General features: G+C 52.4%; 1 protein-coding gene across 1 annotated transcript; it reads right to left on the bottom strand.

The window, feature by feature from the left end:
• Positions 1–11,386: 11,386 nt before the first annotated feature.
• On the bottom strand, positions 11,387–48,175 carry RRM1 (ribonucleotide reductase catalytic subunit M1). The gene is made up of 19 exons (XM_088453867.1): positions 48,071–48,175; positions 34,377–34,465; positions 32,157–32,334; positions 28,528–28,628; positions 28,021–28,080; positions 27,887–27,926; positions 23,502–23,664; positions 21,879–22,020; positions 17,432–17,515; positions 16,486–16,647; positions 15,267–15,346; positions 14,944–15,145; positions 14,689–14,838; positions 14,319–14,540; positions 14,119–14,195; positions 13,763–13,898; positions 13,578–13,673; positions 13,193–13,381; positions 11,387–11,822 (listed from the first exon to the last, which is right to left on the bottom strand). Exons 1-19 carry the CDS (start codon positions 48,087–48,089, stop codon positions 11,634–11,636), a joined length of 2,379 nt encoding a protein of 792 aa, XP_088309993.1. The 5' UTR covers positions 48,090–48,175; the 3' UTR covers positions 11,387–11,633.
• Between the last annotated feature and the right edge of the window lie 5,883 nt (positions 48,176–54,058).

The following is a 54,058-nucleotide window of genomic DNA, read 5'->3' as shown; positions in this document are numbered from 1 at the left end:
ACAGGCTGCTGCGGCACAGGGGAAGCCTGTATATACATAGGCAACCCCGCATAGGGACCAACTGATTGAGACCCAGGAGGACTCCGCAATAACTGCGGGACACCCGGGGAATGGGGGATGGTCGGCTGGGGCACCGCCCTAGTAGGGAGAGCAGTCGGGACCGACAGACGGTCCGCAATAGACACCAGCACTTGAGAAAACATCGCCCACGGTGGTTCCTGCGCCAGAGAAGGTCTGGATGGGCCAGGAGCCACCTGGCATCGACTACACAGGCCATCCTGTGACAAATCCTCCCTATCTACTCCTGCAGAACAGCGTCTGCAGGAGGCCAACACCGGAGCCACTGAGCGCTCAACCTCCTCGTCTGACATGACAGAATAACAAGAGATATGGTAAGAACTTACCTTTGTTATCTCTGTTTCTACGAAGTCCATAGGGTCCACAGGGTTGACCTTGGGGTATAGGTTGGGAACCAAATCCGGGCACCACGCAGTTAAAGCTTTTAGCTCCCAGGATGCACTTGGGTCCACTCTCCCTATAACCCCACCCCCAGCCAGAGGCACCTCAGTTTGTAAGTAGCCAAAGGCCGGAGGAGGAGAAAAAAAGAGAGAAAACTGGAACACTCGATAACCATACTCACAGAAATGGGAGACGGAAAACCGGTGACCAGTCACACAGCCCATTTGAAGCCAGGTGCGTCAGGGCGGGCGCCCTGTGGACCCTATGGACTTCGTAGAAACAGAGATAACAAAGGTAAGTTCTTACCATATCTCTTGTTTTCTACTTCAGGGTCCATAGGGGGTCCACAGGGTTGACCTTGGGGATGTCCCAAAGCAGTTCAACCAAGGGAGGGGACGCTCCTGTGCTGAGAGGAGAATCCGCCGCCAAAAAGGAAGCATCCTGAGAGGCAAAGGAAAACAATGCCTAGAACCTTAAAAAGGTGTAGACAGAAGACCAGGTGGCCACCTAGCAAGGCAAACCAGCCAAGGTGCCACCGCGAGCCACCCACGAGGGTTACATGGCCCGAGAAAAAAAAAAAAAAAACAAGCAGCAACAACAGAAAGGCCTACCCATGGGTAGGCCCCTGAAGAAGACATACGAGGCCGTCCAGCCAACATATGGCCATAGGCCGGCCATCCTTTCCTGTTAAAACCAGAAATCTCAGACCACCAATAAGGAGTCCGATTTCCGTCAGGAACTTGAATGGATCACATAAATCCACAGAGGCCGGACCACAGTCAATGAGGCCACACCAGCCGAGAGGACTGGGGACTGAATGGCCGCACCATAAGTTCCAGAATAATATGGAACCTGAAAATCACTAAGAAGAAACACAGGGTGAGAGCAACTCACACCCTAACAAGATGCCCTCCAGAAGAGGGAGCCACATGAGAACGCTCCCAATTCCGACACTCACCTGGTTGATATAAACTCCCTGATAGAAAGAGAGAAAGCCAAAGCAATAGACCATGTAATGGCTATTACAACCAGCGGTTCCATTAACTTTCCCCGGAGTTAACGAAGAACCACTACTAACTCCCAAGGAGACCCTAGGGAGGACAAATGGAGGCATAATCCAGAGAACACTCCAAAGGATGAACTGGATATCAGAGCGGAGCAATTCCATAACCTAATCATACTGACAGTGTAGAGATCTGCACTGTCAGGAAGGCCAGGCCGAGGGAGAAACCCAAGCCAGCCGGAAGGAATGCCAGAAAATCTGGAAATCCTGGACACCAGAGGATCGTATTGATAGGTATAATACCATAAGAATTATGGCTGCCACAGATTGTGGTAGGTCCCAGCAAAAGCTGATCCATGTGCTCCAATCATTCCAACGATGACAACGCCATGGAAGCCGTAAGACCACTATAGGGACGTAGTCAAAGACAAACGACCCAGGTCCAAGGCAAACCCCAGGACCCTGAGACAACAGGTCTGGGTAGCGAAGCATCAGGAATGGAGTATCGATGGAGAGACTCCGAAAAACCAAGTACCCCTGACATCTGGGGCAATCAGGAGCCACCAGCAGGAAAGCATCTCTGTCTCTATTGAAACACTTCCCTCGAGGAAGAATGGAGACTGGAGAACACAGGTACGCAAATTGGAAGAACCCCTTCACCGACAAAGAGTCACTGAAGGTTGCTTCAGAATCCCCAGAGTTGGACTGTAACACCATAGTGTGATAGAGTCAGAAGGCCATGAGTGTCACCTCAGGAGGGCCCCCCCCCCTGCTCACCAGGAGATGAAACCTCTCTTGGGGAAGAGACTAGTCCCCGGGATGCACGTCGTAACGGCTGAGGACTCCCGCTTCCCAATGGAGAGCACCCGAAATGAACACTGTCGAGATGGTCGGGAGGAGACCCTCAGACAATTCCCGAATGTATGACATACCTGACATTGCCACCCAACGAACAGTATTGCTAAAAAGGAAGCCACTGTTCTGACCCTGTCGGACTGAACTTTTTCAGGTTCACCTGGAAACAAGGGCTATGCCAGAGTGAAGCCCAAGACAGGCTAAAGTTCCAACAAGTTAATTGACAGGGTGGAATCGACAGACATCCAATTGCACTGAAATGGATGCGAACCAGACACTGTCCTTAGCAAAGAATACCCTGGACGAGATGGCCATAGTCACCCGAAAAGGGACCGACTTGCCTCCGGGGAGAGCATCATCGTTTGAACAGTGATCCGACAGAAAAAACTCGTTCCATCTGTAGATAAGCCAATTATGGAAAGGCCTGGAATGGAACTGAGCCCATTCCACCCTTCCAAAGGCAGACACTGAATAGTGGACCATGCATCCCAGAGTGTAAAGACATATGGCGACTGCGCAGACATCCATGTACTCCTAATGGAAGAGTGGAGATGCCGTCTTAAGCCAGAAGAATTCTCAGATTTTGAGAATCCAGCAGGGCTCCTAGGTGAAGAATACCCAGAGAGGGATGCAGGGAGGACTTTTTTCCCCTTGATTAAACGTCTGCACCCTGAAGAACCCACAGTCAACCAGACCCGGCTGTAAAGTACCCCGGTGATCCTGCTAAGAGCAGGAGGCCATCCAGGTACAGGAGCATTGGGATATACTGAACAGAAGAACTGTCAGAAAATCCCAAATGCTGGTAAACCCCTGTGGGGCTGAGATCAGTCCCAACAGGCAGAGCCCGAAAAATCGTAAGTGCTGTGATACAGCAAACCTCAGTCCATGCTGAGGTAAGGTCTCTGTAAGTACCCGTAGGCACGCGTCCTGTATATCCAGTGATACCATAAAGTCCCCGGGTTCCAAACATAGTATGATGGAGCATAGGGATTGCTTCCTGAACCCAGGTAGCTTTAGGAACTGGTTCGGGGAATTGAGACAGAGAATAGGCCAAAGAGGACCATTCAGCCACCGCACCAGAAAGAAAGCAGAACAACCAGTCCCTCGCTGAGAAAGTGGGGATGGCCCAATTAGCTCCGCTTACCGCAACAACTGTATAGCTTTCTGGATTTGTAAGGCCCTGTTCCGAATAAGGGCCTGCGTACCATCACATGGAAATAGGCCGCCTGAGCAAAGAGAGGGCGTACCCTCCTACCCACGTAGCCGCGGCAACTAGACACTAGTACCGGGCAAACTGAGAAATCGCCATCTCCCAGTGGTAGGCCTGTCTCGTCAGGCTGACGATATATCCGTTGGTTCAGAAGCAGGATCGGCTGGCAGTCCAGGCCTGCTCGGAACTGGATATGTCAGCCCTTGTAAAGGCCGACAGTCTATGAAAAAACAGACCTTTAGGCTGACCCAGAGGACAAAAAGACTTAATAGTCTGAGGCCCCGTAGTGAGCATAGCTGACGGCGGGAAATTTGTACTGCCACTGTCAAGGTCAGATATACCCTATAGATGGTATCTGCACCTCTGCATTCCCAGAGCGCAGCCATAGGGTATTACGGAGGATACCGTCGCAGCCGGAACTCTGAAAGTTTGGAGCTGGTATCCAATATAGGCATGTCCACCTATGACAACTGCATATATTACGTGAGCGACCAAATACACTTGAACCCCAGACGTGTTGGAGGGGAAAAACATTACAAATACATCAGCTCAGTATGCAATAGTATTACCCATCCTACCATGGCTATAGCATGGTTGGTTAACAACCCCTGAAAGCGAGTATACTGATTTCAGGCAGAGTTACCACCTACGGATCAGAAGAATCCGACCACGCAGGAATGGGATGCGTAGTAACGTCTGTAATCCGACGAGTAACACGCCCATCCACCCCAGGAGGGGCTCATGATGACCCTCAGGGAATTTGGGACAGGAGACCAAACACTGTTGTAATACCTCATATCTGGCAACAGCCAGAGTCCCGCCCTGCGATCCACCCGCTAGTCAGCAACAGGGACCCAGAATGCACGTAATACTGAGGGTGTATGATACAGGTGCAGGTCAACATTCACTCTAACCAGAATGGACCTGCTACCAGCCCGAAAGCAGGGATAATAATACTTGAGATAGGCTTCCCCCCCGTGTAAGAGGGAAAGAGCCCAAAACAGTATCCAGTTCACGGTAGAGCCAAGTGGGAAGTAACCACAGGGCGTCAACCACGCCAATTTGCGTTTCATAGAAAAACGACTTCCACCCAGGGTGGCTGTTGTGGTAATCCCTGCAAGGGGCATGACAGACTATTGTGGCACCAGGGGGAATTCATATACTCGAAAAAACCCCTGTAGGGAGCGGTAGTCTGTGTCACAGGGGAAGAGTGCAAGAAACTGCGAGATACCCTGAGATGAAAAGGGCAGTATGGTGAAGTAACCCCAAGTGAGGTACAACAATGGGGCCCGCCCGGCGATCCGCAATTAAGAGGATCCCGAGAAAACAAACAGCCCAAGGGGGTCGTGAAAGGGATCGGCACCCGATGACGCCACATACAGAACCCTTTAAGAGTTAAATCCTCCGCACTAACACCTGCAGCACATGGCTTGCAGGATAGTAAAAATGGGTGCAGTATAACGCTCTATCTCCTGGTCAGACATATCTGACCAAGCCTTGTGATCAAGCAGCGCTATACTGGTCCTGACTGAAACTAAAAATTAGCTGCAGGGACCCATTTTCAGCGTATGCAACACACAGTTCCACTCAAAATATGGCAACGTGCAGCACGCAACAGTATGTGACAAACCTCACAAATATTAACAAGTATATAAATGTGAGGTCTCAGAACCACCCCAAGTACAGCTGTATTAGGGCAGATAAGGAAAGGGATAGATATACACTGACAGGTGAGAGAATAAAGTACAGTCAGCACTAGCATAAGTCACATACAATGCAGATATACACATATATACATAAACATGTCATATAATATACTGCACTATTACACTGCATGCAACTTACCCAGATTCAGTGTCTGGGAAGGCTACAGCGCTGTGTACACTGACCTAATGGTGAGGTACGCAGGGGGACTGGACTCACTGCCATCTCCAGAGATTTCTGCTGCACCACAGAGAAAATGGCCGCTGGAGACCTCAGAAGAAGCGTGGCCCGCGGAGGAAGCAGCTCAGCGACGCCAGACTATGGATACTGAAAGGCGCGCTGAGCTGAGGGGAGGAGCCGCAATAACAGGGAAGGCTGTCTCCCCTGGCCGGCTATTAACCCCCGGGACGCCGGCTCCCTGCACCGAACACTAAGTCCCTGGTGGTCTAGTGGACACACGGGGTATGGGGGGCCCGCCGCCACTGCCGGCGCCTCCGGTCTGTCCCCAGAGACCGGAGGCACAGGACTGCATTTCAAATGCGCGGATCACCGCAAGCGGTGACCCGCGCCTTACCTGCTCCCCGTGAATCCGGCAGCAGTCCTGGGCGCCCGCAGAGTCCGGCTAGTACAGACTCTGGGGTCCCGCTGAGATCCCCAGATCTGTACTGGCGTCTCAGCGCCAGCGGGGTGACGGAGCGGCAGCTTAGACGTCCTATGGACAGTCTGACGCTGCCGCTCTGAAGAATCCAAAGGAAAAATAAAAAACTCTGTCCTTTAGAAAAAAATAAAGCTTAGGGGCTGCTAATCAGCTCCCCACTGCACTAAACGGTGACCCGACTCCGGCCGGGCACAACTTAAACTGAGGTGCCTCTGGCTGGGGGTGGGGTTATAGGGAGAGTGGACCCAAGTGCATCCTGGGAGCTAAAAGCTTTAACTGCGTGGTGCCCGGATTTGGTTCCCAACCTATACCCCAAGGTCAACCCTGTGGACCCCCTATGGACCCTGAAGTAGAAATATTATATATCTGGCACCAGGGTAGAAGTAAAACGCACTCACCGGTGTGCTGAACAACAGCCCACAATATGGCACTGAGTAGCACACAACTGTATGTGACGGACCTCACAAATACGTGATCTATATAAGTGAGGTCAGTAGAAACGCCCCTCCCCCACACACCTGTAGGGCTTGTAGGAGAAGTAAAGGGATAGGTATAAGCTGACAGTAAGCGGAAAATAAGCACAGACAGACAGCACTAGCAAAAGTCACATACCATGCAGGAAGATATACTCACTGCACCTTTACACTACAATCAACCTGCCCAGATTCAGTGTCTGGGAGGGCTATAGTGCTGTGTACGCTGTCCTTAATCAGGGGAGAGGTACACAGGGGGACCATTCCGCGTGCTCCCTGAGATCTGCGCTGCCACTGGGAAAATGGCCGCTGGAGACCTCAGAGGAGGAGTGGCCGTGTAACTGCAGCTCAGGGACGCTAGACATGCAGGCTGAAAGGCGCGCTGAGCTGAGGGGAGGAGCCGCTGAACAGGGAAGGCTTCCTCCCCTGGCTGGCCATAACCCCAGAGATGCTGGCTTCCCGCTTGCCCCTTTATCCCTGGTGGTCTAGTGGTCCCACGGGTTATGGGGGGGGCCCGCCGCCACTGCCAGCAGCCTCCGGTCTGTCCCCCGGACCGGAGGCTAAAGGACTGCATTTAAGGCATTCCGCGCGCCGCCGCTAGCCAGCGACGCGCGGCTTACCTGAATCCCCGGCGACTCCGGCAGCAGTCCTGGGAGGTAGACAGAGTCCGGCTAGTACGGACTCTGCCCTCCCGCCGCGATCCCCAGATCAGTACTGGCGTCGCGGCGCCAGTCGGGGATCAGAGCGGCAGCGTGGGCATCTGTACAGACAGCCCTTCGCTGCCGTCTGTAGTAAAGAGATTAAAAATAAATAAAATCTAACTTAAAATAAAAAGCTTCTGGGGGCTGCTCCTGCAGCCCCCCTGCGCGGTGACCGACTCCGGCCGGGCACCAGCTTACACTGAGGTGCCTGTGGCTCGGGGGCGGGGTATAGAGGAGGACCCAAGTGCATCCTGGGAGCTAAAAGCTTAACTGTGTGGTGCCCATGGATCCTGTTCCAGCTATAACCCCAAGGTCAACCCTGTGGACCCCCTATGGACCCTGAAGTAGAAAGGGTATTTGCACCTTCAACCTTTCAGTGACCTCTCTGGTCCGCTGTGCGATTACACCCACCTATTACCCAGCATTCGCCATCTACAAGCCCGCAAGCCAATCTATTCCTGGTGCACTCGGCACAATATAATAGCAATGTGCATTAGATGCATATAACAAAACTGTAAAGTGCATTGGAAATGACGTGTGTAAAGTAGGACAAAGGCTCCTTAGAAGCATCTTAGTACCGAGCCATTGGATCAGGTTATTCTGTATTCGGCCAGCTATCTATTGAGCCTCCTGGCAGCTGTTCCCAGTTTTGAGGTGGGCAGAATAGAAGCTGCAGCCCTAGATATAAGTGTAATACTCACAGCACAGAGTATTTAAGGAGATGTGCAGGAACCCCCTTATTTCCATGTTTTATACACTGCCTGTATGCCTGGCCCTGTGCGGGCTGCTCATTGTAAGGTTGTATAGTGTCTCAGACCTTCCATGGTGCTGGTTTGTGAGCACTTCCCCATGGACGGAGCAGCAGTTACTGCAGCATAAATACAAAAAACAAGAGGGGGAAAGCGCTCTGTGGTGATAAATTGTATAAGTGGAATTAATATGTGTAGGCAGTCATAATGAATTGTGTCTGTGTATATTTTAGGTCAACGAGATGACGTCAGGTGGGCAGAAATTAAGGCTGACAGTATAACACTGACCTCTTATGAAAAACGTATGTGTCTTGAATAGACCTGTAAGGATAAGTCAGTTCAAACCGCAAAAATGAATAAATGTTTGTGCAAATAGAGAGTCAACTTTTAGAGTCTCTAAAATTATATCAGGTCAGCAATAACTTTGGGCTGAGTGTTCTAGGACAGAAATAATATGAGTCTCTAGGATTAAAGCAGATCGGCAATAACTTTAGGCTGAGTGTTCTATAGGCAGGGAATAGATGCTACTGCAGCATACAGTGATCGCGGGGCAGTTATATAATTTACCCCCGGTACTGAATGACTGAACAACTCCTGAACCTCAGGAGCCCATGGTCAGACAGTGACACAGTACCTGCCATAGGGCTGGTCCAAGAGTCAATGGTGCGCTGATGGTGGCGTCTTAAGTATGGGCAGCGGTGTTACAACGTGCAAGGATGCTGAAAGTGGGCGTTTCTATAATAGATCTCATCTCTTTCACAATCAGAGATACTGAGTGAGGCATTGGCACTATTACATATACTGCCCGCTGTCATCAAAAGGAGTGTGACAAGATGGGCTTCTCAGGACACAGAACAATAGGGGTACAGGCCTATGGACTATCCCTACTCATCCATCCAAACTATGTTTAGCATCGCTATCATTGTATTGTTGTACCAGGTATTTGTGTGTTTTAGGTCCATTCTTAAATGGTGGGGGTCAGATAGGGTCACACACCCACTGTTACTATTCCTGGCTGTTGTCTCTATATGCAGACAGATGCAAAATCCTGCTTTAGCAGACAGGCTGGAGCCGTACATGGAGTCAAAGGTGAAGTGTGGGCTAAATACTGTTCACCTAAAGCCACCCCACCATGGGAAAGTGAGAGGGGATTACAGAGACACCGATACAGTGCAAAGTGGTCTCTCTCCACTGGGCAGCGATCACATGCGTTTGGTGCAAGTGGATCATAAAGTCTCCACAAACTTTTGTACCCACCAAAAGTTGGAAGACCTTGAGCTTAATCCCTATCAGGTGGGTAGAGAAGAGCGGAACTTAGCAGCCAGGATCGCTCATTGAAGTGACTGCGACAGACACTGGTGAGGAATAGGAGGGTGTACTTTGCCGTATGGACAGGCCCCCTGGCATTTGTTTAGGAACGGGCAACAATGTTTTGATATAGATCTTACAAATTGCAATTAATACACATATAATAAAAGGGAGCGTTTTTCATACATTAGTTGGCTAGGTGATACCAGGATGGACAGGGGCGAGGCATAGGACGGACCGGCGAGCAGACCAGATCGCTGACAGCACAGAGCCAAACATTACACTGATAAACTCACAGGCCGATACTGTGAGGGGCTCATTAGAGAAGTATCAGGAGTAACATTATCACAGGTGCAGGCAGCTGCGAGGTGTGAGGAGGACGAGTAGTGGAATTACTTGGTGACCAGTTTGAGGCTGTAACAATGTCACAACCAGAAATGAAATAAAGCACCTCTGTGATCTCTGATGGTGCAGAAGTTACAGTGAGTGGTCTGATTATGATCTCACAAGAGGTGGCTGCTTATAGACGTGGCCTGAGTAATAGACTGTAGTCCGTGTTAGAGAAACACACAGTGTGCTGCATCTCTTGTTGGGCTCCGGCTCTGCAAAGTTCTCATGTGTTCTGCAGCACTGGCTGCTCGCTCCACAGGTCTCAATGTGCAGCCTATTACTCTGCAGCTGCGCCCGTTATACCGCGTACGTCAGTAATGCACGGAGATGATGCTGCTGTAGAACGCGCCCGTTATACCACGTACGTCAGTAATGCACGGAGATGATGCTGCTGCAGAACGCGCCCGTTATACCGCGTACGTCAGTAATGCATGGAGATGATGATGCTGTAGAACGCGCCCGTTATACCGCGTACGTCAGTAATGCACGGAGATGATGATGCTGTAGAACGCGCCCGTTATACCGCGTACGTCAGTAATGCACGGAGATGATGATGCTGCAGAATGCGCCCGTCATACCGCGTACGTCAGTAATGCAGAGATGATGATGCTGCAGAATGCGCCCGTCATACCGCGTACGTCAGTAATGCACGGAGGCCCACCCCTGCCTTAGACACGTCAGACATTTATAGGTCTTTTATGTATGATTTAGGCGCTGCAAATGGAGGGCAGTAGAGCACTGGGCATATAACGCAGGCGTTACACCCCCTAGGGAGCAGAACTTCACCAATAAGGGGGCAGGACCCATCAGCACCATAAGGGAGGGGGAGGTGGAAGGGGGTGACCACGTTAGACCTGTGTGGGAAGCTGACAGGAGCATCAATAAGATCTGTAGTATAATCTAATGGACGTCCATCAATCAACAAGCTCATTGTTAAGCGTTAAGTGACCTACGCATTTCACATCCCGTAACCACACCCCAATGAAATTCCAAATCTGCTCATGCACCACCGAGATGCCACTGCTGTCATGATAGAGGGAATCGCAAAATACGCGCTATAGCAGCCTGTCCCCAGCCAATGGTGAGCCTGGCAGCGAGTCCTGACACCTCCCCTTTCCCCCCCCTGCCTGCCAGCGCACTCTCCACGAGTCAGTCACAGTCTGCACAGCATCGGGCATCTCTTCCTTGGCTGCAGCAGTGGTCGGTGGTGGTGATGTGCCCCTCTAGCAGCCTGCACTCCTTCAGCCAGCCGAGCTCCGAGCACCCAGGAGGTGGACACTGCACAGGAGCTGCAACAGTGACCCCAGCAAAAGCAAGGAGGCAACCACTACCCCAAGTGCTGTCTACCCTTACCCCCTCCCTACCCCCTCAGTACTGCCCAGGCAGCTATCCTGGTCCCCTCCCTACCCACAGGATTGCCTGACCCTCCTTGCCCCCCCCCCCCAGTACTGCACCAGCTATCTGCTCCTAACCCCCACTGTTCCCCAGTATAGCACCAGCTATCTGCCATTGCCCCCTCGCTACACCCAGCACTACCTGCCCCCCTCCTTGCCCCCCAACACGGTCACAACAACTGTCTGTACTTACCCCTCCCTACCCCTAGCTCTGCCTGCCCTTACTCCACTCTAGCTCCAGCTCTACCCCAACTTCTCCCTGCCTTTACCCCCAGCACTGCCCCAAATGCTTCCTGCCCTCACCCCCCCATTTTATGTGATGGGACCCAAAACCAGTGGAGAAGGACCCACAATTTTTTTTGCTCAGTGCGATCACTGATGATACAAACATTTATACAACCCCGGTGTGATTGGGGCTGATCACCACTTCTCTGAGGAGCTTCCCAGAACACAATACAAGGATCAGACACAGGAGTCATTGCTTTGTAGAAAACAATTCATTTCTAGCACAGTGAACAATGGTGGAGCAGTAGCAATGCTCCTGACCTGCAGATAAATGTACGGCGACTGCAAGCCCAACCGCAGAGACTACAAAGACTACGAGTGCGTGTTCACAGGAAGGTAGGAGGACCCCATACACGGACAGTACAGCAACGGGCCCAACTCCCAGCCTCTGATCCAGTTTGTGTTCCTCGGAGCAGCCGCTCCAGTCAGCTTGTTGCACCACCCCTACGATCCGCACATTAGACATTCGTCGCGGTTTTCCAGAGAACACACCATGGCGGCTTTGTTACGCTCCTTCTCCTTTTCCGCCTCCTCTTTTGTGACGTTTTCTTTTAGCTTCTCCTTGTTTAATGTAAACTGGATGGGGTTGGCAGCAGGCCGGGTTCGGAGGTAGTACATGCCGGTCTTCAATCCCTGCCAAGAGAAGTCTTGTGAGAAAGGGGTCGCAAGTCCTGGCCAATAACAACTACATTAGTGCAACAGTAACGACAGACTAAGGAAAGCCAGGTTATTGCGAGGGAATCTCAGCCTGATAGAGATGTCCATCACTTAGAAATCAGATTCCCTCTATTCTACAGGGATCACTTACCAGGAGACCCCAAATGTGCCGAGTGTGGTCGATGCAGGTAGCCCTGACTTATCACAGCCACCCAGGGGGTCCTCAAAAATTAATACAGACTACACTTTGCAAATTTTCTAGGAACCGTGCCATAGGACCACACATCCTGGGACTAAAAGATTAACTGTGTGGTGCCCGACGGCAGAGCCATCGCCTATACCCAAAGGTATCCTGTGGAACCGTATGGACTGTGCAGTAGAAACAGTTATCATGCTCAAATAACCTTCCAGATCTATCCACTGTAGTGCAACTTTGGTTCATTTTTGGGACGTGGGTCCTCCTGGATTGCTTTGGTTGATCTGTTTCAGGGCACCGCATTTTAACACATTTTTCTTTTATAACACATTTTAACCCTTCACTGTTTGTTCATTATAATTGTACTTCACTTTTTTATTTTCATTCTTTATACGCAGCAGTAGCTGCTCCTATCTCTTTACACTGCACTTTTCTTACTATGGCATTGCCCTGGGGTGGCTTAGCTGGGCCAGTTTGGGGGTGTCCTGCTCTCTGAATTTGAATCCTAGTATGTTAGGGACCTACCCTCAAGACGTTACCTGGATATGGTGGGTAGGCCGATAACCTTGGCCATGATTATGCTAAAAACCTCTATTGATTGCAAAATGTTATTGCATTTATATATTATTAATAATTTGGAGTTGTGCACCGGAGATTTGTATGTTTCTGTGCCTGCAATTAGTCAGGGTGTGCAGTCCAGGAATCTTTCCCATATACTATCCACCAATCTAATCTGCAGGATCATCGCTGGCAACTATCACCAGATATTCGGCACGGTCGCTTCATGCTTAGGCTACTGGCAATCTGGAACCCGTCACTGCCTATCCATCATATAAAAAATGCGGTAATGGGAACAAGACCCCGATTAACACACTGCTCCAATTGTGAAGGGTTTGCCACTCAGTTATGCGTTTAGGATTGAAAAGCTTCCGACCATTCCTCAGTGGGATGGGGCTACTGTTTCCTAGTGAAGGTGCAGCTGGATGTTTTATGTCTATGTCAGGCTAGTCCTTCCCTACAACTTGTACAGTGCTCACTGCCCCAGACTGGGAAATCGGCCAGTTGGATGTTCCTCCAAGGCAGTGGCTCTACATGCACCACATGAATCATTTACAATGTCTAACTGCGATCATCCCTACGCATGACGCACCTGCTTCCAGCCGTAGAAGTGCATACTGGTCAGCTTGCCGTAGTTGGGCTCCGCCACGTGTATGTTCAAAGACTGACTCTGGTCAATGAAGGCGCCTCTGTCAGCAGCCATCTGAATGATGGTTTTCTGGGAAATTTCCCAGACAGTCTTGTAGAGCTCTTTCAGGTCTGCGGGGATCTCCTCGATATTCTGGGGGAAGTCAGGGGAATTAATCCTGTTCAGCAGAACAAATATGGCCAGATTCATCACACACAAAAGCGGAGATGAGTATAAAACGGTGATTACCCAAATTACCGGCAGTTCCGTAACACAGATAGTCATGGAAGTTTATTAACCAAATACAAAGGATTAAACGCATTAGGTTATGAAAAGGGGACGGAGGTACCTGGACAGAGCCATTGCAAGCAATGATCTTATTCTTCATTTCTTCATCCCACAGACCTTTCTCCGTCAGATCTTTCATCAGGTGGGGATTCACAATCTAAGCGGAGAAACATGGACTTAGATGCAGGACACAATGTTTATCGGTGGGATTCTGCTGCAGGCCCCAGACACCTAGCACAGCCTTACCTGGAACTCCCCGGACAGGACTCTGCGTGTGTAGATGTTGCTGGTGTAAGGTTCGATGGACTCATTGTTGCCCAGTATCTGTGCAGTGGAGGCTGTCGGCATTGGTGCTAGGAGGAGGCTGTTTCTAATACCATATCTGCAAGAGGGACACAATCAGTAATATACACTCAGTACCATCTACTATGGGGGAAGGCGAGGGCACAATATCTAACTGCACCAGCAGTTATTGTACCAGTTGTGCTGGACACAGACAGAAGGCTGTAATGAGCCTGGGTGTATGGGACAGAGGAATGACACTCTTGGAGCGCACAACTCAGACGTGGTCTCCAGTCACATAACCCAATAACAATACTCACTTGGCAATCTTCTCTTTTAGCGACGTCCAGTCACAGAGCGCGGTGGGTGTGACGTTCCACATGTCATGTTGCAGGATCTGGTGAGACAGTACAAAACTTATCCCCACTGTTATTGGTGGCAGAGAGTAGGAGCCACACTGATAAAGCTCCTATCAGGAGAGCTGGTAACTATTCCGCCAATAAGAACCATTGCTCCTTACCCCTTTGCTAACAGGAGACCCCTCATATGTGTCGTAGGGTCCAAGCTCTTTGGCCATCTCACAGCTGGACTCCAGGGCAGCGTAATAAATGGTCTCAAAGATCTGCTTGTTCAGTAACTGAGCCTCGGGGCTCTCAAACGGGTATCTCATGAGGATAAAGGCATCGGCCAGACCCTGCACTCCGATTCCTATAGGGCGGTGCCTCTTGTTTGAGTATTCGGCCTGTGGACAGAGAGAGAAGAGGTCATCGTTCTCAGCAGATGGAAAACGGTGCAATGGTTAGTGACCGCCTGACTACTGGCCGCAATCCCTGGGCATGAACGCAAGATGGGCGAGCTGCCGGGTACAGGGTGTGGTGTGGAGCGCTCACCTCAGGAACCGGGTAGAAGTTGATTTCTATTATTTTGTTCAGGTTTCGGACCACAACCTTGGTGACAGCTGCCAGCTTCTTGAAGTCAAAGGTGCGTTCAGCAGTCACATACATATTCAGGGCGAGAGAGGCCAAGTTACAGACCGCAACCTGCGAGGGGACCACACGAGACATTACCACCACGTACAGCAGCGACCGTTACATGACGCAGATGTGTAACGTGAGGCCTGACAGGACGACGTGTATGGCACCCACCTCATCGTGGCTGGAGTACTCCACGATCTCCGTACACAGATTGCTGCACTTAATGGTGCCCAGGTTCTGCTGGTTGCTCTTGCGGTTACAGGAGTCCTTGTACAGCATGTACGGCGTGCCAGTTTCTGTCTGAGACTCGATGACTGCGTACCACAGCTGCTGGGCTTTCACCACCTTGCGCGCCCGCCCCTCCTTCTCATACCTGCGGCACACAACACGCATGTAGTTACTGGTGCATGATCCACTCCCTGCTCAGCAAAAAGAAACCACCAGTCTCTAAGGACACGTTACAGTAACCGTATGATGTATGAACAAGCACCTACCTTACATACAGCTCCTCAAACTTCTCTCCCCAAACTTCCTCCAGACCTGGACACTCGTGAGGACACATCAGAGACCAGTCCTGTAAGAGGGGGCACAGGAGAGGAGACACATGGATGCTGGGTGTGTATTAGGGGGAAGGGGTATGAATCGCTATCTGTCTCACTCTGCTGCAATAGGAGTTGTACTGTGCAAAATCATAGCCCCAAAGTAATGTAATAATCTGTAGGGGGAGATCCACGTCAATCCCCAAATGCCACGTCAGTGGCATGGGACCCAGATCCCGGTCACCACGTCAGTGGCATGGGACCCAGATCCCGGTCACCACGTCAGTGGCATGGGACCCAGATCCCGGTCACCACGTCAGTGGCATGGGACCCAGATCCCGGTCACCACGTCAGTGGCATGGGACCCAGATCCCGGTCACCACGTCAGTGGCATGGGACCCAGATCCCGGTCACCACGTCAGTGGCATGGGACCCAGATCCCGGTCACCACGTCAGTGGCATGGGACCCAGATCCCGGTCACCACGTCAGTGGCATGGGACCCAGATCCCGGTCACCACGTCAGTGGCATGGGACCCAGATCCCGGTCACCACGTCAGTGGCATGGGACCCAGATCCCGGTCACCACGTCAGTGGCATGGGACCCAGATCCCGGTCACCACGTCAGTGGCATGGGACCCAGATCCCGGTCACCACGTCAGTGGCATGGGACCCAGATCCCGGTCACCACGTCAGTGGCATGGGACCCAGATCCCGGTCACCACGTCAGTGGCATGGGACCCAGATCCCGGTCACCACGTCAGTGGCATGGGACCCAGATCCCGGTCACCACGTCAGTGGCATTAGACCCAGATCCCGGTCACCACGTCAGTGGCATTAGACCCAGATCCCGGTCACCACGTCAGTGGCATTAGACCCAGATCCCGGTCACCACGTCAGTGGCATTAGACCCAGATCCCGGTCACCACGTCAGTGGCATTAGACCCAGATCCCGGTCACCATGTAAATAAGGGTCTCAAACAGGGGCTAGCAGAAAGGTCAGTGTGTGATCAGTAGAGCAGCGAATGGTTTTTAATTTTTAATCCTCCCGATTTCAGCTCTAAAATTTCTATTTCCATGTAAAATAGACAGAAATTGTATTTCCCTAAACATCTCCCAGGGGAAGCAGAATTAGGCCGTTAGTTCTCCTATAACACAGAGCACAGTGTTCCGCACCTGATTAGATTCCACGCGTTCCATGAAGAGATCTGGGATCCACAAGGCATAGAAGAGATCCCTTGCTCGCTGCTCCTCTTTTCCTGTGTTCTTCTTCAGGTCCAGGAAGTCGAACACGTCGTAGTGCCACGGCTCCAGGTAAATGGCAAAGGCACCGGGTCTCTGTAACGAGTCCGGCATAACCCCAATCATGTCAGGCAACATACGACTGGGAGCATTTAAGCCGCCCCATGAAGTGACAAAGGATGGAGTCATAGGTGACACAGTGAGGAAGGAGAGTCCCACAGACAGACACTAACACACGTTACATCATTGTGTCCTCAGAGCAGAGATCAATAGACCGATCTACCCATCCAGAGATAGCCAGGACTAACGCACCACAGAATATACACACACACAATGCACCACAGAGGCACAGACTATATATACACACACACACACACACACACAATGCACCACAGAGGCACAGACTATATATACACACACACACACACACACTGCACCACAGAGGCACAGAATATACACACACACACACACACTGCACCACAGAGGCACAGAATATACACACACACACACACACACACTGCACCACAGAGGCACAGTCTATATACACACACAATGCAACACAGAGGCACAAACTATACACAGACACAATGCACCACAGAGGCACAGGCTAAAGACTACACACACACACACACACCACAGAGGCACAGGCTAAAGACTACACACACACACACACACACTGCACCACAGGGGCACAGACTATATACACACACACACAGCAGAGGCACATACTAAAGACTATATATACACACACAGAATAAAGACTATACACAAACACAACGCACCACAAAGGCAGACTAAAGACTATAAACACACACAATCATGCGCGTGCTGTTTGGCACTCCTGCAGTATAAGGCAGTGTCAGCGGACAACGCTACACACCTTGTTTCCTCCTTGATCCACATAGCGAGCAGTGTTGTTGTAGACACGCAGCATTGGGACGAGGCCATTGGAATTACCGTTTGTCTACAAATCAAGATGAAATGATTAGTGGTCTCCAGAGCAAACCACATACAGCACAGTGTACACACTACCATCTATATACAGCACAGTGTACACGCTACCATCTATATACAGCACACAGTGTACACATTCCCATCTATATACAGCACACAGTGTACACATTACCATCTACATACAGCACATAGTGTACACATTCCCATCTATATACAGCACATAGTGTACACATTCCCATCTACATACAGCACATAGTGTACACATTCCCATCTACATACAGCACATAGTGTACACATTCCCATCTACATACAGCACATAGTGTACACATTCCCATCTACATACAGCACATAGTGTACACATTCCCATCTACATACAGCACATAGTGTACACATTCCCATCTACATACAGCACATAGTGTACACATTACCATCTACATACAGCACATAGTGTACACATTCCCATCTACATACAGCACATAGTGTACACATTCCCATCTACATACAGCACACAGTGTACACATTACCAGCTACATACAGCACATAGTGTACACATTCCCATCTACATACAGCACACAGTGTACACATTACTATCTATATACAGCACATAGTGTACACATTACCATCTACATACAGCACATAGTGTACACATTACCAGCTACATACAGCACACAGTGTACACATTACTATGTGCTGTATGTAGATGGGAATGTGTACACTATGTGCTGTATGTAGATGGTAATGTGTACACTATGTGCTGTATATAGATGGTAATGTGTACACTGTGTGCTGTATGTAGATGGGAATGTGTACACTATGTGCTGTATGTAGCTGGTAATGTGTACACTGTGTGCTGTATGTAGATGGGAATGTGTACACTATGTGCTGTATGTAGATGGGAATGTGTACACTATGTGCTGTATGTAGATGGGAATGTGTACACTATGTGCTGTATGTAGATGGGAATGTGTACACTATGTGCTGTATGTAGATGGGAATGTGTACACTATGTGCTGTATGTAGATGGGAATGTGTACACTATGTGCTGTATATAGATGGTAATGTGTACACTGTGTGCTGTATGTAGATGGGAATGTGTACACTATGTGCTGTATGTAGATGGTAATGTGTACACTATGTGCTGTATGTAGATGGTAATGTGTACACTTAGTGTACACATTGCCATTACCATCTATATACAGCACATAATCTACATACAGTACATAGTGTACACGCTACCTGCTCCATTTTCTGCGTTTACCACTAGTTCATCGCACAGAGGACAATGGCGCAACCTCCGTGTTCCTGCACAGCCAAGCGCCTCACTGCCAGCTGCTATCATACTACCCTGCAACGTGCGCCAAGCGCCACACTTGTAGCTGGTTTCATACTACCCTGCAACGTGCGCCAAGTGCCACACTGCCAGCTATCATACTACCCTACACTATGTGCTGTATGTAGATGGGAATGTGTACACTGTGTGCTGTATGTAGATGGGAATGTGTACACTGTGTACTGTATGTAGATGGTAATGTGTACACTATGTGCTGTATGTAGATGGTAATGTGTACACTGTGTGCTGTATGTAGCTGGTAATGTGTACACTGTGTGCTGTATGTAGATGGGAATGTGTACACTATGTGCTGTATGTAGATGGGAATGTGTACACTATGTGCTGTATGTAGATGGGAATGTGTACACTATGTGCTGTATGTAGATGGGAATGTGTACACTATGTGCTGTATGTAGATGGGAATGTGTACACTATGTGCTGTATATAGATGGGAATGTGTACACTGTGTGCTGTATGTAGATGGGAATGTGTACACTATGTGCTGTATGTAGATGGTAATGTGTACACTATGTGCTGTATGTAGATGGTAATGTGTACACTTAGTGTACACATTGCCATTACCATCTATATACAGCACATAATCTACATACAGTACATAGTGTACACGCTACCTGCTCCATTTTCTGCGTTTACCACTAGTTCATCGCACAGAGGACAATGGCGCAACCTCCGTGTTCCTGCACAGCCAAGCGCCTCACTGCCAGCTGCTATCATACTACCCTGCAACGTGCGCCAAGCGCCACACTTGTAGCTGGTTTCATACTACCCTGCAACGTGCGCCAAGTGCCACACTGCCAGCTATCATACTACCCTACACTATGTGCTGTATGTAGATGGGAATGTGTACACTATGTGCTGTATGTAGATGGTAATGTGTACACTGTGTGCTGTATATAGATGGGAATGTGTACACTGTGTGCTGTATGTAGATGGGAATGTGTACACTATGTGCTGTATGTAGATGGTAATGTGTACACTATGTGCTGTATGTAGATGGTAATGTGTACACTGTGTGCTGTATATAGATGGGAATGTGTACACTATGTGCTGTATGTAGATGGGAATGTGTACACTATGTGCTGTATGTAGATGGGAATGTGTACACTGCTGTATATAGATGGGAATGTGTACACTATGTGCTGTATGTAGATGGGAATGTGTACACTATGTGCTGTATGTAGATGGGAATGTGTACACTGTGTGCTGTATGTAGATGGGAATGTGTACACTGTGTACTGTATGTAGATGGTAATGTGTACACTATGTGCTGTATGTAGATGGTAATGTGTACACTATGTGCTGTATGTAGATGGTAATGTGTACACTATGTGCTGTATGTAGATGGGAATGTGTACACTATGTGCTGTATGTAGATGGGAATGTGTACACTATGTGCTGTATATAGATGGGAATGTGTACACTGTGTGCTGTATGTAGATGGGAATGTGTACACTGTGTGCTGTATGTAGATGGGAATGTGTACACTATGTGCTGTATGTAGATGGTAATGTGTACACTATGTGCTGTATGTAGATGGTAATGTGTACACTGTGTGCTGTATATAGATGGGAATGTGTACACTATGTGCTGTATGTAGATGGGAATGTGTACACTATGTGCTGTATGTAGATGGGAATGTGTACACTGCTGTATATAGATGGGAATGTGTACACTATGTGCTGTATGTAGATGGGAATGTGTACACTATGTGCTGTATGTAGATGGGAATGTGTACACTGTGTGCTGTATGTAGATGGGAATGTGTACACTGTGTACTGTATGTAGATGGTAATGTGTACACTATGTGCTGTATGTAGATGGTAATGTGTACACTATGTGCTGTATGTAGATGGTAATGTGTACACTATGTGCTGTATGTAGATGGTAATGTGTACACTATGTGCTGTATGTAGATGGGAATGTGTACACTATGTGCTGTATATAGATGGGAATGTGTACACTGTGTGCTGTATGTAGATGGGAATGTGTACACTATGTGCTGTATGTAGATCGTAATGTGTACACTATGTGCTGTATGTAGATGGGAATGTGTACACTATGTGCTGTATATAGATGGGAATGTGTACACTGTGTGCTGTATGTAGATGGGAATGTGTACACTATGTGCTGTATGTAGATGGTAATGTGTACACTATGTGCTGTATGTAGATGGTAATGTGTACACTTAGTGTACACATTGCCATTACCATCTATATACAGCACATAATCTACATACAGTACATAGTGTACACGCTACCTGCTCCATTTTCTGCGTTTACCACTAGTTCATCGCACAGAGGACAATGGCGCAACCTCCGTGTTCCTGCACAGCCAAGCGCCTCACTGCCAGCTGCTATCATACTACCCTGCAACGTGCGCCAAGCGCCACACTTGTAGCTGGTTTCATACTACCCTGCAACGTGCGCCAAGTGCCACACTGCCAGCTATCATACTACCCTGCAACGTGTGCCAAGTGCCACACTGCCAGCTGCTATCATACTACCCTGCAATGTGCGCCAAGCGCCACACTGCCAGCTGCTATCATACTACCCTGCAACGTGCGCCAAGCGCCACACTTGTAGCTGGTTTCATACTACCCTGCAATGTGCGCCAAGTGCCACACTGCCAGCTGCTATCATACTACCCTGCAACGTGTGCGGCTCCACTGGCCGTCACGTACTTACAGTATAAAGCAAACCTTTGGCATGGCAAGTGCGATGCCTGCCGCAATCATCTATCCCGATTTTTCCTGTTTGAGGAGTAATCCATCTACGGGCCCCTCTCACAGCTATCCACTGGGGCAAGTGGGCGACCCTCCTTCAGTCTAACCACCTACAGAAGTTCTAAAGCCAGGCAGGAGAGAGGCTTACCCATCAGTGGGCGTGGCTTACCAGTTAAAGGCCGTTCCTATTACTATAGTATACAACATGCACGGGGACCCCAATACCTGCCTGTACTCAACCGGGCAACGTAACCCAACTGGTGAACACAGAGGAACAGCAGAATACAAAGTAACACTCACCCCAGCAATATAGCTCCCAGTGGCTCGTATACAGCTGACGGCAACGCCAATCCCACCGGCAGACTTGGATATCAAAGCACATTGCTTTAACGTGTCGTAAATGCCTTCTATGCTGTCATCCTTCATACAGAGCAGGAAGCAGCTGGGGGGAAAGGACGCAATAGTACATAATAGATAAACGCTCACAAGGGCTATTAGTGGTTATAGTGTCATTATTCAGCTATATAGTCACAAAGGGATTATCGCCATAAAATTAATGCCATGAACATTTAATTAAAAGTGACATCACCACTCCACTGCCCCCTGCGACACAGCAGAATCTGACCTGTCATTTCACAGCTGTCTGAATATAACCGAGAGACACTATGACCACTAGAGGGCTCCCTAACCCAGCGCCCCGACACCCCGGAGCCATTAATGCATCTGGTAAAAAGCGTTTAAGGTTGTGTTGCCTATAAGGAAAGGCCTCCTACCTCCTTCCTCCATTCTGTATTCGGAGGGTGGCGATATATAACAAAAGAGCATGTAACAGTTATTGCCCTGCCAGGGCCACACACCCCGAGAGACCCAGGCCTGCCCCAGGGCCACACACCCCGAGAGACCCAGGCCTGCCCCAGGGCCACACACCCCGAGAGACCCAGGCCTGCCCCAGGGCCACACACCCCGAGAGAATCAGGCCTGCCCCAGGGCCACACACCCAGAGAGACCCAGGCCTGCCCCAGGGCCACACACCCCGAGAGACCCAGGCCTGCCCCAGGGCCACACACCCCGAGAGACCCAGGCCTGCCCCAGGGCCACACACCCCGAGAGACCCAGGCCTGCCCCAGGGCCACACACCCCGAGAGACCCAGGCCTGCCCCAGGGCCACACACCCCGAGAGACCCAGGCCTGCCCCAGGGCCACACACCCCGAGAGACCCAGGCCTGCCCCAGGGCCACACACCCCGAGAGACCCAGGCCTGCCCCAGGGCCACACACCCAGAGAGACCCAGGCCTGCCCCAGGGCCACACACCCAGAGAGACCCAGGCCTGCCCCAGGGCCACACACCCAGAGAGACCCAGGCCTGCCCCAGGGCCACACACCCAGAGAGACCCAGGCCTGCCCCAGGGCCACACACCCAGAGAGACCCAGGCCTGCCCCAGGGCCACACACCCAGAGAGACCCAGGCCTGCCCCAGGGCCACACACCCAGAGAGACCCAGGCCTGCCCCAGGGCCACACACCCAGAGAGACCCAGGCCTGCCCCAGGGCCACACACCCAGAGAGACCCAGGCCTGCCCCAGGGCCACACACCCAGAGAGACCCAGGCCTGCCCCAGGGCCACACACCCAGAGAGACCCAGGCCTGCCCCAGGGCCACACACCCAGAGAGACCCAGGCCTGCCCCAGGGCCACACACCCAGAGAGACCCAGGCCTGCCCCAGGGCCACACACCCAGAGAGACCCAGGCCTGCCCCAGGGCCACACACCCAGAGAGACCCAGGCCTGCCCCAGGGCCACACACCCGGAGAGACCCAGGCCTGCCAGGGCCACACACCCGGAGAGACCTGGGGCCACGCACCCAGGGAGCCGTGACGCATACCTGGAGACCTGGGGCCACGCACCCAGGGAGCTGGGACACATACCTGGAGAGCTGGGGTCGGTTAGTGCCGGCGTTGAAGAGCGTGGGTGACGCGTGTGTGAACCACTTCTCAGACAGCAGGTTGTACGTTTCTATGGCGGCATCTATGTCCTTTTGATGAATCCCAACAGACACCCTCATGAGCATGTGCTGGGGACGCTCTGCCACTGCAAGGAGAGAGCACGTATTTACCAATATGTCACGGGAACGGTCTACAGAATCTGCATATAGATCGATTCACAACCTACTGATAGACATGCTAACGCCAAATGCCAAGTTCTCAGCACAAATTACTACAAATGAAACCGTTAAATTGCAATATCTGAGGGAGCAGAGGCGGCCGCGCTTCCCCACCCAGAGGCGGCCGCGCTTCCCCACCCAGAGGCGGCCGCGCTTCCCCACCCAGAGGCGGCCGCGCTTCCCCACCCAGAGGCGGCCGCGCTTCCCCACCCAGAGGCGGCCGCGCTTCCCCACCCAGAGGCGGCCGCGCTTCCCCACCCAGAGGCAGCCAAAGTGGCAATGCTTCCCACCCTCAGGGGAAAGTTCAGTTCATAGCAATGGCCACAAAGTGCCTCTGGAACGGTTGGGTGAAAGTACTTCAGTCACTAACTTTACTAATTTTCTTCCTCATAGAGAGTAGAATTTCAGCTGTACAGTAATAGACGGTAACGTGTGCAGACAGACATCACTATGATGAGTAACTCCATTAACAATTATCTTCTATTTGGCCAAACCACCTTTCTTCACCCTCAGGGATGTAACAACCATCTGCCTCCTCCTCCTCTCCTACTTCACCCTCAGGGATGTAACAACCACCATCCTCCTCCTCCTCTCCTACACATCAGCCTCAGGGATGTAACAACCACCATCCTCTCCTACATCAGCCTCAGGGATGTAACCACCACCATCCTCCTCTCCTACACATCAGCCTCAGGGATGTAACAACCACCACCATCCTCCTCTCCTACATCACCCTCAGGGATGTAACAACCATCCTCCTCCTCCTCTCCTACCACCACCATCCTCCTCTCCTACATCAGCCTCAGGGATGTAACAACCATCCTCCTCCTCCTCCTCTCCTACACATCAGCCTCAGGGATGTAACAACCATCCTCCTCCTCCTCTCCTACACATCAGCCTCAGGGATGTAACAACCACCACCATCCTCCTCCTCTCCTACATCACCCTCAGGGATGTAACAACCATCCTCCCCCTCCTCTCCTACATCAGCCTCATGGATGTAACAACCACCACCATCCTCCTCTCCTACATAAGCCTCAGGGATGTAACAACCACCATCCTCCTCTCCTACACATCAGCCTCAGGGATGTAACAACCATCCTCATCCTCTCCTACATCAGCCTCAGGGATGTAACAACCACCACCATCATCATCCTCTCCTACATCAGCCTCAGGGATGTAACAACCATCATCTTCTCCTACATCAGCCTCAGGGATGTAACAACAATCATCCTCTCCTACATCAGCCTCAGGTATGTAACCAACACCATCATCCCCTCCTACATCAGCCTCAGGTATGTAACAACCACCACCATCATCCTCTCCTATATCACCCTCAGGGATGTAACAACCATCCTCCTCCTCTCCTACATCAGCCTCAGGGATGTAACAACCATCCTCCTCCTCCTCCTCTCCTCTATCAGCCTCAGGGATGTAACCACCACCATCCTCCTCTCCTACATCAGCCTCAGGGATGTAACCACCACCATCCTCCTCTCCTACATCAGCCTCAGGGATGTAACCACCACCATCCTCCTCTCCTACATCAGCCTCAGGGATGTAACCACCACCATTCTCCTCCTCCTCTCCTACACATCAGCCTCAGGGATGTAACCACCACCACCATCCTCCTCTCCTACATCAGCCTCAGGGATGTAACCACCACCATCCTCCTCTCCTACATCAGCCTCAGGGATGTAACCACCACCATTCTCCTCCTCCTCTCCTACACATCAGCCTCAGGGATGTAACCACCACCACCATCCTCCTCTCCTACATCACCCTCAGGGATGTAACCACCACCATCCTCCTCTCCTACATCACCCTCAGGGATGTAACCACCACCATCCTCCTCCTCTCCTATATCACCCTCAGGGAAGTAACAACCATCATCCTCCTCTCCTATATCAGCCTCAGGGATGTAACAACCATCCTCCTCCTCCTCTCCTACATCAGCCTCAGGGATGTAACCACCAAAATCCTCCTCTCCTACACATCAGCCTCAGGGATGTAACAACCACCACCATCCTCCTCCTCTCCTACATCAGCCTCAGGGATGTAACAACCACCACCATCCTCCTCTCCTACATCAGCCTCAGGGATGTAACAACCACCACCATCCTCCTCTCCTACATCAGCCTCAGGGATGTAACAACCACCACCATCCTCCTCTCCTACATCAGCCTCAGGGATGTAACAACCACCACCATCCTCCTCTCCTACATCAGCCTCAGGGATGTAACAACCACCACCATCCTCCTCGCCTACATCAGCCTCAGGGATGTAACAACCACCATCCTCCTCGCCTACATCAGCCTCAGGGATGTAACAACCACCACCATCCTTCTCCTCTCCTACATCAGCCTCAGGGATGTAACAACCACCATCATCATCCTCTCCTATATCACCCTCAGGGATGTAACAACCATCCTCCTCCTCTCCTATATCAGCCTCAGGGATGTAACAACCACCACCATCCTCCTCTCCTACATCAGCCTGAGGGATGTAACAACCACCACCATCCTCCTCTCCTACATCAGCCTCAGGGATGTAACAACCACTGCCATCATCCTCTCCTATATCAGCCTCAGGGATGTAACAACCATCCTCCTCCTCTCCTATATCAGCCTCAGGGATGTAACAACCACCACCATCATCCTCTCCTATATCACCCTCAGGGAGTAACAACCACCACCATCCTCCTCTCTTATCAGCCTGAGGGATGTAACAACCATCCTCCTCCTCTCCTATATCAGCCTCATTCCACCTCAATTATTTCATTCAAGAAACAATTAAAATAATGGTTTGATTTTGCTTCTCCACCTCCCACTGGTTACTATCAGTGCCCATGACCTGGCTCCCTGCTAGGACAAGACAGAGCAGACATGAAACTGCTTCCTCTACCTCAGCCAGAGAATTGATCACTCTCTTCCCTGATCCTACAGGTGAGGATGACTGATCTACTCTCTCCGCCTACACCCACCTCACACCCTATTACACCCTCTTCAGCCCAGCTGTCGTTCCCAACACCCCACAGTGGCTGCACTGATCCACGCTAAACCGTATATATAACATTACCCACTGCTCATTATATAGGGGGGGAGGGGTTCTTCCCAAATAGCAGCAAAACTACACAATAGCCAACAAATGGTAAAACAAACCTTGTATCATAGCTACATATATTATATTAGTACTAAATACATAGATGGAAACTGCTATAAAAATGTCTATTGATATCTTTGTATGATTGATCCTCTTAAGTATAGGTCTATCTAGAGTTCTTAGATCAAAGTCCAGGTCTTCGTTAAGCTAATTGTCTTAATTACCACTCGTGAAGCTTCTTATGTCCTTCTGAAATGTTCCACATGGCCTCCAAAGTGCTGGGCACGCCCCCAAGTGTGACAAAATTGGAGGCGTATCACAAGGTCACACCCCCTCTCCGGGAGTACGCATACTGAAGACGCCCTCCCCGCTTTCTAGTGGGAGAACCAACATCCCTTAAAACAGTTCACACAAAACTTCAATGTGTTCTTTCTGTGCTCACAGATCCCTCTGACCCCAGACTAATAGTCCTGCAATGAGGTTTTACCAATTGAAAATCAATAGATTATATGTAAGATGGGAGAGAATTCCCAACAAGTGGGCGAAGATTATGGAGAAGCAAAATCTGGAAAAGGGGACGAGACCATGGTAACGGCATTAAACGTCCCCGACTCAGCGCTGCCCATTGTACAGCAGTAGGGAGACCTCAGTCATAACGGGGGTCTTATTTTGTAAACGACATCGTTTACCATTTGCTTTCATGTGAAGATGATGAATGTGCTGCTGACAAAGACGCGGAACGTACAGAACTTCCAGGCGTCAGACAGCTCGGTGTGAGTGGGGGGTCCTGTATTACCCCCTGCACAGCAGCATTACACCATATTTATACCCATTTACCACCCCTGCTCTGGGTAATAGGTAGGGAAAATTATACTTATTACAGAAACCATTTAATAGCAAGTTAGAGACAAACATGGGAAATCCTGTGTACCTGGCTCTGCATTCTCTCTATTCTACGCTTTCACCACAAACACCCTACCAGCAGCCTACACCGCGAGAAGCGGGGAGACCGCCGAGTACAACGCGCAGACAGAGAACGTCAGTTACCTTTCCCGTTGATTTTCAGCAAATAGGAGCGTTCTAGAGTCTGAAAGAGAAACGTGAGTGAGCTGAGGAAGAGCCACATTACACGGAGAGTTCCTGCAGTCATTGTACAGACACCCAGCAATGCCAGGGCTTACCTTAAAGCCAAAGAAGTTGTAGGAGAAGTCTCTGTCGTAGATGATGGAGGAGTTAAGGCGCTGAGGAAGATAGAACAGTGATAGATAACTGGCCACATGTAAGAGCTGCACGCTGAGCCCCCCCCCCCCCCATGAGACAGCTGAAGCCCCTCTCACATCTACAGGACAGCGCCCTGATGGGTTCTCATATAAGTAGCGACACCCAGAGTCATGTGACAGAACTGCCCATCCCCCAATGTACGAACTCATCGATCCCCATGGGGCATTTCACAATGGTCATCCCCTCTCACACGTGTTGGTCATAGCTACATATAAACGCTGCATATAATGGCGACCCATAGTGACCCCACAATTACAGTCACAGATCCAGTAACTTCCCCCCGCAGTCACCCATACACCCTGTAATTATTCTAATGAGCGGATCGCCATAAGGGGCTTCATGTAACCCACACAAGGGTAATACATTACATTCAGCCGCCATTATTACCCCCGATATAGCAGACCTACGTCTTTATTGGCCAGCACGATGTCCAGAGTCTCTTTGGAAACCATCGGGGAGTGTAGTCCGTTCAGAGGGTTCACATAATTATACAGATCTTCCATCACATCTGCAAGCAGAGACCTCTCATGTCAGCACTATACAGATACATGTAACAGTGACGTGTTAGCTGGGGATAGAAGCCGGACACGTGTGTGAGAGAGACTTGTGCAATGCTCTGCTATTCCCTCATATACAGAGAGCAGTGACGTGTTAGCTGGGGATAGAAGCCGGACACGTGTGTGAGAGAGACCTGTGCACTGCTCTGCTATTCCCTCATATACAGAGAGCAGTGACGTGTTATAGCTGGGGACAGAAGCCGGACACGTGTGTGAGAGACCTGTGCACTGCTCTGCTATTCCCTCATATACAGAGAGCAGTGACGTGTTATAGCTGAGGACAGAAGCCGGACACGTGTGTGAGAGACCTGTGCACTGCTCTGCTATTCCCTCATATACAGAGAGCAGTGACGTGTTAGCTGGGGATAGAAGCCGGACACGTGTGAGAGAGACCTGTGCACTGCTCTGCTATTCCCTCATATACAGAGAGCAGTGACGTGTTAGCTGGGGATAGAAGCCGAACACGTGTGTGAGAGACCTGTGCACTGCTCTGCTATTCCCTCATATACAGAGAGCAGTGACGTGTTAGCTGGGGACAGAAGCCGGACACGTGTGTGAGAGACCTGTGCACTGCTCTGCTATTCCCTCATATACAGAGAGCAGTGACGTGTTATAGCTGGGGACAGAAGCCGGACACGTGTGTGAGAGACCTGTGCACTGCTCTGCTATTCCCTCATATACAGAGAGCAGTGACGTGTTATAGCTGGGGACAGAAGACGGACACGTGTGTGAGAGAGACCTGTGCACCGCTCTACTATTCCCTCATATACAGAGAGCAGTGACGTGTTATAGCTGGGGACAGAAGACGGACACGTGTGTGAGAGACCTGTGCACTGCTCTGCTATTCCCTCATATACAGAGAGCAGTGACGTGTTAGCTGGGGATAGAAGCCGGACACGCATGTGAGAGACCTGTGCACTGCTCTGCGATTCCCTTATACAGAGAGCAGTGACGTGTTAGCTGGGGATAGAAGACGGACACGTGTGTGAGAGACCTGTGCAGTGCTCTGCTATTCCCTCATATACAGAGAGCAGTGACGTGTTATAGCTGGGGACAGAAGCCGGACACGTGTGTGAGAGACCTGTGCACTGCTCTGCTATTCCCTCATATACAGAGAGCAGTGACGTGTTAGCTGGGGATAGAAGCCGGACACGCGTGTGAGAGACCTGTGCACTGCTCTGCGATTCCCTTATACAGAGAGCAGTGACGTGTTAGCTGGGGATAGAAGACGGACACGTGTGTGAGAGACCTGTGCACTGCTCTGCGATTCCCTCATATACAGAGAGCAGTGACGTGTTATAGCTGGGGACAGAAGCCGGACACGTGTGTGAGGGACCTTTGCAGTGCTCTGCTATTCCCTCATATACAGAGAGCAGTGACGTGTTATAGCTGGGGACAGAAGCCGGACACGTGTGTGAGAGACCTGTGCACTGCTCTGCTATTCCCTCATATACAGAGAGCAGTGACGTGTTATAGCTGGGGACAGAAGACGGACACGTGTGTGAGAGAGACCTGTGCACCGCTCTACTATTCCCTCATATACAGAGAGCAGTGACGTGTTAGCTGGGGATAGAAGCCGGACACGCATGTGAGAGACCTGTGCACTGCTCTGCGATTCCCTTATACAGAGAGCAGTGACGTGTTAGCTGGGGATAGAAGACGGACACGTGTGTGAGAGACCTGTGCAGTGCTCTGCTATTCCCTCATATACAGAGAGCAGTGACGTGTTATAGCTGGGGACAGAAGCCGGACACGTGTGTGAGAGACCTGTGCACTGCTCTGCTATTCCCTCATATACAGAGAGCAGTGACGTGTTAGCTGGGGATAGAAGCCGGACACGCGTGTGAGAGACCTGTGCACTGCTCTGCGATTCCCTTATACAGAGAGCAGTGACGTGTTAGCTGGGGATAGAAGACGGACAAGTGTGTGAGAGACCTGTGCACTGCTCTGCGATTCCCTCATATACAGAGAGCAGTGACGTGTTATAGCTGGGGACAGAAGCCGGACACGTGTGTGAGAGAGACCTGTTTCAGATCTGTTTCTATTTTACCAGTTACACATAAATTCTCCCACTGGATTCCCAGAGTCCACTTTGTAAGAAAACCTGTCTATACCTGCGTGCCCAGGACATAACATTACTATACACACCGCTGAATGTGGGGCACCTGGCTACCTGCGTGCCCAGGCCATAACATTACTATACACACACCGCTGAATGTGGGGCACCTGGCTACCCGCGTGCCCAGGACATAACATTACTATACACACACCGCTGAATATGGGGCACCTGGCTACCCGCGTGCCCAGGACACACTACTATACACACAGATGAATATGGGGCACCTGGCTACCCGCGTGCCCAGGACACATTACTATACACACCGCTGAATGTGGGGCACCTGGCTACCTGCGTGCCCAGGACACAACATTACTATACACACACCGCTGAATATGGGGCACCTGGCTACCCGCGTGCCCAGGACACATTACTATACACACCGCTGACTGTGGGGCACCTGGCTACCCGTGTGCCCAGGACACATTACTATACACACCGCTGAATGTGAGGCACCTGGCTACCCGCGTGCCCAGGACACACTACTATGCACACACCGCTGAATGTGGGGCACCTGGCTACCCGCGTGCCCAGGACACATTACTATATACACTGCTGAATGTGAGGCACCTGGCTACCCGCGTGCCCAGGACACAACATTACTATACACACCGCTGAATGTGGGGCACCTGGCTACCCGCGTGCCCAGGATACATTACTATACACACACCGCTGAATGTGGGGCACCTGGCTACCTGTGTGCCTAGGACACATTACTATACACACCGCTGAATGTGGGGCACCTGGCTACCCGCGTGCCCAGGACACAACATTACTATACACACCGCTGAATGTGGGGCACCTGGCTACCCGCGTGCCCAGGACACAACATTACTATACACACCGCTGAATGTGGGGCACCTGGCTACCCGCGTGCCCAGGACACATTACTATACACACACCGCTGACTGTGGGGCACCTGGCTATCCGCGTGCCCAGGACACATTACTATACACACACCGCTGACTGTGGGGCACCTGGCTACCCGTGTGCCCAGGACACAACATTACTATACACACCGCTGAATGTGGGGCACCTGGCTACCCGCGTGCCCAGGACACATTACTATACACACCGCTGAATGTGGGGCACCTGGCTACCCGCGTGCCCAGGACACAACATTACTATACACACCGCTGAATGTGGGGCACCTGGCTACCCGCGTGCCCAGGACACATTACTATATACACCGCTGTATGTGGGGCACCTGGCCACCCGCGTGCCCAGGACACAATACTATACACACACACTTGAATATGGGGCACCTGGCTATCCGCGTGCCCAGGACACATTACTATACACACCGCTGAATGTGGGGCACCTGGCTACCCGCGTGCCCAGGACACGACATTACTATACACACCGCTGAATATTTTCTTTGTTTCCTTGTGGAGATTGGAGACTGCGATCCGTGCGGCCAGAATGGCGTAATCCGGGTGTTTGGTGGTTAGTGTGGCCGCAGTTTCCGCTGCCAGAGTGTCCAGTTCCACTGTGGTGACGCCGCTGTACAGTCCCTGGATGACTTTCATCGTGATCTGAGCCTACAAATGGTTTAGTACAAAGGGCACCATTAACAGGCAGCAGAATAGGACAATGAAAACAGATCCTAGAACACTATGCGATGGGCATCACTGAGACGGGAGAACGCAGCTTTAATGGGCAATAACTGAAGACATGGAAACCAGTACAAAATATCCCAATGTGACTGGAGCCTGCTGGTACCGAGCTGTAACGGGATAATTACTCTTACGTGTCCTCTGGCTCCATCTGGGGCCTCTGGGGGTACAGAAAATCATCCACAGGAAACACAAAAGAAAGTTCTGCACAAGCTCAGGAACAGACACTGCCAGGGATTATATACAGAGTGCGCCTGTCAGACCGCTGGTTAATGGCGCAGACACGTGCGCCTGCCAGCTGCCGTAAGACATTGATAGTGGACACTGCACCGGGCATTGGGCAATCTGAATAACGTTTTAAACATGCACAAAAAGTTACTGATGAAGAAACACCAGCCCAGGCCGGCAATTACTCCCATTACCAGACTGTATCACAGATAACAGGAGAAACATTATAGCTATAGAGCTCACAATCCAGAGACCCCAGCAGCAGAGAGAAGCCCACCCCAGCTCTAGATACTGCAGCTGGGACTCTCCGAAGAGGAAGAGAAGAAGATATGATGCCACGAGGTCTGCACCTCCCATCAGCGCCCAGCATGAAACCCGCCACTACGTTACTGAGGACGCCCCCATACAATGGAAGCAAGCCTAGTGTGGGGGCAGGCATACTGTTAATATGTTGTATGCTGGGTTGTTTTTGTGTAACACAAGCAGTAGCCATTGCTCCCCACTCTGTGCAAGCCTTAGGAGAAGGGGGGGTCACATCCCATGCCGCACCCAGTATGCGCCGTCTCCGGTGCTGCATCCATCTTATCACCAGGAGGAGCGGCGCCTCAGCAGCTCCACTTCTCAGACAGTACAACGCTGCTGACCGTGTAGGAGGATGACCACCAGCTGCCATTGCAGAGCTGAGAGAAGCTCCATGTCCTGGGGGCACCCGGGGGAAAGAAAACCCAGAATGGGGATATTAATACTTTTAAAGCCCTGAATGAGGCTCTGCACAGCCAAGCGGAGGAAGGACAATGTATAACTACAGCTCAGTAGGGCCAAACCCTAACTCATCCACTCCCAGCCCCCGCTCTTACCAACAATGTCCCCAGCCTGACGCCCTGCCATCTCCCTCACCATGAGGGTCTGCATGATGGAGGACTACAGTCTTGTCACCTCCTTTGTCAAACCATTGCCAAACTGTCCCTTCATCCGCTCTCATCTGCTCCAGCCTTGTCTTCTGCAACCTTCTGCTATTGGCTTTCAACCCACCCATCATTTCCCTCTACAAACCATCCTACATCCTGCAGCAACTACGCAAATCCCTGCCCTGCCTCCGTATCCTGAATATAAGTACTCACGGTCCCCCTTACAACCCTCCCTAATACATCTCTGACGTGGTCATAAAGTGCTCTCCCTCCCGCCATCATAGACCCCCCCCTGTAGCCTAACCACCTCCCTCACTCTGTAGCCTAATCCTAACCGCCTGCTGACATAGCCTAACCCCAGCCCTCCCATCGCCTAACCCCAGCACTCCTACGCTCCCATCGCCTAAGCCCAGCCCTCCCATCCTCTAACCCCAGCCCTCCTATGCTCCCATCGCCTTAGCGCCTTGGAGGAGGTGAGCAGGAATGTACTAAATTTGGGCTTTTCGCACACAATATTTTAGGCGGGTTTAGATGCACCTAAATAGGCCTTGTTTAGCCTCATAAAGCAACTTGCGCAAAAGGAGTGGGCACCCAGCAGCGGAACAAATGAATATCGCCCCTTCTAAAGTGACGGGCAATAGGGCGTGCTAAAACAATTGAATAGCCCCCACTTTGACTACCTCCAAAATAAAAGGAACAAGTGAATTTACAATTAATTATCGTGACAATTTCTAGTTTCCATTAACACGATGAGTGTGAGCCCTTCAGCCTGGAAAAGAAACACCTCGCACATCCCAGCACACACACCTCCCAGCGCACACACACACTTACCGGATCCACAAAGTCTCCGTTAAGTCCATAGCACAATTTCTGGATCCGCGATGTGATCTTATCAAACATAACACGCTCCTGCCTCCCATCTGCAGGAAAACACAGCGTATCCATTATCCGATCACACGAGACACCCAGGATAGTCTGAGTAATACCGAGCAGGTTTATCCTACCATATACAGTGACCATCACCCTATATGAGACCGATGGGGGAGGACACAGTATTAGCAGACGGAGTCAGTAAATATCACAAACCTCTGTCTAATTGTCAGTCTGTATAGTTTGTAGTGATGGGGATTAAGGCTCAAGGATGTCACTGGGAAAAAACAACTAGTCTCTCCTCTAACCCATCCACTACATCAGGATCTGCTCTGTCAGAGAACCTACAAGTGGTAGAAGCACAGAGCGAGAGGGCATATTCCAGCATATTAGGGGGTCTCACCTCTCTTGATAACGTGCATGGTGCTGAGCCTGGTCAAGGGGTGTCAGAGAGGTATTAGGGGTGTCTCACCTCTCTTGATGAAGTGCATGGTTCTGAGCCGGGTCAGGAGGTGTCGAGAGGTAATAGGGGGGTCTCACCTTTCTTGACGACGTGCATGGTGTGGAGCCGGGTCAGGGGGTGTCAGAGAGGTATTAGGGGGGTCTCACCTCTCTTGATGACGTGCATGGTACTGAGCCGGGTCAGGGGGTGTCAGGGAGGTATTAGGGGGGGTCTCACCTCTCTTAATGACGTGCATGGTGCTGAGCCGGGTCACGGGGTGTCAGGGAGGTATTAGGGGGGTCTCACCTCTCTTGATAACGTGCATGGTGCAGAGCCGGGTCAGGGGGTGTCAGGGAGGTCTCACCTCTCTTGATGACGTGCATGGTGCTGAGCCGGGTCAGGGGGTGTCAGGGAGGTATAAGGGGGGTCTCACCTCTCTCGATGACGTGCATGGAGCTGAGCTGGGTCAGGGGGTGTCAGGGAGGTATTAGGGGGGGTCTCACCTCTCAATGACGTGCATGGTGCTGAGCCGGGTCAGGGGGGGTCAGGGAGGTATTAGGGGGGTCTCACCTCTCTTGATAACGTGCATGGTGCAGAGCCGGGTCAGGGGGTGTCAGGGAGGTCTCACCTCTCTTGATGACGTGCATGGTGCTGAGCCGGGTCAAGGGGGTGTCAGGGAGGTATTAGGGGGGTCTCACCTCTCTTGATGACGTGCATGGTGCTGAGCCGGGTCAGGGGGTGTCAGGGAGGTATTAGGGGGGTCTCACCTCTCTTGATGACGTGCATGGTGCTGAGCCTGGTCAGGGGGTGTCAGGGAGGTATTAGGGGGTCTCACCTCTCTTGATGACGTGCATGGTGCTGAGCCGGGTCAGGGGGTGTCAGGGAGGTATTAGGGGGGGTCTCACCTCTCTATGACGTGCATGGTGCTGAGCCGGGTCAGGGGTTGTCAGGGAGGTCTCACCTCTCGATGACGTGCATGGTGCTGAGCCGAGTCAGGTGGTGTCAGGGACGTATTAGGGGGGTCTCACCTCTCTTGATGACGTGCATGGTTCTGAGCCGGGTCACGGGGTGTCAGGAAAGTATTAGGGGGGGTCTCACCTCTCTTGATAACGTGCATGGTGCAGAGCCGGGTCAGGGGGTGTCAGGGAGGTCTCACCTCTCTTGATGACGTGCATGGTGCTGAGCCGGGTCAGGGGGTGTCAGGGAGGTATTAGGGGGGTCTCACCTCTCGATGACGTGCATGGTGCAGAGCCGGGTCAGGGGGTGTCAGGGAGGTATTACGGGGGGTCTCACCTCTCTATGACGTGCATGGTGCTGAGCCGGGTCAGGGGTTGTCAGGGAGGTCTCACCTCTTGATGACGTGCATGGTGCTGAGCCGAGTCAGGTGGTGTCAGGGACGTATTAGGGGGGTCTCACCTCTCTTGATGACGTGCATGGTTCTGAGCCGTGTCACGGGGTGTCAGGAAAGTATTAGGGGGGGTCTCACCTCTCTTGATAACGTGCATGGTGCAGAGCCGGGTCAGGGGGTGTCAGGGAGGTCTCACCTCTCTTGATGACGTGCATGGTGCTGAGCCGGGGCAGAGGGTGTCAGGGAGGTATTAGGGGGGTCTCACCTCTCTTGATGACGTGCATGGTGCTGAGCCGGGTCAGGGGGTGTCAGGGAGGTATTGGGGGGGTCTCACCTCTCTTGATAACGTGCATGGTGCAGAGCCGGGTCAGGGGGTGTCAGGGAGGTCTCACCTCTCTTGATGACGTGCATGGTGCTGAGCCTGGTCAGGGGGTGTAGGGAGGTATTAGGGGGGTCTCACCTCTCTTGATGACGTGCATGGTGCTGAGCCTGGTCAGGGGGTGTCAGGGAGGTATTAGGGGGTCACACCTCTCTTGATGACGTTCATGGTGCTGAGCCGGGTCAGGGGGTGTCAGGGAGGTATTAGGGAGGTCTCACCTCTATTGAAGACGTGCATGGTGCTGAGCCTGGTCAGGGGGTGTCAGGGAGGTATTAGGGGGTCTCACCTCTCTTGATGACGTGCATGGTGCTGAGCCGGGTCAGGGGGTGTCAGGGAGGTATTAGGGGGGGTCTCACCTCTCTATGACGTGCATGGTGCTGAGCCGGGTCAGGGGTTGTCAGGGAGGTCTCACCTCTCTTGATGACGTGCATGGTGCTGAGCCTGGTCAGGGGGTGTCAGGGAGGTATTAGGGGGGTCTCACCTCTCTTGATGACGTGCATGGTGCTGAGCCTGGTCAGGGGGTGTCAGGGAGGTATTAGGGGGGTCTCACCTCTCTTGATGACGTGCATGGTGCTGAGCCTGGTCAGGGGGTGTCAGGGAGGTATTAGGGGGGTCTCACCTCTCTTGATGACGTGCATGGTGCTGAGCCTGGTCAGGGGGTGTCAGGGAGGTATTAGGGGGGTCTCACCTCTCTTGATGACGTGCATGGTGCTGAGCCTGGTCAGGGGGTGTCAGGGAGGTATTAGGGGGGTCTCACCTCTCTTGATGACGTGCATGGTGCTGAGCCTGGTCAGGGGGTGTCAGGGAGGTATTAGGGGGGTCTCACCTCTCTTGATGACATGCATGGTGCTGAGCCTGGTCAGGGGGTGTCAGGGAGGTATTAGGGGGGTCTCACCTCTCGATGACGTGCATGGTGCTGAGCCGGGTCAGGGGGTGTCAGGGAGGAATTAGGGGGGTCTCACCTCTCGATGACGTGCATGGTGCTGAGCCGGGTCAGGGGGTGTCAGGGAGGTATTAGGGGGGTCTCACCTCTCTTGATGACGTGCATGGTGCTGAGCCGGGTCAGGGGGTGTCAGGGAGGTATTAGGGGGGTCTCACCTCTCTTGATGACGTGCATGGTGCTGAGCCTGGTCAGGGGGTGTCAGGGAGGTATTAGGGGGGTCTCACCTCTCTTGATGACGTGCATGGTGCTGAGCCTGGTCAGGGGGTGTCAGGGAGGTATTAGGGGGGTCTCACCTCTCTTGATGACGTGCATGGTGCTGAGCCTGGTCAGGGGGTGTCAGGGAGGTATTAGGGGGGTCTCACCTCTCTTGATGACGTGCATGGTGCTGAGCCTGGTCAGGGGGTGTCAGGGAGGTATTAGGGGGGTCTCACCTCTCTTGATGACGTGCATGGTGCTGAGCCTGGTCAGGGGGTGTCAGGGAGGTATTAGGGGGGTCTCACCTCTCTTGATGACGTGCATGGTGCTGAGCCTGGTCAGGGGGTGTCAGGGAGGTATTAGGGGGGTCTCACCTCTCTTGATGACGTGCATGGTGCTGAGCCTGGTCAGGGGGTGTCAGGGAGGTATTAGGGGGGTCTCACCTCTCTTGATGACGTGCATGGTGCTGAGCCTGGTCAGGGGGTGTCAGGGAGGTATTAGGAGGTCTCACCTCTCTTGATGACGTGCATGGTGCTGAGCCTGGTCAGGGGGTGTCAGGGAGGTATTAGGGGGGTCTCACCTCTCTTGATGACGTGCATGGTGCTGAGCCTGGTCAGGGGGTGTCAGGGAGGTATTAGGAGGTCTCACCTCTCTTGATGACGTGCATGGTGCTGAGCCTGGTCAGGGGGTGTCAGGGAGGTATTAGGGGGGTCTCACCTCTCTTGATGACGTGCATGGTGCTGAGCCTGGTCAGGGGGTGTCAGGGAGGTATTAGGGGGGTCTCACCTCTCTTGATGACGTGCATGGTGCTGAGCCTGGTCAGGGGGTGTCAGGGAGGTATTAGGAGGTCTCACCTCTCTTGATGACGTGCATGGTGCTGAGCCTGGTCAGGGGGTGTCAGGGAGGTATTAGGGGGGTCTCACCTCTCTTGATGACGTGCATGGTGCTGAGCCTGGTCAGGGGGTGTCAGGGAGGTATTAGGGGGGTCTCACCTCTCTTGATGACGTGCATGGTGCTGAGCCTGGTCAGGGGGTGTCAGGGAGGTATTAGGGGGGTCTCACCTCTCTTGATGACGTGCATGGTGCTGAGCCTGGTCAGGGGGTGTCAGGGAGGTATTAGGGGGGTCTCACCTCTCTTGATGACGTGCATGGTGCTGAGCCTGGTCAGGGGGTGTCAGGGAGGTATTAGGAGGTCTCACCTCTCTTGATGACGTGCATGGTGCTGAGCCTGGTCAGGGGGTGTCAGGGAGGTATTAGGGGGGTCTCACCTCTCTTGATGACGTGCATGGTGCTGAGCCTGGTCAGGGGGTGTCAGGGAGGTATTAGGGGGGTCTCACCTCTCTTGATGACGTGCATGGTGCTGAGCCTGGTCAGGGGGTGTCAGGGAGGTATTAGGAGGTCTCACCTCTCTTGATGACGTGCATGGTGCTGAGCCTGGTCAGGGGGTGTCAGGGAGGTATTAGGGGGGTCTCACCTCTCTTGATGACGTGCATGGTACTGAGCCTGGTCAGGGGGTGTCAGGGAGGTATTAGGGGGGTCTCACCTCTCTTGATGACGTGCATGGTGCTGAGCCTGGTCAGGGGGTGTCAGGGAGGTATTAGGGGGGTCTCACCTCTCTTGATGACGTGCATGGTGCTGAGCCTGGTCAGGGGGTGTCAGGGAGGTATTAGGGGGGTCTCACCTCTCTTGATGACGTGCATGGTGCTGAGCCTGGTCAGGGGGTGTCAGGGAGGTATTAGGAGGTCTCACCTCTCTTGATGACGTGCATGGTGCTGAGCCTGGTCAGGGGGTGTCAGGGAGGTATTAGGGGGGTCTCACCTCTCTTGATGACGTGCATGGTGCTGAGCCTGGTCAGGGGGTGTCAGGGAGGTATTAGGGGGGTCTCACCTCTCTTGATGACGTGCATGGTGCTGAGCCTGGTCAGGGGGTGTCAGGGAGGTATTAGGAGGTCTCACCTCTCTTGATGACGTGCATGGTGCTGAGCCTGGTCAGGGGTGTCAGGGAGGTATTAGGGGGGTCTCACCTCTCTTGATGACGTGCATGGTGCTGAGCCTGGTCAGGGGGTGTCAGGGAGGTATTAGGGGGGTCTCACCTCTCTTGATGACGTGCATGGTGCTGAGCCTGGTCAGGGGGTGTCAGGGAGGTATTAGGGGGGTCTCACCTCTCTTGATGACGTGCATGGTGCTGAGCCTGGTCAGGGGGTGTCAGGGAGGTATTAGGGGGGTCTCACCTCTCTTGATGACGTGCATGGTGCTGAGCCTGGTCAGGGGGTGTCAGGGAGGTATTAGGAGGTCTCACCTCTCTTGATGACGTGCATGGTGCTGAGCCTGGTCAGGGGGTGTCAGGGAGGTATTAGGGGGGTCTCACCTCTCTTGATGACGTGCATGGTGCTGAGCCTGGTCAGGGGGTGTCAGGGAGGTATTAGGGGGGTCTCACCTCTCTTGATGACGTGCATGGTGCTGAGCCTGGTCAGGGGGTGTCAGGGAGGTATTAGGGGGGTCTCACCTCTCTTGATGACGTGCATGGTGCTGAGCCTGGTCAGGGGGTGTCAGGGAGGTATTAGGGGGGTCTCACCTCTCTTGATGACGTGCATGGTGCTGAGCCTGGTCAGGGGGTGTCAGGGAGGTATTAGGGGGGTCTCACCTCTCTTGATGACGTGCATGGTGCTGAGCCTGGTCAGGGGGTGTCAGGGAGGTATTAGGGGGGTCTCACCTCTCGATGACGTGCATGGTGCTGAGCCTGGTCAGGGGGTGTCAGGGAGGTATTAGGGGGACTCACCTCTCTTGATGACGTGCATGGTGCTGAGCCTGGTCAGGGGGTGTCAGGGAGGTATTAGGGGGTCTCACCTCTCTTGATGACGTGCATGGTACTGAGCCGGGTCAGGGGGTGTCAGGGAGGTATTAGGGGGGTCTCACCTCTCTTGATGACGTGCATGGTACTGAGCCTGGTCAGGGGGTGTCAGGGAGATATTAGGGGGGACTCACCTCTCTTGATGACGTGCATGGTGCTGAGCCTGGTCAGGGGGTGTCAGGGAGGTATTAGGGGGGGTCTCACCTCTCTTGATGACGTGCATGGTACTGAGCCGGGTCAGGGGGTGTCAGGGAGGTATTAGGGGGTCTCACCTCTCTTGATGACGTGCATGGTACTGAGCCGGGTCAGGGGGTGTCAGGGAGGTATTAGGGGGGTCTCACCTCTCTTGATGACGTGCATGGTACTGAGCCTGGTCAGGGGGTGTCAGGGAGGTATTAGGGGGGTCTCACCTCTCTTGATGACGTGCATGGTGCTGAGCCTGGTCAGGGGGTGTCAGGGAGGTATTAGGGGGTCTCACCTCTCTTGATGACGTGCATGGTCCTGAGCCTGGTCAGGGGGTGTCAGGGAGGTATTAGGGGGGTCTCACCTCTCTTGATGACATGCATGGTGCTGAGCCTGGTCAGGGGGTGTCAGGGAGGTATTAGGGGGTCTCACCTCTCTTGATGACGTGCATGGTGCTGAGCCTGGTCAGGGGGTGTCAGGGACGTATTAGGGGGGTCTCACCTCTCTTGATGACGTGCATGGTGCTGAGCCTGGTCAGGGGGTGTCAGGGAGGTATTAGGGGGTCTCACCTCTCTTGATGACGTGCATGGTGCTGAGCCTGGTCAGGGGGTGTCAGGGACGTATTAGGGGGGTCTCACCTCTCTTGATGACGTGCATGGTGCTGAGCCTGGTCAGGGGGTGTCAGGGAGGTATTAGGGGGGTCTCACCTCTCTTGATGACGTGCATGGTGCTGAGCCTGGTCAGGGGGTGTCAGGGAGGTATTAGGGGGGTCTCACCTCTCTTGATGACGTGCATGGTGCTGAGCCTGGTCAGGGGGTGTCAGGGAGGTATTAGGGGGGTCTCACCTCTCTTGATGACGTGCATGGTGCTGAGCCTGGTCAGGGGGTGTCAGGGAGGTATTAGGGGGGTCTCACCTCTCTTGATGACGTGCATGGTGCTGAGCCTGGTCAGGGGGTGTCAGGGAGGTATTAGGGGGGTCTCACCTCTCTTGATGACGTGCATGGTGCTGAGCCTGGTCAGGGGGTGTCAGGGAGGTATTAGGGGGGTCTCACCTCTCTTGATGACATGCATGGTGCTGAGCCTGGTCAGGGGGTGTCAGGGAGGTATTAGGGGGGTCTCACCTCTCGATGACGTGCATGGTGCTGAGCCGGGTCAGGGGGTGTCAGGGAGGAATTAGGGGGGTCTCACCTCTCGATGACGTGCATGGTGCTGAGCCGGGTCAGGGGGTGTCAGGGAGGTATTAGGGGGGTCTCACCTCTCTTGATGACGTGCATGGTGCTGAGCCGGGTCAGGGGGGGTCAGGGAGGTCTCACCTCTCTTGATGACGTGCATGGTGCTGAGCCTGGTCAGGGGGTGTCAGGGAGGTATTAGGGGGGTCTCACCTCTCTTGATGACGTGCATGGTGCTGAGCCTGGTCAGGGGGTGTCAGGGAGGTATTAGGGGGGTCTCACCTCTCTTGATGACGTGCATGGTGCTGAGCCTGGTCAGGGGGTGTCAGGGAGGTATTAGGGGGGTCTCACCTCTCTTGATGACGTGCATGGTGCTGAGCCTGGTCAGGGGGTGTCAGGGGGTGTCAGGGAGGTATTAGGGGGGTCTCACCTCTCTTGATGACGTGCATGGTGCTGAGCCTGGTCAGGGGGTGTCAGGGAGGTATTAGGGGGGTCTCACCTCTCTTGATGACGTGCATGGTGCTGAGCCTGGTCAGGGGGTGTCAGGGAGGTATTAGGGGGGTCTCACCTCTCTTGATGACGTGCATGGTGCTGAGCCTGGTCAGGGGGTGTCAGGGAGGTATTAGGGGGGTCTCACCTCTCTTGATGACGTGCATGGTGCTGAGCCTGGTCAGGGGGTGTCAGGGAGGTATTAGGGGGGTCTCACCTCTCTTGATGACGTGCATGGTGCTGAGCCTGGTCAGGGGGTGTCAGGGAGGTATTAGGGGGGTCTCACCTCTCTTGATGACGTGCATGGTGCTGAGCCTGGTCAGGGGGTGTCAGGGAGGTATTAGGAGGTCTCACCTCTCTTGATGACGTGCATGGTGCTGAGCCTGGTCAGGGGGTGTCAGGGAGGTATTAGGGGGGTCTCACCTCTCTTGATGACGTGCATGGTGCTGAGCCTGGTCAGGGGGTGTCAGGGAGGTATTAGGGGGGTCTCACCTCTCTTGATGACGTGCATGGTGCTGAGCCTGGTCAGGGGGTGTCAGGGAGGTATTAGGGGGGTCTCACCTCTCTTGATGACGTGCATGGTGCTGAGCCTGGTCAGGGGGTGTCAGGGAGGTATTAGGGGGGTCTCACCTCTCTTGATGACGTGCATGGTGCTGAGCCTGGTCAGGGGGTGTCAGGGAGGTATTAGGGGGGTCTCACCTCTCTTGATGACGTGCATGGTGCTGAGCCTGGTCAGGGGGTGTCAGGGAGGTATTAGGGGGGTCTCACCTCTCTTGATGACGTGCATGGTGCTGAGCCTGGTCAGGGGGTGTCAGGGAGGTATTAGGGGGGTCTCACCTCTCTTGATGACGTGCATGGTGCTGAGCCTGGTCAGGGGGTGTCAGGGAGGTATTAGGGGGGTCTCACCTCTCTTGATGACGTGCATGGTGCTGAGCCTGGTCAGGGGGTGTCAGGGAGGTATTAGGGGGGTCTCACCTCTCTTGATGACGTGCATGGTGCTGAGCCTGGTCAGGGGGTGTCAGGGAGGTATTAGGGGGGTCTCACCTCTCTTGATGACGTGCATGGTGCTGAGCCTGGTCAGGGGGTGTCAGGGAGGTATTAGGGGGGTCTCACCTCTCTTGATGACGTGCATGGTGCTGAGCCTGGTCAGGGGGTGTCAGGGAGGTATTAGGGGGGTCTCACCTCTCTTGATGACGTGCATGGTGCTGAGCCTGGTCAGGGGGTGTCAGGGAGGTATTAGGGGGGTCTCACCTCTCTTGATGACGTGCATGGTGCTGAGCCTGGTCAGGGGGTGTCAGGGAGGTATTAGGGGGGTCTCACCTCTCTTGATGACGTGCATGGTGCTGAGCCGGGTCAGGGGGTGTCAGGGAGGTATTAGGGGGGTCTCACCTCTCTTGATGACGTGCATGGTGCTGAGCCGGGTCAGGGGGTGTCAGGGAGGTATTAGGGGGGTCTCACCTCTCTTGATGACGTGCATGGTGCTGAGCCTGGTCAGGGGGTGTCAGGGAGGTATTAGGGGGGTCTCACCTCTCTTGATGACGTGCATGGTGCTGAGCCTGGTCAGGGGGTGTCAGGGAGGTATTAGGGGGGTCTCACCTCTCTTGATGACGTGCATGGTGCTGAGCCTGGTCAGGGGGTGTCAGGGAGGTATTAGGGGGGTCTCACCTCTCTTGATGACGTGCATGGTGCTGAGCCTGGTCAGGGGGTGTCAGGGAGGTATTAGGGGGGTCTCACCTCTCTTGATGACGTGCATGGTGCTGAGCCTGGTCAGGGGGTGTCAGGGAGGTATTAGGGGGGTCTCACCTCTCTTGATGACGTGCATGGTGCTGAGCCTGGTCAGGGGGTGTCAGGGAGGTATTAGGGGGGTCTCACCTCTCTTGATGACGTGCATGGTGCTGAGCCTGGTCAGGGGGTGTCAGGGAGGTATTAGGGGGGTCTCACCTCTCTTGATGACATGCATGGTGCTGAGCCTGGTCAGGGGGTGTCAGGGAGGTATTAGGGGGGTCTCACCTCTCGATGACGTGCATGGTGCTGAGCCGGGTCAGGGGGTGTCAGGGAGGAATTAGGGGGGTCTCACCTCTCGATGACGTGCATGGTGCTGAGCCGGGTCAGGGGGTGTCAGGGAGGTATTAGGGGGGTCTCACCTCTCTTGATGACGTGCATGGTGCTGAGCCGGGTCAGGGGGTGTCAGGGAGGTATTAGGGGGGTCTCACCTCTCTTGATGACGTGCATGGTGCTGAGCCTGGTCAGGGGGTGTCAGGGAGGTATTAGGGGGGTCTCACCTCTCTTGATGACGTGCATGGTGCTGAGCCTGGTCAGGGGGTGTCAGGGAGGTATTAGGGGGGTCTCACCTCTCTTGATGACGTGCATGGTGCTGAGCCTGGTCAGGGGGTGTCAGGGAGGTATTAGGGGGGTCTCACCTCTCTTGATGACGTGCATGGTGCTGAGCCTGGTCAGGGGGTGTCAGGGAGGTATTAGGGGGGTCTCACCTCTCTTGATGACGTGCATGGTGCTGAGCCTGGTCAGGGGGTGTCAGGGAGGTATTAGGGGGGTCTCACCTCTCTTGATGACGTGCATGGTGCTGAGCCTGGTCAGGGGGTGTCAGGGAGGTATTAGGGGGGTCTCACCTCTCTTGATGACGTGCATGGTGCTGAGCCTGGTCAGGGGGTGTCAGGGAGGTATTAGGGGGGTCTCACCTCTCTTGATGACGTGCATGGTGCTGAGCCTGGTCAGGGGGTGTCAGGGAGGTATTAGGGGGGTCTCACCTCTCTTGATGACGTGCATGGTGCTGAGCCTGGTCAGGGGGTGTCAGGGAGGTATTAGGGGGGTCTCACCTCTCTTGATGACGTGCATGGTGCTGAGCCTGGTCAGGGGGTGTCAGGGAGGTATTAGGAGGTCTCACCTCTCTTGATGACGTGCATGGTGCTGAGCCTGGTCAGGGGGTGTCAGGGAGGTATTAGGGGGGTCTCACCTCTCTTGATGACGTGCATGGTGCTGAGCCTGGTCAGGGGGTGTCAGGGAGGTATTAGGGGGGTCTCACCTCTCTTGATGACGTGCATGGTGCTGAGCCTGGTCAGGGGGTGTCAGGGAGGTATTAGGGGGGTCTCACCTCTCTTGATGACGTGCATGGTGCTGAGCCTGGTCAGGGGGTGTCAGGGAGGTATTAGGGGGGTCTCACCTCTCTTGATGACGTGCATGGTGCTGAGCCTGGTCAGGGGGTGTCAGGGAGGTATTAGGGGGGTCTCACCTCTCTTGATGACGTGCATGGTGCTGAGCCTGGTCAGGGGGTGTCAGGGAGGTATTAGGGGGGTCTCACCTCTCTTGATGACGTGCATGGTGCTGAGCCTGGTCAGGGGGTGTCAGGGAGGTATTAGGGGGGTCTCACCTCTCTTGATGACGTGCATGGTGCTGAGCCTGGTCAGGGGGTGTCAGGGAGGTATTAGGGGGGTCTCACCTCTCTTGATGACGTGCATGGTGCTGAGCCTGGTCAGGGGGTGTCAGGGAGGTATTAGGGGGGTCTCACCTCTCTTGATGACGTGCATGGTGCTGAGCCTGGTCAGGGGGTGTCAGGGAGGTATTAGGGGGGTCTCACCTCTCTTGATGACGTGCATGGTGCTGAGCCTGGTCAGGGGGTGTCAGGGAGGTATTAGGGGGGTCTCACCTCTCTTGATGACGTGCATGGTGCTGAGCCTGGTCAGGGGGTGTCAGGGAGGTATTAGGGGGGTCTCACCTCTCTTGATGACGTGCATGGTGCTGAGCCTGGTCAGGGGGTGTCAGGGAGGTATTAGGGGGGTCTCACCTCTCTTGATGACGTGCATGGTGCTGAGCCGGGTCAGGGGGTGTCAGGGAGGTATTAGGGGGGTCTCACCTCTCTTGATGACGTGCATGGTGCTGAGCCGGGTCAGGGGGTGTCAGGGAGGTATTAGGGGGGTCTCACCTCTCTTGATGACGTGCATGGTGCTGAGCCTGGTCAGGGGGTGTCAGGGAGGTATTAGGGGGGTCTCACCTCTCTTGATGACGTGCATGGTGCTGAGCCTGGTCAGGGGGTGTCAGGGAGGTATTAGGGGGGTCTCACCTCTCTTGATGACGTGCATGGTGCTGAGCCTGGTCAGGGGGTGTCAGGGAGGTATTAGGGGGGTCTCACCTCTCTTGATGACGTGCATGGTGCTGAGCCTGGTCAGGGGGTGTCAGGGAGGTATTAGGGGGGTCTCACCTCTCTTGATGACGTGCATGGTGCTGAGCCTGGTCAGGGGGTGTCAGGGAGGTATTAGGGGGGTCTCACCTCTCTTGATGACGTGCATGGTGCTGAGCCTGGTCAGGGGGTGTCAGGGAGGTATTAGGGGGGTCTCACCTCTCTTGATGACGTGCATGGTGCTGAGCCTGGTCAGGGGGTGTCAGGGAGGTATTAGGGGGGTCTCACCTCTCTTGATGACGTGCATGGTGCTGAGCCGGGTCAGGGGGTGTCAGGGAGGTATTAGGGGGGTCTCACCTCTCTTGATGACGTGCATGGTGCTGAGCCTGGTCAGGGGGTGTCAGGGAGGTATTAGGAGGTCTCACCTCTCTTGATGACGTGCATGGTGCTGAGCCTGGTCAGGGGGTGTCAGGGAGGTATTAGGGGGGTCTCACCTCTCTTGATGACGTGCATGGTGCTGAGCCTGGTCAGGGGGTGTCAGGGAGGTATTAGGGGGGTCTCACCTCTCTTGATGACGTGCATGGTGCTGAGCCTGGTCAGGGGGTGTCAGGGAGGTATTAGGGGGGTCTCACCTCTCTTGATGACGTGCATGGTGCTGAGCCTGGTCAGGGGGTGTCAGGGAGGTATTAGGGGGGTCTCACCTCTCTTGATGACGTGCATGGTGCTGAGCCTGGTCAGGGGGTGTCAGGGAGGTATTAGGAGGTCTCACCTCTCTTGATGACGTGCATGGTGCTGAGCCTGGTCAGGGGGTGTCAGGGAGGTATTAGGGGGGTCTCACCTCTCTTGATGACGTGCATGGTGCTGAGCCTGGTCAGGGGGTGTCAGGGAGGTATTAGGGGGGTCTCACCTCTCTTGATGACGTGCATGGTGCTGAGCCTGGTCAGGGGGTGTCAGGGAGGTATTAGGAGGTCTCACCTCTCTTGATGACGTGCATGGTGCTGAGCCTGGTCAGGGGGTGTCAGGGAGGTATTAGGGGGGTCTCACCTCTCTTGATGACGTGCATGGTGCTGAGCCTGGTCAGGGGGTGTCAGGGAGGTATTAGGGGGGTCTCACCTCTCTTGATGACGTGCATGGTGCTGAGCCTGGTCAGGGGGTGTCAGGGAGGTATTAGGAGGTCTCACCTCTCTTGATGACGTGCATGGTGCTGAGCCTGGTCAGGGGGTGTCAGGGAGGTATTAGGGGGGTCTCACCTCTCTTGATGACGTGCATGGTGCTGAGCCTGGTCAGGGGGTGTCAGGGAGGTATTAGGGGGGTCTCACCTCTCTTGATGACGTGCATGGTGCTGAGCCTGGTCAGGGGGTGTCAGGGAGGTATTAGGGGGGTCTCACCTCTCTTGATGACGTGCATGGTGCTGAGCCTGGTCAGGGGGTGTCAGGGAGGTATTAGGGGGGTCTCACCTCTCTTGATGACGTGCATGGTGCTGAGCCTGGTCAGGGGGTGTCAGGGAGGTATTAGGGGGGTCTCACCTCTCTTGATGACGTGCATGGTGCTTCTCTCAGTCTCTCAGGAGCTGGAAAATGAGCGCGAACCGCAGCAATTCAGCAAACAAATTCCGCGCCAAAGCGTGACGTCACTGATGGGCGCGGCTATATTACGTAACTCGCGGTGGGTGTGGACGTTCCTGGAGAATTTACATTAGCTCCGCCTCCCGTCTTCCTGAGACGTTACTGGAGCTTCAACAAAATGGCGCCGCCTATGCAGACATTCTGTATCTTTCCATATTCATACATTTCTGCCTCTAGAACCCGTCCCCGATCAATTTACATCTGCCCTGTTCTAGTAGGTTTATTATGTCATGTGTGTTATGTTTATGTCATGTGTGTTATGTTTAGGTCATGTGTATGTTATGTTTATGTCATGTGTGTGTCATGTTTATGTCATGTGTATGTTATGTTTATGTCATGTGTGTTATGTTTGTGTCATGTGTGTTGTTTATGTCATGTGTGTGTTATGTTTATGTCATGTGTATGTTATGTTTATGTCATGTGTGTGTTATGTTTATGTCATGTGTATGTTATGTTTATGTCATGTGTGTGTTATGTTTATGTCATGTGTATGTTATGTTTATGTCATGTGTGTTGTTTATGTCATGTGTGTGTTATGTTTATGTCATGTGTGTGTTATGTTTATGTCATGTGTATGTTATGTTTATGTCATGTGTGTGTTATGTTTATGTCATGTGTATGTTATGTTTATGTCATGTGTATGTTATGTTTATGTCATGTGTGTGTTATGTTTATGTCATGTGTATGTTATGTTTATGTCATGTGTATGTTATGTTTATGTCATGTGTGTGTTATGTTTATGTCATGTGTATGTTATGTTTATGTCATGTGTATGTTATGTTTATGTCATGTGTGTGTTATGTTTATGTCATGTGTATGTTATGTTTATGTCATGTGTATGTTATGTGTGTTTATAGAAGATCCCCTTTGGCCTGGAAAGCTATGATTACATGACTCTGTACATAATGATATATAGCTGTATAATCTCCAGGAACAGCCCCAGTGTTTCCCTGTCAGCCATATTGGGCACATACTGCAGCATTTTTAGAAATGTTTTACTATAATAATGGGAAAACTGGTGTTTACACCCTTTTACCATTATTTTAGTATCACTTAAATGTATTGTAATGGGGTTTGCGATCTGTTTCAGATTTAGTAATTGTAATATTAATCCTGGGAGGGAATCCTGTAATAATAATGCTATCTGGAGATGGCGTTAAGCAGGGTGCCCCGTCTCCCGACTCCTGCTCAGCCTTCCCTGCCCGCTGACAGAGAGAGCAGAGCCTGTAGTATGCTTATGTGATCAGCCTGTGTGTCTGATAGACCACAGGCTCAATACAGTTGGAGGGGGGAGAGCCAGCCAGCAGTGTATGCACAGGTACAGTCTCTATTTGTGAACAATACCCTGAGGAGTGCTTGGAGGGGATTCACAAGGACAGAGCATTCTCACAAGCTCTGGGCCTAATTCAGACCCGCTCGCAAGCGCGTCGATGTTGGCCAAGTGCGCATGCGCACGACAGGCGGCTCCGTAGTGCGCATGCGCGAGACCCGAATAACAACGGCCCAGCCATCGCTATGGGTCTCGCATCAAAGGGGGCGTGCTGTCGATGGTGAGTGACAGCACGCCCCCTTTGGTGGGCGTGCCGGGGGCGTGGCTGGCCAGACGGAGGCATTCCCATGGGAACGTCTACAGTCTGGGGCCGGCCCCACTGACATCACTTCTGATAGAGCCAAAAGCACTCCAGGGCTTGCGGCAACGAGACCCTACCGCAAGGGTCTTGTCGCAAGCCCAATGGTCTTGACCCACAGCTATGCGAGCGGCCAGGAGGCCGCTCTAAAAACTAAGAGGGATGGCCCTGATTCAGAGCGAGCGCTCTATCAGAGCGTCCGGCTCTGAATCAGGGCCTCTGTCCCTACATACATCCTTGTAATTTATTCAAATATCGCAATGCAAATTTATCACATCCCTCCTGCATCTGAGATGCAGATTATGATCAATATGCCCCACAGCATATAGTTTCTGTTATTCAGTGTACTGAGCGCAGTTTCACCATCTCTTGGGGTTATAGCAGAACATTATTACACAGCAGAACTGAAAATTCAAATAAGTTAGGTTGCAACCCAGCTCAGTAAAGATACGATAATGGGACTTGTAGCCCTGAACTGTATCCATAGAGGCTTTCTCTCACTGAATAATACATGTACTAGCTATATGGGGTGTAGTGCTTCTGGTTATACCAGTCATAGATTATACCAGTCAGTCAGTCATAGGTTATATGGTCAGTCATAGGTTATACCGGTCAGTCAGTCATAGGTTATATACAGTCGATCGTAGGTTATACAGGTCAGTCAGTCATAGGCTATATGGTTGATCGTAGTGACTGACCGTTATAACCTATGACCGACTATATAACCTTTGACTGGTATAACCTATGACCGACCATAAAACCTATGACTGACTGGTAGAACCAATGACTGACCATATAACCTATTACTGACCGTATAACCTATGACTGACCATATAACCTATGACTGACCGGTATAACCTATAATCAACTGTATGACCGACTGACTGGTATAACCTATGACTGAGTGATTGGTATAACCTATGACGGACCCTATAACCTATCAGTCAGTCATAGGTTATACCGGTCAGTCGGTCATAGGTTATATACAGTTGATCGTAGGTTATACCGGTTAGTCATAAGTTATATGGTCAGTCATAGGTTATACCAGTCAGACATAGGTTATATACAGTTGGTCGTAGGTTATATGGTCAGTAATAGGTTATATGGTCAGTCATAGGTTATACCAGTCAGTCAGACATAGGTTATATACCGTTGGTCGTAGGTTATACTGTCAGTAATAGGTTATATGGTCAGTCATAGGTTATACCAGTCAGTCAGACATAGGTTATATACAGTCGGTTTTAGGTTATTCCTCTCCCATTTACATCTCTGATCTCATCTCCCTTCACTCTCCTGTCGGCCCTCTTCGTTCAACAAATGCCGCCTCTCCTGCCAACTGATTACTTCCTCCCACTCCGCCTACATGACTTTGCCCGTGCTGCTCCCCACCTCTGGAACTCTCTCCCTCTCCCCATCAGACTCTCCACCTCTCTTCAATCCTTCAAATGGGCTCTCAAGACCCCACTACTTCATCATAGCCTTCCAGCTCTCATTCTAACTCCCTGCTACATGCTCCCTCCTCCCTGTCTACCCCATCTGTGTCACTCCTGTTTGTCCTTCCCCCTTAGAATGTAAGCTCCTATGAGCAGGGCCCTCTACCCTCTTGTGCTTCTCCTTACTCTACCTTCATCTACTTCTTACTCCCCACTAGGGCACCTAACACTTGGTTGCTTTGCATTGTTGCTTATCTGGGTGATATGGTCGCGAATGTAGCAATGCAGGGCCGCAACTAGGGGGGGGGGCTGGAGGTGCACGTGCACCGGGTGCGCCACTGCACCCGGCTCCAGTGTCCTCCAGCCTGGCGCCGCAGGGAGACTCCAAGCCGGACGCCCGCTGAGATGTTATTATACTAGCGGGTGCCCGGCTCCTTCCCTGCAGTGCCACGCTAGCCAGAGGCTGGAGTTCTCTCCTGAACTCCAGCTTCCGGCTCTCCCCACAGGCACTATGGGAGAGACGTCATGACATCTCTCCCATAGTTCTGAGGAGCAGCCGGGCGGACCCGACGGCAGCGGTCACAGGAGCGGGGTTTAAGGTAAGTATATATATTTTTTTGTGTGTCTGTGTATGTGGCACTACGGGGGCATTAACAGGGGGCACTACAGGAGGATTACAGTGGCATTACCTACAGGGGCATTACCAGGGGGCTCTACATGGGCATTACCAGGGTGCTCTACAGGGGCATTACCAGGGGGCACTACAGGGACATCACCAGGGGGATCTACAGGGGCATTACCAGGGGGCTCTACAGGGGCATTGCCAGTGGGCACTAAAGGGACATCACCAGGGGGCTCTACAGGGGCATTACCAGGGGGCTCTACAGGGGCATTACCAGTGGGCTCTACAGGGGCATTATCAGGGGGTGCTACAGATGGCATTACCAGGGAGACTACAGTGGCATTACCTAAAGGGGCATTACCAGGGGGCACTAAAGGAGCATTACCAGGTGGTATTACCAGGGGGCTCTACAGGGGCATTATCAGGGGGCACTACAGGTGGCATTACCAGGGGCTCTACAGGGGCATTACTTTATGGGGACTACAGGGGCATTACTAGGGGGCATTACTATTTTAGGCACTACAGGGGCATTACTATATGGGGACTACAGGGGCATTACTAGGGGGCATTACTATTTTAGGCACTACAGGGGCATTACTATGGGGACATTACCATATGGCCACTAGTACAGGGGCATTACTATAGGTGCACTGCTGAAGGGGGTATTACTATGGGGGCACTGCTGCAGGGGGCATTACTATGGTGGAATTACCGGGGGGGGCACCAAATTACTGTCTTGCCCCGGGTGACAAAAACCCTAGTTTCGGCCCTGAGCAATGTATATTATCCATGTCCTGATTGTATTGTATTGTACTGCAAATCACTGTAATCTCAACCTATTTGTTTATGTACTTTGTAGGCGCTGCGGAATACTTGTGGCGCCATATAAATAAATAATAATAATATACCGGTCAGTCAGTCATAGGTTATATGGTCAGTCATAGGTTATATACAGTCGATCATAGGTTATACTGGTCAGTCAGTCATAGGCCATATGGTCGGTCATAGGTTATATACAGTCGGTCGTAGTTTATACTGGTCAGTATGTCATAGGTTGTATGGTCGTTCATAGGTTTTATGGTCAATCGTAGGTTATATCGGTCAGTCAGTACGTATATGGTCGGTTGTAGGATAAACAGGTAAGGCATTGGTTATACCAGTCAGTCAGTCAGACGTAGTTTAAACTGGTCTCTGACAGTCCGACCTTCTGGCATTTTCCCTGTTCCTACACAGGGGTGGAAGCCAGAGATCGTGGCCATACACTGTGACATACTTGCCTACTTTTGATAAAGCATTTCAGGGAGATTGGGAAAGCAGCACCTGTGATCGCGGTGGTAAAGTGGGCGTGTACTGATACATCTGAGAGGCGTGTCATAAAATTGATTTACATCCACATGTAAATGAGCCCCAAAGCAGTTAGTAAGATCTACTTGTTGATGAAAACACACTGATACTTCTCAGAAAATACATCTAACCATAGGGATCATTGTGCCTTATAACCAATGCAGGGAAATTGTACTAATGATCCCATTTGAATGTATATATCTCTGTTTTTTCTTTTATATAACAGTGTCATAATGGGGGTAAGGTGAAATGAGGGAGATTGGTAGACTCTTTAGGGAGACAGGGAGATTGCTGCTATTTCAGGGAGTCTCCCTGACAATGAGGGAGAGTTGGCAAGTATGCACTGTGATATATCTCACAATGTATGGCCACGATATATATGATGGTTAAGGATTGCCAGATAAAATGTCTATCGGCCTATGCCCAGCTTTAGAGACACTGGCGTGTGTTCTGGGTCACTGCAAAAGGATTTTGACAAGTGGAAAGTTGGGCAGAGACACATTGGCATAAGTTTAATGTAGATAAAGTCAGACCACCTAACAGCACAGAGACCACCTATCAGCACAAATTGCTTCTGTCAGGTGATGGTTTTCCCTCCACCGCAATGTGGATTCTCAGCGCAGTAACTTCGAGTTACGGTGCCCAGTGCGCACACAAGCAGCTGTGTAATACTGTCCATCTTAATGGAAATACTGAAAGTGGTGTCAGACACCTTATTGCTGCACAGAGCGACCTATGGCTGCTCCTTTGGTCAGGCTCCAGGATCTGAAACCACCCATAGCCTAACCGGGTCTGTGGTCACTTCAGACGCCAAGAATCTGTGTCCGCCGACGCAGACCTTAGGCTGGTCCCTCCCAGAAAA

Source organism: Taudactylus pleione, unplaced genomic scaffold (genome assembly GCF_031769625.1).
Source record: "Taudactylus pleione unplaced genomic scaffold, aTauple2 ptg000597l, whole genome shotgun sequence".
Classification (NCBI taxonomy): domain Eukaryota; kingdom Metazoa; phylum Chordata; class Amphibia; order Anura; family Myobatrachidae; genus Taudactylus; species Taudactylus pleione.
This window is presented reverse-complemented; position numbering and strand designations above follow the sequence as displayed.

What these genes read in the sequence shown, in the direction of transcription:
- RRM1 (XM_088453867.1), bottom strand. An exon ending in TCGTGCTGGCCAATAAAGAC is followed by an intron (nt 28,081 to 28,527) that starts GTAGGTCTGCTA and finishes TATCTTCCTCAG; the next exon opens with CGCCTTAACTCCTCCATCAT. An exon ending in ACTTCTACGGCTGGAAGCAG is followed by an intron (nt 11,823 to 13,192) that starts GTGCGTCATGCG and finishes TTCTCTTGGCAG; the next exon opens with GGATTGAAGACCGGCATGTA.